At 42.3% G+C, this 72,089-nt stretch overlaps 1 protein-coding gene and 2 long non-coding RNA genes across 6 annotated transcripts; 2 read left to right on the top strand and 1 right to left on the bottom strand.

Annotated features, from left to right (window-relative positions):
- Positions 1–32,412: 32,412 nt before the first annotated feature.
- On the bottom strand, positions 32,413–40,468 carry LOC104684444. 2 transcript variants are annotated; one of them, XR_005602070.1, is made up of 2 exons: positions 35,323–40,468; positions 32,413–32,631 (listed from the first exon to the last, which is right to left on the bottom strand). It is a non-coding gene; the product is annotated as an uncharacterized LOC104684444 (long non-coding RNA). The 2 variants fall into 2 exon arrangements; XR_750959.3 differs by having other exon boundaries at positions 37,448–40,468.
- A 2,038-nt stretch (positions 40,469–42,506) lies between these two features.
- Positions 42,507–45,150, top strand: FOXG1 (forkhead box G1). The gene has a single exon (XM_010397893.2). The coding sequence runs from the start codon at positions 42,780–42,782 to the stop codon at positions 44,157–44,159; it is 1,380 nt and encodes a 459-aa protein (XP_010396195.2). The 5' UTR covers positions 42,507–42,779; the 3' UTR covers positions 44,160–45,150.
- A 5,991-nt stretch (positions 45,151–51,141) lies between these two features.
- On the top strand, positions 51,142–58,813 carry LOC104684460. 3 transcript variants are annotated; one of them, XR_002045196.2, is made up of 3 exons: positions 51,142–51,765; positions 55,127–55,171; positions 58,057–58,813. It is a non-coding gene; the product is annotated as an uncharacterized LOC104684460 (long non-coding RNA). The 3 variants fall into 3 exon arrangements; XR_002045198.2 differs by lacking the exon at positions 51,142–51,765 and adding an exon at positions 51,772–53,965; XR_002045195.2 differs by lacking the exon at positions 51,142–51,765 and adding an exon at positions 53,972–54,962.
- Positions 58,814–72,089: the final 13,276 nt, after the last annotated feature.

Below are 72,089 nucleotides of genomic sequence, written 5' to 3'. Positions count from 1 at the left end.
TTAGGTTTTTCTCATTGTCTCTAAATCTTCATTTTAACTTTTTTCAAATTTATCCCTAGTCTTTCTCTCTTACAGAGCCACTGTGACCACAAAAATCTAACATTCTTCTGCTACTGCTGTACAGCATCATGCAAGCTCAGTGCTTCATAGAAATGATTGCTTGGCCAGTAACCACCTGCCCAAAAGATTTAACCAAAATTTCTTCCAAATACTTCGATTCATTCCCATATGGTAGCTTCACATTTCATAAGATAGCTTTGTGCAAACTTGAGCAGAAAATATAAAGACAGAAGAATTACTTACCTGATCTGTTATGTTCTCTAAAAGAGAAGCTTTACTGTAAAGCACAAAAGGATTGTTATTTTTAATCCCTGTTTTTACAAACTTGGCTTGAGTTAAGAATATGCATTTCAGAAAGGTAAACTTCTGAGAGCTCATTTTGGTATTTTTCTCTGTGTGTCCTTCCCACAGCTTTGATTCTCCTCTATGGCAGAATCACAAGATAAACATTCATAATCAGATTACACAGCCCAGTGATTCTGAATATTACCTGATTACTTCACTTCCCAGACTGAGGGTACACAATGACATCCTTCAAAACTAATTGAGAAGTACAGATAAAAAGATAGTTAGAAATACTTGGAAGGGGGGATACTTCTACTGGAAAAAAAACTGGAAAACAATTTTCTAATATGTATACCAGAATTACATGGTTGCCCCTCAGACATCAAGGAATAAACACATTCACCATAACTTGCTGTTTTAATATAGCAGCAGCAATGTAGCTAATGCACACTGGAGCAACACTACACCAGAGCAGCGTCATGGACCAGAACTAATTCTCAGTTTCTGAACTGATTCATGAGCATTTTCCTTCCCCTGTTTATTAAAAAGTTACACTGGAGAAACTGCCCATTTAAGGTGCTGGTATGAAATCCTTTTAAAACTGTAAGGTTCCATTCTCACTTTTGTCTGAAGTCTGTGGCACTACCTTGGGCAGGTATGTGATGCACAGTGTGTTGTATTGCAGTGAATTTCATGGGACAGGGCAGTTACTTTTATAAGTAAATGACACTTCATTAAGAAAAGCCAATTGAAAAAGAAATATGTGTAACTGACTAGAAGGAGCAATAGCTTTTAAGAAAGACCAAGATAAAATGATACTCGAGAGTTGGAATGCTAATTAAAAGTTCAATTAAAGTCTAGAAAATTATAAATCACAAGTCTTAGGAGTTTTTCCTCATTTGCACCTAGGAAATGCCACAAAACAAACTTTGATAGTCTACTATATAGGAATATAAAGTAGATGTAAGAGCCGCTCTTAAAATTTGTCTTAAAAACATCATACTTTCACATTCCAGGAGAAAATACTGAATAACTTCTACCTGTGTGATTTTGAATTCTACGTTTTTAAGAAATAGACTACTCACTATCAAATCAAACTAGTATCAAAGGAAAATATTAAATTCAGGGCTGAGGCAAATAACTGCGGTTCCACTTCTGCCAATAGACTGTTTTAACACTGGTGTACCATTATTTCTATAGACTATCAAGATGATTTTTAAGCACACTAAATTAAGTGGCAAATAAAGTCCTAACAAAATGTTCTCTTTGAAAAGCTTCATTGAAATACAAGGAGTGGGCAGCTCATACTGCTAGGTGAATGTGATATGAATTACTTTCAGCTACAGTGACTCTGAAATTATCGTCAATTAGAGTTGCCAAATTAAGTAGGAAAAAATAATGGACAAGATATGAAGGTGGGAGTTATGGAGATATAGTTACTACTAAAAATACAGGTAAAGCTGTAAAGCCATCGTGACACAATACCTAATGATTTGCTTATTATTCAGCATCTATTAAAATGTCAGGGGTTTTTTTCCTATATCTAATGGTTGGTAAATCATTCCTCTACTGGTCCCTGTACTGAGTGCCTTCATTTAATGCTATATTTTTTATGTGATAGTGCTAAAAAAAAAAATCTTTGTTAAGAAAGAGAGATGGATTAAATGGATGAACTGTTAGATGGATAAGGAATTGATTGGAAGGTCACATCCAGAGAATAGTAGCCAATGATTCAGAGTACCAATGGACAGCATTGACAAGTGGTGCCCCTCTGGGGTACATATTGGGTTCACTGTTATTTAATATCTTCATCAATGACATAGAGGGATTGAGTGCACCCTCAGCAAGTTTGCAGATGACACCAAGCTGAGTGGTGTGGTTGACACAACTGAAGGATGGGATGGAACGAAGAGGAACCTGGACAACCTTGGAAAGTGGGCACATGGAATTCTCATGAGTTTTAACAAGACCGAGTGCTGGTGCTGCAGCTGGGTCAGGACAACCCCAGGTATCAGCACAGGCTGGGGATGAGCAGATGGAGAGCAGCCCTGCCCAGAAGGACTTGGGGTGCTGCTGGGTGAGAGGCTGGACATGACCCAGCCATGGGCACTGGCAGCCCAGAGAGCCAAGTGTGTCCTGGGCTGCACCCAGAGCAGCGTGGGCAGCAGGGAGAGGGAGGGGATTCTGCCCCTCTGCTCTGCTCTGGTGAGACCCCACCTGCAGTGCTGCATCCAGCTCTGGGGTCCCAGCACAGGAAGGACATGGACCTGCTGGAGCAGGGCCATGAAGATGATCAGAGGGATGGAGCAGGTCTCCTGTGAGGAAAGGCAGAGAGAATTGGGATTGTTCAGCCTGCAGACGAGAAGGCTTTGGGGTGACCTATTTGCAGCCTCACAGTACCTGAAGAGAGCCTCCAAGAAAAATAGAAAGAGGCTTTTTACATGGGCCTGGAGTGACAGGACAAGGGGGAATGGCTTCAAACTGAGAGTAGGTTAGATTAGATATTAGGAACAAATTCTTTACTGTGAGGGGGGTGAGGCACTGGAAGAGGTTGCCCAGAGAAGTTGTGTTTGCCCCATCCCTGGGAGTGTTCAAGGCCAGGTTGGATGGGGCTCTGAGCAACCTGGTCTAGTGGAAGGTGTCCCTGTGCATGTCATAGGGGTCAAAATTAGATGATTTTTAAGGTCTCTTCCAACCTAAGCCATTCTACAGTTCTATGAACTCATTACTTACCAAATGTATCTTGTGTATATATATATATATATATATATACTGATAATTATTTTAGAATCTATCCATTTCTGTATCTCTTGAAGATTTGGAACTAATGAACTGAATGCCAGTACTTTTACTAGTTGTGCAAGTTTCTTAATCAGAGTTAATCATGCAGTTTAATATGACACTGTCTGCTAAGGACAAACACCAATTTGGATCTTTTTTAATGGTTTTACCTTTTTCAGATATCTCCTCTGCTTTTAAAAGAAAAGAATCTTTTAGGGGAAAAAAATTGTCAACAGTTTATTTGCTAAAATACATACCCAGAGACTCGAAATAAAAAATATGCTGAAAATTTTGCAATTTGGAGATTCAAAATAGTAAGCTTCCTGGGGCAGAGACCATCAGAGATTTTATTTGTACACGGTGCTTAGCACAATGAAACCCCAGTTTTTGACTGCAGCCCCTGAGTGCTACTGTAATAGAAATAATAAACGATAATAATAATAAAGTCTGCTTATTAAGTTGACAGGCAATTTTTGAAATAATGAGTCATCAAGGAAACTAATTTTTTTGCAATAAGCAATTCAGCCATTTCCTCTCATCACGGATAATATACATCTGTCTTCTATGCTGTTTGCAGAAATTCTGTGGATATGCTATGTCTTCTCATGAGAAAATTGGTTCATGAAATGGAACAATTTTTCTCAGACTCATGATTTCCTCTTTATTGAGGGCCAAATTGAGCCTGTGTTCAATTGCCCATGTCTGGGACAGCAAGTAGTTACAGCAACTCCAGAGCAAGCTGGGGAAGAAATTGTGACTCAGAGAGTTCCGACCCTTTCTCAGCCTCAACTGCCTCCTTGCTCCAGAAAGAAAGTAACCTGCAAATGCTCTATAGTACAGATTATTTACCACCCCTGCCAGCTCAGCTCAGCTCACTGCCATGTTGAGGAGTGAGAGCCAAGATTACTTTCACACCATCCTCATGTGTGCAGAGGACATAAAAAAGAGGTTTTTCTAAATGAAAAGCCTTTATTCTCCATCCTGTGTCAAACTCAAAATCTGTGGAGATGATGTGGAGACATAGTGCTTCAGTGAGGACAGATAAACCTAGGCATCAATCTGACCCTGAAGTATCAGCTAACAATGTGTGGCTAAGGAAAAAAAAAAGCCTCAAAAGGGGGAAATTCAAATCCTTCTTCTTCTTAATCAAGATAATCCTAAAGTGGGGAATTAGTTTTACTTCTGTCTATTTTTTTAATTTCCCTTTGACTTGAGAAATCACTTGTGAAATCTTACAACACCTATGTAGATCTTAAGCACACAATCTTATGTTGGCATGCAGGCATGTTTCACTGGCAATATTCTATGGCTAAGCAGTAATGTTTCTAGACTCTTCTTTCAGAGATTTTAAAGCTGTCAGTGGAAAATAAAGTGATTTCGATTGCCTTTATTTGCTATGTGGATCCATATTAATGACTAAACATAATAGATGATTTGACCTCTCTCAAAAAGTCACCTTTGATTTTGGATCAAAGACATGTTTAGCAATATCCACAGTCCTCATGTGTCCACACCACACAATTTGATGTACTCATCATCAATCATATGCCGTATGATTAATTTGAGTCGTTATGAGTAATGTCTATCACCGCAGTCCTGGCATGAATAATTATTGTTCTGCACCCTGCTGAGATAACTCATTTCTGACAAAGATCTGCAATTTGATTCTGCATAGAAAGAAAGATGAAGCAGGAATAGTTTATTAGAATGGTATAGTCGGTTCAAATTTTTCATAATAAACTTTTTTACATCCTAGGACTTGGTAACTACTTCAAAGAAAAACAAGTGAAACAAACCTCAATAGATAGAGAGATTGTTTTTGCAATCACCCCTGGATCTTTCCATCAATATGTGAGGGCTGTTTATCAAAAATAGTAATGATAATGTTAGAGCCTGCTGGTTTTCAGGAGGCTTGTACTGCAAATAGCAATCACAGAAACAAAGTCAGGTCATTTTGAGGAAGATATAATAATACAGACAGGATCAAAAGGAGATGGAATTTAACACCAAAAAAAAAAAATAATTCTTGTCTATAGAGATTAGGAGTCAGACTGGAGAAAGAATGAGCAACAGGCAGACATGCAAGGGATGGTAAGCTAGTAAACACAGATGGCAGTTGCAAACCAGAGTCCAAAGTGTGTTCCACATGTGCAAAACAACATTTAACAGCAATTTTCTTTGGCCAGAGATGCAGTTTGAATGCCATCAAGTGGTTTCACCCTTGCGTGTCACCAACAAGTTCCTCCTTTGGGAACATCAGTGATGTAGCCTTGAACAACAGCCCTGGTGAGAGAAGCACCAAGACTCACACACAAAGGAGTGAGAGCAAGTTAACACAGACCCTGTTTGTGTCTATCATTAAGTCAAGCAGTACCAAAACCCTCAGGTTCTCCATCTTCCAGGCAGGTGCTCAAGGAACTAGATAGCTATTTTTGTTCTAACTTGAAGAACATTTAAGTATGACATGTGAAGTGAAAAAGAACTAACAGAAGAGACTGAGAAGTTCTCCATTTCAAAATACCCTGCAGTCTGGCAATTGAGTTTCTTCTTACCATAGAAATGAAAAAGACTTACATTTCTTCCAACAGCAGAAGAGGAATTTGAGCCCAGGTTTCCCACAGGCTGTATAAGAGCCCTTACTAGTGTGCAAGTGAGTAAAGCAGACAGTGCCTTCTGCTGTGTGAATCCAGTCTTTGAAGCCATAACAAGACATTCTGGCAGTTGGGGCAGGATGTCAGTTTAATACCATCCTGCCTTCTTTCCACATGCACACGTAATAAAAGAGTAGCAAAAAATAAGCTTCTTACCTTTACTATCACATAAACGGCTACTCAGAAAGTCAACATATGGCCCTCTTGCCCCAGCCTTGCTATAGTTTTGCTTTTCTTCTTTTTTTTATTCTTTTTTTTCCCTCCCTACTGAAACTACAGTTCATCAGCTCTTCTAAACTTGAATAGACCAAGCTGTTTTAAACACATCCTCTAGTGATTCAGCCTTAGTATCATGGCTCTGGTACAAATTCTGCCTACAACTGTTAAGGAAAGACAGCTTCCTTCTTTCTTGGCGTGCCTCTACAACAGCATCCCTTCCCCCAAAAAACACTGCCTGCTTCATCCTTCTTCTTCTGTAAGATACGAAATTTTGTACTAGACTTAATTCTTCATTTCAGATATTCTGAAAATAAGCCTCTTGTTTTTCTAACAATAACCAGGTATCCTTTTTGCAATTACCATCTTATCCACTCCTATTCTAAAGAATCTTGTGTGTCTTCTAAAGAGGCATATTTTCTGCCACACTTGCAGTTCTGACTGATTTCCATAATAGCTTCAGCTAGTTTAATTATATGCATTTGTATTATTAGTATTAAATCATCATCTGTATTGATTTATTGTACATATATGTATAATATTATGTATATATCTTTCCCTTATTCTTCACTTAAAGGTAAGCAAAACTACAAATGTCTCCCTGAGTTTACTGACTCTGAAACAGCAGCAAGCAGTAACACCTGTGTTTCTTCAATCTTGGCAGAGTACCACTTACGAGGCCTGATTATGAATTGCCATATTTATGGATAGAAATTTTTCATTACTGAAACATTTAGGAAAATAATTAGAATAAGAATAAATTCTGTATTTTAACAGCCTCCCCTGAACTCTGAGATAAGTGACTTGAAAAGAACAGCAGAGATGTTTATTTTATTTTGTAGTATATTGGTAGATTTTACCGTCAAAAAAGACCAATGGGTGTCATGATGTATTTTTTCATACCTCATAGTCCAATAACGGTAAATTTGCATTAAGGCAATTACTTTTGTAATTAGACAACTCCCTGTAACAATTTTCATGAATCATTCTTCCCATTAAATATAGCTTCTCCTTTCTGAATTGAATTTGTTTGACTTCAGCTTCTAATCACTGATTTTGCCATTCCTTTCTCATCTTTCACTTCTCTCTGTGAAGTTATTCACACTAAAAGTCACTGCCCACTTTTCTTATTGACACACATGCTGAATTATTTTATTTCATCCATTAGTGTCCAGAATGTACTCTATTTCTTTAATCCTGCTGGTGTCCCTTTCCTGTAAATACATCGCTTCTTATAATTTGCCCAGTTACTTCTGTGCTGCCACTGATAATATTTTGATAAAACCACATTTGCCTTTTCACCTCAACCCAGGCAGCAGTTATGCTGTGATTAGCTGGGTCTTTCTTACCATCACAATAATCCATCAAACATGATAATCCAATCCTCATTTGACTACCTCCCACCCACTCACAGCTCAAAATAGCCTGAATTTGGTAAGCTTCCAGGTGCCCTGCAAAGATGAGAGAACTTTTAAGCAAGGTTCAAGAAACACTTGTCATAGTGGTTGAAGGGGTAAAAATGAGTAACTCAAGATGTTTAGCTCATTGGATTTCTCCTGGAACAAGTTACTGAAATGGTGATTTTTGTAGAAATGGTGTCATACTGCACAACAGTGAAGTGGTAAGTTACTTTCTTAAATAGCTTTACATCCAAGTACAGTGAAAAGAACAAGATTTCCAGAGTCACACTAGGGAATTAGCCTTAATGTAAGTAGAGTTCTGTTTCTTTTATAGTAGAGAAATGGCTGATGAATTTTCTATTTTTTAAATGGCTTAATTTTTTTTCCATATTTTACTTGTGTGCATACTTCCTTCAGCCTTTGGACCTAAGATTGTCTATGTCATTTTTCTTTGATGTTTGTTCACTGTTCAAACAAGGGAATGGCTATGGCAGATTTAATAAGATATTAAATTCAACTTTTAGGAGACTGAAAGAACAAGCAGCTTTCAAGTCCCAAATCATGAATATCAACATGAGCAGTTTGCTTCAAATTTTCAAGGTTTGATTTCAAAACTCAGGCAAAGATTCCCATCCCATGAACAAATTACTCTTTGGAATGGAAAAAAAAGAGGATTAATCATTGGGTTACCAGTTCAATAATCCCATATCTCACCATCATGCTTGAATTCATAAAGTAGTAGTGATGTCTTTGAAATAGGTATTTTTGTTGTGTAATGGCTGATTATTACAGCAATTCCAAATATGCTTGATAGCTTTAATTAAAAAATAAAAAAAAAAAGATGAGACAAAAAATAGGAACAACTTCACCACACAGGTATTCTTTAACCTATAAATTCAGAGTTTAGTTTGCGTGGTTTTTTGTATTCATGTAGGACTTACACTTCAGTCACCTGACTTGTATTCACTTAGTTTCTCATCATTAGCAAGCACAGGGGAACTTCAGCTCAAAAGTCTGATCGAAGTGAATGTTAGAGAAGTCTGAATCTTCTCACTATAGACCAGATTTCTGCTTTTTCAGATCCTCCCCACATTGCAGGGATGCTACTTTGGCATCAAAATGAAATTTGTTCATTTGTTTCAGTTTTCTTCATTCCAGCATGGAAATGAAGCAAAAAGAGGAATCAGATGTACCAGCAGATTTTGCCACAGGGAAGGATTTTCTAGTTCTGATTCCACATTGATCCAGAAGTTTAAGTTCCAAAACCTCAATAAAATGTTTCTTTAAGTTTCTTGCCAGTCCACAGTTACTGACTGGCTGCTCATTTTCCACCCTTCCCAGCATAGGCAATGACACACTGGGTGATCTGAAGGAGCAATATTGTGAATTTAAACTACATACAGGCAGAGGAGAGTTATTTCTCTCATCTTAGGATGGATATTTTGCATGAGGAAAATCATCTTGACGTGCATACAGGAAAGAACTCAAAGAACCATGTATAAACGCAACATAAGAGCAAATATTATTTTAATTTCTCTATTAAAGGACTGAAGACTGGATTGATTCCATCTAATCTTAAGTCTCTATGTGGGGGTCCTTAGAGAAATTTGGGAAGTGTCTAGACTGTCAGGTATGGTTGCACCATCATTCTGTGTTGCAGGTTTCACCAACATTCCCCTTGTTCCTGGATTTGCCTGGAAAGGAAAAGTGAGCATGCAGACAGCAGGGACACATCCAGCTAGGTCACTAGACTGCGTAAGTGAAAGAACAAGACCTTGGAACATCTCACATTGTCCACCTGTAGTCTGGACATAGCTACACTTAATCTAGTCTTCCTCCATGGTCAAGAAAGACAGAGAGGAGTATCTGGAAGACACATTCTGATCTAATCTACCTCTTATCCAGCTCTGAAAATTTGGAAGAGTAAAGGGAATTTGCCTTTTGCCTTTCAAGAATGCTTGTTAACTCTCATATAAGAATCAGTGCTTCTTTTGTCATAAAATAAATCTGGATAGCAAAAATTTTTGTTTAGTTATTTTAATTATTTTGTTCTAATGTACCCTGAAAACTATTCATGTATATATGTGTAGAAAGATAAACAGGTATATTTGTATGTAGATATAAAAGTATCTATCTGTGCAATATCTTGTTTCTATATATGCAGTGTCTTAAATACAATATAGAAGACTGTTCAGATATAATTATCTTTTAGTTAAAAATATAAGGAAGAAATTTTAGTGGTATCAACAGGAAAACAATGCCTTTGGAAAATTTTACCTATGGTAATATATTCTTTGACATTGAACACCTAGTTCACACTGGCAAAACATTTCTATTTTTAATATAAAATCAAGATTATCTTTTAAAATATTTTTAATCATTCTGTGTCCTGGTTTTGAATGGAACACAGTTCATTTTCATCTCAGTGGCTGGTACAGTGCTGTGGGGTTATTTGGATTTGTGCTGAACACAGGGTTGATAATATAGAGAAGTTTTTGCTACAGCTGAGGGATGCTTACACAGAGCCAAGGCCCTTTCTGCTTCTCGTACCACCCTGCCAGTGAGCAGGCTTGGGGCGCTCAAGATGTTGAGAGGAGACACAGCCAGACAGCTGACTCCAGCTGACCACAGGGATATCCCATGCCATATGGCCTCTGCTGAGCGTATAAAGCTGGGGGGAGAAGAAGAAAGGGGGGGGGACATTCAGAGTGATGGCATTTTTGCTCCCAGGTAACTGTTACACATGAGAAAGCCCTGCTTTCCTGGAGATGGCTGAACACCTGCCCACCCTTGGGAAGCAGTGACTTAATTCCTTGTTTAGTTTTGCCTGCATGCACAGTTTTTACTTTACCTATAAAATTGTCTTTATCTCAACCCACAAGTTTTCTCACTTTTCCTCTTCCCTCCTCCATCCCACTGGTGGTGGAGTGAGCAAGAGCTCCCTGGGACTTGGTTCACACCTGGAGTTAAACCATGATATTTTATTAAGAATTTATATATTCAGCTTACTTTGAACCAGTCTGAATATCCAAGGTTAGGTGCAACATAAACTGTAGTTCTAAGTGTGCAGTGTCTGAAATGTAGCAATGGCAACTGGAGCTTAATTTCAGCAAAGTATTGATTTTTTTTTCTCACTTCTTACTACAAACTGGCAAAGTACCCTATCCTTCTGTGGACAGCAGTAAACACAGAAAAAAATCTGAGATGTTCCTAAACATTGAAATTAAAATGCAGTTAGAATAGAGGGGGAAAAAATTAACCCCAACTAATTTAATCTGAATTTATTCCACACCTGTAATACTCAATCTAGTCCAGTCTCTACTGCTGTGGTAGGACTTTTATTGTAGCCAGCTGTACACCCCTACAAGATCAAACACAGAATAATCTATTGGGAGCACCCTGCATTCTGGCTATTCAAAATGGCATGCGCCAGAACAGAGATCTGCTCTGCAATAAAGTCTCTCAAAGACTGAGGTGAGGAAGAAGAAAAAAGAAATAAAATCAACCCAAAATCAACCCACAATCACTTGTGATCTAATTTCTTTTCCTTTATTATTTTTTCTTCATATATTCTTTAACCTCTCCTTATTTTCCCCTTCTCCCTTATTTCTGAGAAGTGTTTGCTTCTGAAACACTGTATAACACATGAGCATTGGAGAAATCTGGATTTGTTTTTCAAAGGTATCTTCTGAGGATTCAAAAATTGCTGCAAAACAAAACATTATTAATTGATTTGTACAATACTACAAGCTTTGGAGCTTTCCTTTGTAGTTCTCTTGTGCTCTTTATCTGCACCTACGGTTTAGTATTTTAAGGTCTGAACACCTACACCTTTTAATTCTGCTGTGAAATGTTCTGCAACTTCACTTTTCTGTTATCGCTTTGTGTTTTGCAGGCAGAGTATTGATTTTATTCGCAAGCATTCCAGCTTTCTATAGCTATAGTTCTTCATTTTGTAACCTTTTTATATGAATATGTCTAAATCTCTAGAAAATTGAAATGTCACATTAGTAATACTCGCTTCTACTTAATATGTCAAAAATGTAGTTTTACAACCAGGTATAAAAAAGACACTCTGATTATTGATATTTAACTGTAAAGAATATGAGACTGCCATTATTTACAAGTGCTTTATTACTTTCTTTTATGAATAGGTTTAAAGAACTTTGTTAATTATATGCTGTATGAGTGCAAAAAAAGCCTCTACTTATACATTTTAAATGCCCCTTTTTCTGTATAATTACCTTTAAAGTAAGATGAGCATTGCTGTATTGCATTAAATTTATACTCTGATATGTTCTCTGAATGTGCTATAAATGCAGAGGTTCTTTCTTTTTTAATAGAATTTCACTTTTCTCATCTCGAGTTTCAATATTTCAGAGGTCTTTTCATTTGATTATACATGCAAATCACTTGGGAGACCTAATACACTTATCTAAAAATTACTCATTCCTGTATAACAAACTCATCTACAGTGAATAAGACTTTCAAAACTGTTTCCAGTTCTCCACAGATTTACTCTGCTTCCCTTGAATACAGACCCTGCCACCCAGCCAAACTGTAACCAGTGCACTCCAAGGCCACAGGCAGATTAATGTTTATCTGAAACACAAAGTTTAAACTGCCTTTGAATATTTCACTCCTCCTGGTGGGGGGTCATCTGTATGAGGCATGACTGACATAGATTACGCTGCAAAAAGTACCACCAGGATAATACTCCTATTGGGGTGTCATGGGTTGATGCAGGCTGGATGCCAGGTACCCACAAAAGCTGCTCTCTCACTCCTCTCTGCAGCTGGACAGAGGAGAGAAAAATTAACAAAGGGCTCATGAGTTGGGATACGGATTGGGAGAGATTGCTAAGTAAATACCATCAAGGGCAAAACAGGCTTGACTTAGAGATATAAAGGAAATTTATTACTGAAGAAATCAAGGCAGGATTATGATAAATAAAATAAGCCCTTAAAAAAAGCATTCCCCCCACCTCTCCCTCCTTTCCAGCTCCCCTCCTGTCCCAGCGGTACGTGGAGGCAGGGAATGGGGTTTATGGTCATTTCAACACTTGAGGCTTTTCCTGCTGCTCAGGAAGAAGAATCATTCCCCTGCTGCACTGTGGGGTCCCTCCCATGGGAGACAGTTCCCTGTTAACTTCCCTGATGTGAGCCCATCTCATGAGAAACAGATCCCTGCGAACTGCTGCAATGTGAGTCCATCCTATGGGCAATAATCCTCCCAAAACTGCTGCAGCACCGGTCACTCTTTCATGGTGTGCAGTTCTTCAAGGACAGGCTGCTCCAGCTTGGAAGCAGAGCCCTTCTCTCCACGGGTCTCCCATGGGATAACAACCTCCTCCCAAGCATCTACCCGCTCTGACACAGGGCTCCTCTTCCACAGGCTGCAGGTTGATCTCTGTATCACCATGGGCCTCCATGGGCTGCAGGGGAACAGCCTGCTTTGCCATGGTCATCACCATGGCCTGAAGAGGAATGTCAGCTCTGAAGCTTGGAGCACCTCCTGCCCCTCCTCCACTGGCCTTGGTGTCTCCATGTTGTTCTGCTCACATATTCTCACTGTACTCTTCTCTGACTGGAATTAAAACTGCACAACCTTTGTTATGATTTCTTCTTAAATATGTTATCACAGAGGCATTACCACCATCTCTAATTGGCCCAGCCTTGGCCAGCAGCATGTCCATCTTCAGAACCATCAGAAACTGGCTCCACCGGACATGGTGGAAGCTTCTGGCAACTTCTCACGGAAGCCACCTCTGTGGCCCCCCTGCTACCAAAAAACCAGGCCTTGCAAAACCAATACATGGGGTATCTGTGGTGTCATGTAGTCACAGCTGTGCCCCTTCATTCTGCCTGTGCTAACAGGACTTTCTGGTAGGTGAGATACACCAGTCTCGCTCTTGTAGCAAGATGCAAAGATGAGGCAGGCAACCCTACGCAGGCAAGGAGCAGTGTGACACCCAGCAGCTACTGGGAACACACTACCAGTTTAGTAAGGGAGGCAACCTTCCAGCAGGATTCCAAAAAAACTCCAAACAAGTAAGGCAAAAAGCAGTTTTATTAAAGTTTTGGGAAATAGATGCACTTTCAATTAAAAAAAGTATAAAAGTAAAAAAAAAAGTTAAAAAAAGTATAAAAAAGAATAAAAGTCGGAAGTATAATCCTTACACAGCTGTCTTAGGAACAGGTATAATACGTATATCTGTTTAATTGGCCAGGTATATGTAGACTTATTTTTGCCATCCTTCTTTTGAGAAATATTTTCTGTCTCCAGTATCAGTGAACCTATATGCTGAGTAAGATACTCACAGAGTAAGCAGAATTATATCAAAAACCAATGAAAGCCAGACTGCAAAGGAACCATGGGTGGATACTGTTAAGGTCTGCAAATGCTGGAACAGAAAACTAAAAGCCAAGTGCTGAAGAATAAATATGCTGCTGAACAACAAACAAATTAAACCTTGGAATATTTCCCACCCAAAAGTAGGAAGAAGTACAAAAGCTTTTCAAAGGAGTCTAAACCAATAGAAATATCGTTTTAAGCAGGTGATACAGCTATCACAAAATTCTGAAGCTAGTTTCAGACTCAAAAAAGGCGAGGAATTACTAGATCTACAAAGTCTCTGGCAGGAAATTGTTAGGTGTTCAAATTGTGGGAAAACAGAATAAAATAGCTCTCCAATTGATATTACTATGTACAACTTTCCCGTGAGTGTCAGGTAATCTGCCATTATTCCTAAGTTCCATTGCACCTGAAGTACTCACATTACACGAGATATCTTCTTCTTCTTTTGGATCTTTCTTTGGAACAACAGTTTTCAAACTTAATTTGATAATAAAAAGTCTTAAAACAATTTTAAAGTTTACTATAGGAAAAATAAGAGTAAAAGAAAATTAAGAGTAAATTCAAATATTTTATTTATGTAGATAAATATATCACATATCACAAATAGTTGTGCGTCATTATTGTAAGAAATTTTAATTATATGTCATGATTCATAATTTTGGAACAGACTAGTTGATCATGCTGACATTTTAAAGTCAACAGGATAATTTTTTACATCTTAGCCCATTTGTCTCATACACAAACACTACCACAAAGGTATATAAATAAGAAAGTGCCTGCTCCTGACTTCAGGAACTATATGCATTAATAAGAAGATGTAACTTGAGGAACATTTGTACTTCATATTTTCAAAAATAGAAAAAATCACTTAGACCATGACATTGTACAGAAAAGGAAAACCAGCTTTGGACAGGGAGTTGGCTTCCTCACTGAGAAGCATCAGCAAGAGCTGAAGGGAAAATGATCCATCTCAACCACACTTCAGCAAACTTCAACTGTAGCTCTTCTCTCACCTAAAGAACACCGAGACACACTACCCCCTTCCAATTTTTACAGAAGTTGACTTTTATATTTTTTCAAATTAAAAAAAATTTTTTCCCATTATCTTCCAGAGCTTGGAAGAAGTCTGCTTTGTCTAGAGAGTTAACTTTCCTGTTTTGAAAAAATAAAGATCCTGCAAATTAATGAAGAGAGCAAAAATATGCCTCAAAATAAAATACGTCAAAATTATTGGTCTGTATTTGACACTCTTGTGTAAAGCTATAACTGAGAAAGCACATCTTTTCCCAAGGAATTGGCTGTAGTCATTTAATCAACTGACAATTTTTAAATTGCTCCTTTCCTCCCTTTTTTAAAAATTCTGATGTTATCAAAAACTGTAACATTTTACATTAAGAAATATTTAATTGCACTTGTTTATTTCACATTATTCTGGGAGTTTTAGTGGGTTTTTTTGAGTAGAAAAAGTTCTTTCTTGCTGAACTCTGGATAGGAAACAAGGGACTATTAATGGGTGAATGAATATCATTTCGTTGAGGACAAAACAGATGATCCAATCATTTCTAAATGGACTACTTTCTGTTCTGAGAAAGTGCTAACAGAACTAAATAGAGATGATCAGAAAAATGAAAGAAGAGTACATATTGGATACTTTCAACTTTCCCGCTACAGCACATTGTACTTTTGAATTTATGACAATTTGTGATAAGCTAACATCCCTTCACATAAAAAAAAAAAGTTAAAATTATCAGTATATTCTAGAAGATATACTGGAAATTTCAACAAATGAGCTGCAGTCAGAAAGTAGTATAGTATATAAAAGCTGTTGATATTAGAGGAAATGGTTCTATAAAAGGTAGAGAAATAGATACACCAAAGGTGTTCAGAACAGGAAAAAGTGTGATAGTATATGAGCACTTATGAAATGAAAATGACACATTCTAGTAGAAAAGGGCTAAAATAATTGAAAAATAATTTTAAAAAAACTAAAACCCTGCAGCTGAGTTTAGAGGACTTATAATAAAAAATGCAAGTACAAAGATCTCACTTTTATAACCAATTAATTCAATACTTTATAAATACTTTATTTGTGCTTTGTTTATAGCATAAAATTGCTCACCTCTCCCTATTTGTGAGTAAGAGCTCCAAAGCACTGGGTGATAGATTATACTCAGTTTAACATGCTTCCAGGACCTTCTGCAGCCAGCCATGATTCCTTTCACCTCTCAAGCTCCATTCCATTGTATATGATCTACATGGGTAGTAGCCATACTATTTCTGTCCAAGAAAGTGACCATGTCCAGGCCACAGTAACTGGACCATCTTTGTTTTCCAGTCTCAGTGGTCGCACAGCTAACATATGGGAGACTGTTGTTCAAATGCTCACACTGTCCCTACAGACCTTCCAAAGGGAGGCAACAGAAGTGTCTCTGGTGCTACTGTCCTGTTGATGAATATGTACTGTCTATCAAAACAAAGTTTATGCCTATATGATACCAAACAACTTCATGCCCAGTTTTCTACAGTTGCCATGAAATGTACAGAGTTAATAAATGATTACAAAGTATCTGTTTTAATGAGGCAATCTGAGGAACACCAGATTAGTAGCTGCATTCAGTAGTAACACACTGTAAGAACTGAGGTGCTTATGCACCTTTCATCAGGTTTCCTTGTGGTTGTTTTGATACTATCATTAGTTAGAAAATCACATCTATTTTTCATAGGACATTTGTCTGGCCAATACACAGGACAGATGAAACAGTAAGACATCACTGTCTATAAAAAACTTTTTCCTTGGAAACTGTAGCTCAGTGGCTGAAGGAAGAGGAGGAAGAAAAGGAAGGATTTCTGATCTGATGCCACTAAATATTGCCATAGAAAATTGCAATCTCCCTTCCCTCCAGGCTCAGGAAACAGAAGAATCATACCTTCTCATGCAGCTTTATAGATGTATGGATAGTCTTTCACTACACCTTTTAGTGAACTAGTATATGCAAAGTACATCTGCACTATGCAAGCAATGGTGTTTCGTGCACAGGTATACCTCAGTTTTGGAAAGCTCCACACTGACGCAGACCATGGTGACACTCAGCATATGCTTGCTGTTGCTTCCCTAGTAATCCCTTGAATGTCTTCTTGTGCTGAAGAGCTTTGTTGTGCACAAAAGGAGTAGAAGGCTCACTCTCCCCATGGCTACAGCACAAGAACAGGAAGCAGTGGTGTCCGTAAGGCTTCAGGGCTGTTGAATATTTCTGCCAAAGCTTCTGAACCAACAGCAGGCCTCTCTTTAGTAACATTTTGTTGTTCTGGTTTCTATTGTTGTTTATTATTATTATTATTATCATTTAAAAATAGAGTTTGGATCCTATTCAGCACCAAATACTCCAGGGAAAGCATACTTGATGTTAAGAAATTGTAGGATTTGAGCTGTTCTCATTGTAAGTATTGCTGTACTTCAGAGATGTATTTTAATCTAAATCACTTGAAAAACTGTCAACAGTACCATTAATGGATTTAATTACAAATAACACTCTTCTGACCTTTCTCCATCTAGATGTAGACATTTCACCCTCCAAAAATGCATTTTTGAAGTTCACTGATGACATATTGTTATTAATAGTCAAAAGACCATTGATGATTTCCACAGATCTAAAGCTTTTGATTTAATCATCGTGTTCCCTTGATTAAAGAAACTGCTATTCTTTGGTCAATTATTTCTGCTATTATCTTGATTTGATTTTCATGGGCCATTGTAAAAATGTTAGAGATACAAATTCTAATAAAACTGGTATATACATATGTTATTTGAAAACGTTGATTTATCCTTATTTGTGCTGGAAAAACAAAACATTCAATAACGAACAGCTCTCCAAATTGAATACAGAGACCTGGGAATCTCTGTTTTGCCAGTTTGGCAGAATCCTGTGTTTCAGCAGAGGTTGATGGTACCTTGGGGTTACTGTGAATTATGCCAAGTCTCTTCTGGAAGAACTATACATTAGGTGAACATTGTTGAGCACTCTTTATACTAACAGTCTGTGCTATGACTGACTGGCATGGGTCTGTCAGAAAACAGCTGGAGCTTTGTCTCAGTAGAAGGTCTTTCCACTTGGACTAGGCTCTGTGTAGGAAGTCCTGGATGTGTCTGTATCTCCCAAAACTCTCAGTGCAGCAGCCTAGCACACTTGAAAGGAAAAGATTTTGCCCTCCCTTCATAGCAGCCCAGCTGAGTTTTTCAGGACCAAGACAACCTACTTGAGGAAGTTTAATCCTGTGTTGGCCTGTTTGGGTCACCTGCACAACATGGAAGGAGGCCTGTGCTTGATCAAACCTACTAGTTTTCCTTAATGCCTTAAATGCCAGAGGCCAAAACACAATAAAAAAATCTTATCGGTGGATTTCAGGAAATTTCTAAAAACCACCCAGAGACTTTATGCCCTCTAAGACAGTGACAAATCCAAATGACAGCAATGAAACCAGAAGCTTTTCTGTAACTACTTGTATGACACTAGGCCAAGCAACCTTCAGGTTGTAATCCCAGATGAAAGCTACATTTGCATCCTACCTGTTTACATGAGCGTATTTTCCACTGAATTCTCTGACAGTGCAAATATGTTATTTTGCTTTTATGAACTCAGTAAGACCTTACAAGCTTACTCACTTACTGAGTTAAACTACATCTGATTCAAAAGTCTTGTTCTTCCTGTTATGAACTGACACTCTTCTTCATGTATCTTGAAAACATCCCTGAATCAAGAGAGTTTAGTCATGTGGAAGTTTAGTCATGTGGATTTATTCCACATATTGCACATTTAGAAATCTGCAGCTTTATTCTTGCTGATTTTGTTCCTACATCCTGCAACTGACCCCATATCTTTCCAAAGAGAAATTATTTGCTTTCAGTTATGCTAAAACATGAGCTATAATTACAATTCTACACTAAAGGAGATATCTATACATATACAAGGTGGGTGGGTGTGTAGGTGGGAGGGAGCATGTGTATGAACTTTGTCCTTAAGGAAAGATTCCTGAAGTAGTTGTGTTCTTGCAGTATTCCCTTGGAGATAATAACACCATTTCAGAACATAATAGTCACCAGCTGGAGTTCAACCTACTTTAAATAGAGAATTGGAAAGACATTTACAGACTGTTGTCCTAATAGCAAAAATACTCTGCGGCCATGCTATGCAAACGCTAACCTGACTGCTTATTTGCCATGATATACATGCTTATTTTATCTACTAGATAGCTCCAGGAGAGGAAAGGGACCTCAACATGAGATTCAGCCATAGAATCATAGAAATTAAAACTGTGAATGAATAATGAGACAGTTTTAAGCTTTGTCACTCCAAAGCTAGAATACTTCTCATCACATATATTTGACAATGCAGCCAAACTTTTTCATTTCTCCCAGATAATGAAATCTTCACTGACATTTTTCAAGTTACTTTTCTGTCTAATAAATTCAAGCTTTTTGGAGTGTTTAGACACTTGATTTAATTTTTTCTGCAATTTATTTCTTCTTTCTCATGACTATGTACCCTAAAACTGGTGCCTTAAAAGGATTACTCTCCTACATATGTGAAAACTGTTACCATGTTGCTCTTACTCACATTTTATTACTCACAGTTTAATAAACTAGATGTGTTCAGCTTCAAAATTTGTCCTGGATGATTTTTCCCATTGATAAAAGTGAATTATATTTTCTAGGGCTGGCTTAAAAACTTGAAAGTTTTACACACATTTTTCTTTGCTGAATTTGCCACTTGTTTCCCTATGAAAAACACATATCTAGCTCAGTAGTGACTGAAATTCATTATCATATAATGACAGCTGGTTTTATTACATATTTCTTTCCCCTGTGGCATATGTTTTCAATACTGCTATTTATGATACAGCTTGAATGCTCTAACAGATAGTCAAAACCACGCAACAAGTGTGCAAGGTTCTGAGCCAGATGAAAATTTAAAATAAAGAAAGCATTTCAGTGTCAGTGCCATGATTCAAATGTTCTTTTCTCAGCCTAGATGGACTCATAACTAGCATATTTTGTTATCATGCCTTTAAAAGATGTGTTTTTCTCTAACTCAAATGCTATCAGAGACCTTTCTTACTGAAATTTTCAAAGTTCTTATATGAATTAGTAATACAAACCACATTAATGTTAAAGCTATTTTGTTTCTGAGAGACAATTTGGTTTGGAAATTTAACTTTTTATATTTAATTACCCTTATCCATATTGTATTAATTATCTACCTGAGATACATTGTCTATCTGTCCCCATACTCCTCATAACCTCCAAAACTATTGGCCAAATTCAGAAAAAGATAAGAATGAGGTCAAAGCCTTAAAGAGAAATCTCACAAGTTTCATTTAAATGGATGTCTAGATAGAGGACACAGAGCCAGATTGCTGTCCCACTAGGAATAAAACATCAGTGACAGCTCAGCAGTTACCATTTTGATTGACCTCTTGCTATCCAGTCGGCAAGTATTCTGCCAGCATGCCAGTGCAAAAGTAGCTCTGAGCTACTGAGTGCATATAATGTCCTCTGCACAACTGATATCTGCAGACTTGAAAGGCAGCTGAGCAGACTGGAAAGGGAAGTCTAACAGTGTTGGGCATAAACCACAGTATAAATGGTCAAAACTGCTGTAATGGGGCAAAGGTAAGATTATCAAATACAAATCCTCAAAACATGACTTCATTAGCTCTGCTGTTCTCAGAACCATTTGTTTAATTGTTTTTATTAAGACAACAAAAACACCACTGAGGAACCACAACAATGAAATGACTCCTCATTACAATGAATTTTGAACACCAACAGGAACAGAAAATAAGCTCAGTATCTAAAAGAAAATGCATTTTCCTTTTAGATTGTATAGATTGTACACAGCCAACTAAGTGATCACATTATAGAATTCGGCAGAGGAGCTTGAAGGGACACAGAGCTACATGATATTGCAGTTACTGTGATAGCATCTGAGGAGTCCATCTCAGTACAATGCTGCACTCAGCACAATGCAAACATATGGAGGAAACAAATATTTTCATCTTTCTATCTGATTTTGTTTTCACGCATCTTCTTTTATGTCTCCAGCTGTATATAAGGATAATCCCAAGGGCTGAAGAGGAAAACCTCATTCATAACAAACACTTTAAAAAACCCAGTACTGTTAAATCAGTTCCCTATAACAGCTATTCTGGTGGCAAATTTGTTCGTTTTTTAGAGGGCTTTTTCAGTGGCATAGGGATAAAATGACTGTGTGATGGACCCCAGAGTAGTCCCAGTAGTATTCTGTCAACTTGCTGTCAATTTTCACTCCTTATCCTGCCACCACTGTCAAGCTTGTGAAACCGGACACTCTGTTACTGATGCAGTGAGATCAAGTTGCACCTGATATTGCAGAGGGAGGTTTGTGAGTCATTAGACAACATTGGACTGCTGGGCTTCTGACCGGTACTATCATGGGTAGTAAATTTATTTCAGAACAGAGTTTAAAAATTAAAATTTGTTTGGCTAGTTGTTTTGTTGGCTGGTTTGAAAGAAAAAGGAAAAAGGAATGAAGAGGTGAAAAAAGATAAAAAACAAGGAAGGGAGAGGGAGAGGTAGAGGGAGAGGTAGAGAGGGAGAGGGAGAGAGAGAGGGAGAGAGAGAGGGAGAGGGAGAGGGAGAGGGAGAGGGAGAGGGACAGAGACAGGGACAGGGACAGGGAAAGGGAAAGGGAAAGGGGAAAGGGGAAAGGGGAAAGGGGAAAGGGGAAGGGGAAGGGGAAGAAGTTTGTTTCAGTCCAGAAAATGAAAAAAGATTTAGAGACAAGACCCCTCAAAATCCCTCACTAATTTATATTATGCATTGTTGACTTTTTTCAACAGAGTAAGACATAACACAATCACTCAGTAAAGGAAATATTTCAAAAGATGCTTTTAATTTTTTTTAATTATTCAGGATAAGTATGGGGGAAAATTATCCAAACACCAAAAAATAATAAAGCAAATATTATCCCTCTTCCCACTAAATATTATGAGATTGCTTAGAAACAAGTGATTTTCAGAAAACAGTCTAATCTGAATTTTCAGTTATGTTTTCTGAGAGTTTGGGTAGGCTTTTTACTGGCAACCTAGCAAGTTTCTTTTAAAATTAGATTGCCACTTTATAAAAAGTGGGGAGCTGAGTTTTTATGAGACTAGGGACCAGAATTTTGTCCAGCACCAAATATCCCTCAGGCTTGTGGTGAGGTGGTGAGAAATCCATTCTTATGAATCTGTCGCTGCTGTATTGGTTCACAAATATCTCATTAGCTTCTCTTTGTCCTCTCTGTTTCAAGGGTATCAATAATTCACTAGGTGCCTATACCAGCACGACAGTATTCTTGACCCAAAAGGTGACAAAAGCCAACTGTAGGGGACCAGCCTCCATCTAACCTCCTCTAACTGCTTTTGCAAGGTACACTGTGATCACCAAACAGGATCTTTTCCCCAAAACTGGGGATATAGGCAGACCCTCCTACCCTTCAGCCATGGGATAACAGCATGGACAGTACAGGTATGGGTGGTACACAGCCTTGTCCTTACCTGAGAGAGAGGAAAATTTTTATCCATTTTGTGCCACTCCACTGTTATATGGAAAGAGAAGAAATGGCAGACTACTTTCAGACAGCACTGAAAAATCAGCACTGTACAATCTTATTCAAAGTACTTCCCTTAAAAATGTTCCAGGAATAAGAATGTTCCATGCTCAATAGAAAATAGCCACAGCTTGGTCATAACTGAGGAAACACAGCAGAGAACTGTTTGCGATAAAGCTACAGATCTCTTATTTTCACCTTTTGTGACCCCTTCCTTTTGTGCTCTAGAGGTTTTAATGAAAAATGTGCACTCAAAAGATATATATCTGCTTTTCACAATCTAGCATGTGCAAAGAAGAAGCTATTCATGAGGCAAATGCCCAGCATCTTATTTGAAATACCGTTCCTGCTGATAGCACTCAGAACAGGGAGTTTGTATTTGGACAAAACATCTTTTACAGTTACTGTGTGATATGACAAGAAGAGAGTACAAAGAAAAGCAAAGAGAGGAAGGCAAGGACAAAGCTGATGTGGTTTCATTAAAATTACTGTAATTACAAAAGTTTTCAGCAGTACCATGTACGTGGGTGCACAGTTCTTTATTGAATACTTGAAATACATCACCTGCTTCCCCGAGAATGATGACTCCAAGTTCAGTACTGGCAGGAAGGTATGGGGGATCTGATGCCATTTCTAATCACGCTGTTATATTCCCCGATCATCGTGGTTTCTTCCCCTGCTCTTGTGCATCATGTTCCAACTCTCTAAGTGGAGTTAAACCACTCAAAGTCACTTCAGAAATGGGTCCATACCACAGCAATTAGATCCCAGGAACAGTTTTGTTGGCTCCAGAAGACTTTAAGCTGGGTAGGTGTTTTACTGCTTTCTGGATCCAGACACAGTTCTCATATTCAGGCTTTAAAATGCTACAAAACATTTCCAGAGAACATTTCTCTGTTTCTAAGAAATGTGTTTAGCCAAATAAACATAATTAAGACAGCATGTTTGGACTTCACTTATTTTTTTACTGGATTTCAAGGAAAAGCAAGCAAAAGAATTTTTCCATCATCCAAAGCAATAGAGCCAGGGGAGACCATGTTATGGCATTCTCACATCTTGTTACTGTCCATAAACAGTATTTAGAAAGGGGCAACTCCATTTGCTAAAATGTTCTTTCTGACTTAAAGAAGCATTTCTTTAAGGATAATGGAAAGCATTTTACTGGTGTAGCTTTATTTACTGTCTCTTTTTCGTAAATAAGAGACACAGATTTCATGTCACAGCAGCTAACAGAGGAATCATCCCTCTATCATCAACTTACTTGATTCTGTCTTTGGTAAGTCATACAATAAGCTAGTAACATGTCAACTGACTGATGCACTACGGAATATTTTGTTTAATAATTATAATTTGGGGAGTTTTTTCTCTGTCCAAGCCCTAAGGGTCTTGCACTCTGCTTCCACTAATGTAGCTACTTATGCCATAAAATACTGCTGAAATCAATGGGACTATTTATGGAGTCATTTGCTATTCAAAGGGCTTGATTCTCTGATTATTTATTCTGTTTTTTCAGTAGCGTTACTCTGCCTATTTGAACAGAGTTACTTCTATTTTAGCTGATGCAAAAGAAACTACAGTCAAAGGTGACAGAGTCTGGCACTAAATCTCTTTGAAAATAGTTGCTTCAAAGTAAAGAAAATAGTATCTTTGGATAAGGGCAAATGGCAATTTAACAAAAAGCCCAATCTGGAATTTGTATGTTCAGTTGGATATTCCAAACAAAAAAGAATGCTCAAAGGTAGCATTATTTTTGAACCTCAAACACTCCCTATGTGTTTGACAAATAGCATCTGTCTAGAATTAAATCTTGCCTCACTGATGTTGTTAAGAGACCTTAAGCAGAGACCAGATTCCATCCTGGAGGAACAGGCATACAAAGCATTTTGTTAACAAAGCTCTTCATTTCATAATGCTTAGATGTCCAATTTATGGGCCATTCCAGCATATTTCAATTATTTAATTGAGTCCACAACATGCTTCCCACTATCTCTTTTCCCAAGCACCTTGAAGATGTAGATGGAGACCAAGCCCTGGGTGAGATGGATAATCCTGATAGCTGTAGCTTCCTATTTCACAGCCATCCTGAGGGTATGGTCACAGGTGTCCTGAATGCCAGATATGTACAAAGCTCATCTTCTTGCAGGGTGGCATTGGAAAGCTCTCCCTTTTGACATTTCCAAGGCAGGCAGGAAGCAAGAAATTTTCTACAATTGCTTGTGTATGAGCTATTGCAGGAAATAAAAAGGCTTCTAAGAAGCAGCAGACTTATTGTGCCTGCTTTATATGGCTTCTGAGTAAATGTGTGCATACTTTCAGATTTTATGCACATGTGAAGATCAGCTGTCCTGGTTATGCATGGTGGGTGGCATGCTGTGGCGAGAAGAATGGGCTCCACAGTCGTAATTGGTAAGCTTCTGATGAGCTGACTGAGCACAGTACACATCATGTAGCACTTTTCACATTGCCAAGTTAACAGCTATCACCAGAGGTAGAATTTAAACTGCTGGAATAAACAAAGTCAAGGGGAAGTATCTTGCTGAAATGTCACCACCCACAGAGCTTGTGGAAAGCCAGTGCTATTGTAAAGGTGCATATATAGGATTTCAAAATTTATATTAAGTCTCTAAAGACGTACTTCAAGAATGCAAAGCATACATCAAGGGCAAACAATTATCTTTCCCAGAGATTAAATAAGTTTGCAATTTTTTGTAGCTTGAAAACTTCCTGGTAGTTTTCAGATGGTATTTTATTATCCAATGTGGCCTGTCTAAATCAACTAAAATAGTCCACTTGAGGAAAAAATTTAAGTAATTCGTTGTTATAAAGTTTTAACTTACCTGCCTTACTTTGCCTGAAAGACAGAGCTATAATCTCAGACGGCTACCAGGAGAATTAACTGGCTCACAAACTGGAAGAACTTTATCTAAGTGGGAAGTGTACTGTTGTTGGAGGTAGAGCTGCTCAAGCAGTAACACTGTGCCAAAGTAGCACCAGAACTGTGGGTCTAAAGACCAAATGTCTTCCTCCTTTATTCTGTCCTTCCTATCAGGACAGTAAACATAAAGATACCACCAGCTACCATGTTACACCTGAGAGAACAGAGGCACCCTCCAGCTGGAACTGCTGGCAAACCATGGGTTTGAAATGGTGGACTGAAAAGCAGGGTCAGAAACCAAGCAGTCTGTGCAACGTCAGCCCTATAGGTCCTCTTGGGAATGTCTGATGCTGGAGTCCTGAGCAGACAGTGCTGATAAAGGGAGGGCTGTGCTGCATGGAGGGATCTGCAGAGCTAGGACAGTGGTCCAGCTGAGTACTGTGGTCCAGCTGAGTACTGAGTTTCATCTTTGGCCCTATTCCCAGTACTTCAGGACCAGGACACAAGGGAAGGGTCCTGAAGTGCAGTGATAGTGGGTATCTCTCGGTGATGGTGGGACCTTATCTAGGGGCATCCCCAACAACAGAACAGGAAGATGTTGAAGGCTCTGATTCCAGCTAATACGGTCTGATATATTGTTTATGGGCACTGCACAAAGACTAGGTATCTAGGGAAAAGAGCAGCATGTTGCTGTCCCCAAAGGCGCAAACAGACTGGAGACTGCATATGTCACAGAGGCTGATACAAAAAACACATTTCCAAATTGACACCTGTAAGTATTGTTGAGGTGCCTGGCCCTCTCTAGAATTTCTTGCTCTTGCCCTGGCAAATCCCACAGCCAGATGCCACGGTCCATAAGAAGTGTCAGTTTTACCTGTGGAGCAGTTAGAAGGGGTGAGAATGAGTGGAGAGCAGATGGTTTCATAACCGTGGGTTGCTGGTCAGAGACCTCCCAGCCCTGCTCGAGACCCAGAGCAGACCAGCAGGCGCCGTGGCCAGGCGGTGGGGAAGGAGGTAGCGGCTGCTCCGTGTGAGAGGGACAAACTGAGTCGTCGCACAACTCGCTGTCAACGGTTTGCGGGCAACCAGGAGTCATTTTTTGTTTGCCCGTGGCTAGTACGTTTCACTCAATCTGGGTCAGTCGCACACAGTCGCTGGTAATAAAATAAATAGCTGTAATATGAGAATTGAAGCAGTTCAAAGAAGATACAGAGCCCTCAACAGGGAAGTGTTACCTCGGTATAAAGCAATAGTCTACTTGAAATCCTTGACATACACGGTAGAACTGCATCTTTTTTTAATTCCTCTCTCCCAGCCCTTCCCTGTCCCCCTCGCTGAGGTCACCCTGATGTAAGCGATGTTTGCAACATGTGCATGTGAAAGCGCTATTACTAAGACTGTGAAATCCCAGAGTGGTGTCTATTTCCCTGCCTCTGGCATCATTCCTCTCCTTGCTCTGGGGGTAGTCGAAGTGCTGCTAACAAATTAGAGAATTTATCAAGCTTCAAAAGGGACAAAGCCTGATCAGGTGTCAACAGCAGCCTGCAGCCCTGCGCCCAGGGGGGAAGGCGATCCCCAGCAACCCGGGAGGAGAGTGTGAACAAGGGAGTCCCCAGGACCAAGGAGACAGCAGGGGTACCCGGGCCATACCCTCGAGAGACCCAGAAGGGTTCCTGCCCTCCTGGCTGCTTTGGGTTTTGATTGTTCTTCATCCATGATTTGAAGAAAAGGGAAAGAAAGTATTCTTTTATGAAGGGGGCAGAAAAGTAAATTATTATTTTGCTTCTTGCTTGACTTGAGGGCTAGAGATTAATCTATTTAGCCCTTTCGTGGGTTCGAATTAACGTCAGGAGGAAGAAACACACCCGGGAAAATTAGACAGGAGAAGGATCACCTTTCGCTAAAACCGTACTTTTCGTGCATTAGTTTATTTGTGCTTATTTTTCTCACGTCGGTTCTCCGATTGTAAGGAAATATACCAAGGGCGAAATAAACGTTTCGACAAAGTAAATAACTGTTATTACTTCTACAGGTCCATAAATATGGTCTAAAACCAATAATTGATCACAGTACTTTTCATTTCCCTGCTTCCACTCACTGAAGGACACCGTGCGACGAAAACCGCAGAGAGCACGGAGGGAAGGAGCTGGGGAGAGAGGGAGAGAGGGCAGCCCTGCTCGGAGGCGGTGGTCCTGCCGGGAAGAGGTGACAAGAGACTTCCTCCCCACAAGAGAGCTCGGAAGGGCCGTCTGAGGAGTGTGACAACGAAGAAGCTGGTTAAAAAAAAAAAGAGAAGGGCTGGGGAGATGCTGGCCAGGTGGATGGCGAGGACGGAGCTTACACCTGGGGCCGAGAGGTCTGTCCCCCCGGCATGCAGGACCCCATTTTCCCCAAAGCCCGCGGGTCAGCCGCCGCTTGACGAGCTAGCGGCACCCGGGGCGGCGGTGGTCTTGCAGGACAAGCCAAGGGGCGCGGGCGGAGGAGGGGGACTCGAGGGCTGGGCCGGGGCCGCCGCCGAGGAGCCGGGGCTCCGTCCTGGCCTGGGCCGGCTCCGCCTCCGCTCCCTCCACGTCGAGGGGCATTGCCTGAGGCGGCGGCGGGGCCGGGCGGGGGCCGAGGCTGCTCGCCCAGGCCACGGGGCCACTGCCGGGGCACATAGGCTTCCCGGCCGCTCCGCAGCGCTCCCCGCTCGGCCCGGCCTGCTGGGGCGGCGGGGTCTGGGAAAGGGGCCGGCAGGGTTTACTCATTCCCGTCGGAAGCAGGGCATCTAAGGCGAGATATATGGGAATGCTCCCAGATATCCCTTAGAGACACCTCCTGTGGCGGCCCCGGAGTGTTTTAGCCTTCTCGTCTCCAAAGGAGTCCAGAGCAACGACTCGCTCCGTGATAGCCCTGCTAACACCAAGCACACCGACGGGCTCCTAAGAACCCCCGGAAAGGGAAGCTGGCATGACGGCTTGGAGGTGTCCGCCAGCGGACACCTTTCCCTCTTAAGGGACCGGCGCTCTCGTTTTCCTTCCCACCGCGGCTGTAGCGCCGGGCTGCCGAAGTGGGCTGTCACCTGGGAAATAAGATAGTCGAACCTACCCGCTTCTGCGGGAATGGGGAAAACACAAGGAACAACAACAACAACAACAACAACAAAAAAGAGGGAAATTACAGGTCTCAAATTGTCCTTAATTTATCTGCCTAGGCTTCCAAGCAGGGGGGGAAACGAGCCCTTATCGTTTTTGCTAAAGAAATTTCTGTGCATTCCCGATCGGAACCACATCTCTCCACCGCCAAGCAGCTCTCTTTCGAGTATGTTCACATTAGGTATGATGTTCATAATAATAACAAGAACCCCGGGAATTATGAGACAAGAGCACGTTTGACAGTGTTTGAGAAATTCAAATACAGCTGCATCGGCTTTGTCTCTGGTTCAGTCACATTTATTTCCCTAAGCTAGGCAGACAGCCTGAGTGAAGCATGACAATGAGGTTTGTAAATAGCAAATGGAAGGGTTTGCTGGGTTGTTGGGTTTATGTTGGGTTTTTTTTCCTTCCTCCCCTCCCTGTTTGATTTTACTCTCAATCCAAATAACCTTCCTCAGTGAATGTTTCAGACAAGAGAATGTGAGCGGGAGGGGACGAGGGGGGCTTATAATTGCAGGTTCCCTTTGGAGCTGGAATTAAAACGCTGACGGCATGTGTTGCAGAGGAAAGGTGCAGAGGCAGCCTCCGCTCTGACTGCAGGACGGCTGTGTTGTCACTGCTGTAGCGTTTATTTACAGCCAAGCACTTGAGAGCAAACGACGCTTCAAAAGCGGGAAAGTTGGGGGCCCTACTCTCTATGCCGAGGTGCCAGGAGCACCCCCGGCGGGGGAGGGACCCAGGCCCAGAAACCCGCTCCCTCCGCTGGGACTCCGCAGCCGCCCAAGGAGCGCCCCGGGACCGGTGCTGCCTCTGGGCGATTTCACATGTGCACCTTTCCTGCGCGTCCCGAAGTGGGGCTGGGGGTAGGGGAGAGGTCAGCTGGAGATGGCTTTAAAATCTCGTGGTAGAGCGAATAGGTGAACGTAAGAACAGCTAATTTCGATCGGTTACTCGTGTCAGGTTCAAGTGCCCTGTGCTTGGCACTGCGCACGTACCAGTACCCCAACAAAAGCACAGAGGATGGGGTGAAATGAATAATTTCTTTTCCTTGCACCAGAATCCTCTCCCTTATTCAAGTCAGGTCGACACTTCTACAGACCTCTCCTGCTTTCTGTGGGTGAGAAATGTATTCCTGTCTTTTGCCAAGCTCTTACTCTCACCCTCCCAGTACTATTGTGTCAGGGAAAAAGAAAAAAAAGAAACCACCAGCAAAACAAACCAACAACTACCCAATTTACTTCAACTGCTTAGACCAGTTAAAATAAATTTGCGAAAATATCTGCAGCTCTTCAAAACTTTCCCTGCTTCCTTATCAAAGCCATCTTCCCAGTGGAAGAATTGGTAGATCTTGTTTATTTGTTTTGGGTTGTCTCAAAACTCTCTCAGTCTGTCTCTTGTTATTGCCTAGCGTGGCCGTCTCCTCACGCCCGGCCTCCCTGGGAGATGCTGTGGTTGTGGCAGCTGCATCCGAGCTGAGCACTTCACCTGATGCACAAATAACCCCCAAAGTTTCCCGCAGAGACTATTATGATTTGGTAAGTTTTACTGAACATACCAGTAAACTATTTTTCTTGGGCTCTTTTTAGCCACCGCAGCTTCAGCGAAAGCCTTTTCTTGTGGCTGCCATTGCAGTCCCTATTCATGAGGAAGGGCAGGAGACAGACGTTGGAACCCTTATCTTTTCCTGGGAGAGCAGGAGGGAAGAACGAATGGAAAGCTTTGTCGCTTCGGGAAGCCTGTCACGAAGCGGGCGAAGCCTGTCCCTGCTCTCCGTAAGGCAAGGAACGAGACTGCAATAATAGAATACAAACATGTGTTTTGTTTTCCATTAAGTCGATAGACCAGACAAGGTCTGCCCCGGGGAAAAGATGACTTGAGCTGTTAATGAGAGCTGACATTAGGATTTAAATAGTGAGGGCTCCTTTCTCCAGCGGTGTCTCCACAATATTGCTTTTTTCCCCCCCTCTTCTTCTTCACAAGTCTGGGAGGTGCCCCAGCAGTGTACACAGGGACGGTGCCTACCAGCGGGGACATCTCTCTGGGCGAAGGTGGCAGGAAGTGCCACTCCTACGTGTCTGGTTTTTTTTTCATGGAGGTCCTTTGGAGGCGAGAGGGGGAGATGAAAGTGCTTATAATTCTTTTCTCGGTGCCCCGCGTGCGTAAATGCAAAACTGACCCGTTTTGTACTGGTACCAACACTGCATCGAAGACTTTAGGGCGTTTGAGGGGGAGCACGGCGGTGCCTGACGCTTAGCAAAGTGCCGGGGAGTGGCGCGGGGCCGGGCGGAGGGTGCGGGCCGCGCCGCGGCTCCCGGGCAGGCCGGGCAGGGCCGCTCCCGCCGGCGCGGGCTGTCCTCGGGCGCGGGGCGGCGGGCGGGCGCTGGCGGCCCATGGCCACTAGATGGCGCCGGCGCCGTTCGGATCGCGCCACCGAGCGCGGGCCGCCGCTCCGGCCCGGGCACGGCCACCGGGCCCCGCTCGGCTCCGCTCCACACGGGCCTGCCCAGGCGGAATCGCCGACGGCCCTCGCCTTCCCCGCGGGGACCAGGTCCCAGGGGGACAGCTCTGAGTCCCAGGGACGGCAAGGCTTTCTGCGGCCCAGGCCGCGGCTGCCTCAGTTGGCGATGCGGTGGCCTGCTAGGTGAGGGGCATTATGGTGTGAATTTCAACGAGAAAAGGGTCTCTGCGGAAGACATGCAGAAGCTTCGAGCCGGGAAGCTCCGTAGCGTGTTCCCGTGGAGATGTTCGGAGTTTGTGCTTCGGCCGGTTTGCAGGGGGCAAAGCACTGCGTGTGCTTGGCTCCCACGGGAATAGGGTCCCATCGGTAAAGGCTACTGCGCACGCTGGGATCCCCCGCATGGAGCTCCGGTGCCGCCAGAGGCAGATGCGAAGCACGAAGTCGGCGGCTGGCCCTGGGAAAAGCTCCCAAGCTGAGCATTTCTGTTGTGTGAAGTGCCCGCATTAGCAGCCCGAACACGTAGGGAAAGGCTGACATCTGCGATTTGGTACGAGGCACCCGAGAAATGACAGACCTCCCGGTTCAGAGGGGCGCCCCCGCCTCGGCTCCCGGCGGGGGAGGGACCCACCGAGCCCGGCGGCGCCTGCGGGAGCGGCTTGCCCCAGGGAAGGAAACCTCCTCTTCCGAGCTTTCCTCAAGTCTGAAAACAGCTATGCGGCACAGTCTCTAGATTTGGAACGTTCACGGTCAATGCCCAGAAGTGAAAAGATAGAAGAAGACCTTCGGTATAAACTTTAAGCCTGATTCCAGTGAAAGTACAAATAACAATAGTTTCCAGGCTTTTGTCCCCGGTTTACAAAATAGCACGTAAAATCGAGGTTGCACCGTGGGTCATTTTCCTGAGCCTTTGTGCCAACGCACCTCTGCCTTTTGACTCTTCACTGCATAGTTTATACACCACCGCCCCCCCCGCCCCCCGAATTTTTCAAAGCCCATTCACATCACTGGCCCGAGGTAGAAGGAAACCAGAGCTACTTTATTTTACAAGTGCAGGCGAAACCCGCCCGGGCAGGAGAGACCCTTAGGAGCCGGCAGTGAAGGCGCGGTCGGACGAGCTGCGCTCTCCGCACGGCAGGAGGGACCCGATCGGATCGGTGTGGGGTCCACCCCGCTGTGAGCACGCACACACACACACCAGGAGAAGAAATTTGGAGACTTGTCGAGGGGGGGAGTAAATAAGAAATGAAAATAAGAAAATAAAAAAAGAAAAATTCGTTCGGGATTAAACCCGAAAATAATAAGTTTTAAAAGCCCCCTGGCAGAGTAGTTCTGAAAGTTTCTTCTAGCTCTCTTCGTATTTTCTGTAATTTGTAGTTTGTACTGGGCTGTTGGAGTCGCATCAGAGAGGACATATGCCATTCCCGTGGATCTGTGTTTGTATGGGCAAAATAGTAAAGGGCACTCTTCCTACTTCGAGAGGTTTCCGAGCCCTTGCTGGGCAACGGCTAAATGGCACCTTTAAGTACCAAGACACGGGGCAAAGGATGTCTTGTAAGAACGGATGAGAGTATGCTTGGCATAGCTGATATTTATTGAACTATCCAAAATGGAATAAGTTAGTTACAGATAAAGAAACGTTAGGTATTCCATGACACAATTGTTGCACGAACTGCCTTCAATTAAGTTGTTTTATTTTCAGGGCTGTTTTGCAAGCATCTTCCACACGGTTGGTGGAAAGGAGAGATCTCATGGGCTGTTCTGCATTTTCAGGGACGATCAAGTCAATCCTGAGAGGGGAAAAAAAAAAAAAAAAAGCCGCTTTAGAAGGAGAAAAACTGCTGCTTCTGAAGGTTTCATGAATTATTTTAAATGCTGTATCTCAGAGAAAAGGCCTCCTATAACAGATTCCTAGATCGTGTCAAATTATAACGAATTGAATCACAAGAAGCAATTACAAAGCAAATATTGTGATCGGTGTTGTGGGTAAAATCGGAGCCGGATTTATAGAGGAATATTAACTCAGATTTTTTTTTTTTTTTATCAACATTGATTAGAATGGTGTTAAGCCTAAAGACCTCTTCCTGTAGATGGCGTCCTTTGGGTACTGAGTAATCAATAATAGTACAGTCATACTCAGGAGACTTTATTAAGCTTTGGATAATAAAATAATTAATATATTTTTAGTTATATTTTTATTGAAAGTGAAAACCCCTGGATTTATCGTAAGCAAAAATGTGTTTCTCCTTCACGTGGATGCAAATAAAAACTGTTTGAATAAATAAGTTGTTTCTGAACATTTTGTTGTCAAAGTGTTAAATGTCCCCGTCATTTTTATTCAAACACTAACATGATTACAGCCAATTATATATTCACCACTGTTCTTTATTTTAGAGTAATTGTACTTGTCACTAATAAAACAGAGACATAATGGATCGCTACTGTTCTGAATTTTAAAGCAATTTTCTGTAATTTGATTGAATTATACATCATCTCCACTAGTTTTTTATTTCTATATTTTGAAATCCTATTTTCTTGAAAATTGCAGTTCTATTCCTGTTTTGTTGATCCTGAAGTAACGAAACCTTCTGTAACATTTATAAATAGAGCCTCGTCCCTTTTGAAATGTGGAAAATCATGAATTCAGTCCCAACATACTGCAAGCTTTAGACTGAAAATCTGAAAGTCCGGAGAAGTGCCTAAACCAGACCGTTGGCTCAACACGCTGTCCTTCTTGGAAATGAGCAGCAGAACAAGCAGAGAGGAAAAAAAATCTCCAGTGTGCATAGGAAGGATTGATGACTTTATTGCAATGATTTGATGAGCTTCTTGGGGCTCAAACATAGAAACACATCAAGACAAGCAGTTCAGTTGCTAGTATTTACCACGGAAGAATAAAGACGGGGAAAATACATGCCAATTACATTCCTCCAATAATTTAGAGCCATTATATACTGTCCGTATGTTCTTTTAGGTGGGCGATTATAGGTGAGAAGCCCAGGAGTGACTTGGCTACCTTTAGGAACAGACAACAGAGACGCAGAATGATACAGAAGTATACGGAGACACCGTAAACACATAGGAAATACTGCGGTGAGTTATTCTACTGCTCCTCGGGTTGTTTCTCTGAGAATGAGCTCTCAGAGGGCTGAAGATCTGTTGCTCTTTTCCAAAGCCGAAAGCATGCCTTTAATTTAGCAATTGTATCAACCATCAACGCGGAAAGGTACGATCTGCGTTGTCGACAAACACAAATCAAAAAATGATACCAAGGCTTTCATAAGTTAATTTCATATGACAAAACGCGTTCCCATCACAACAGATAAAGTTAAACTACCGTCTGCAAACCGTGCGATTGAGTAAAAAAGTACGTCTTAGGTACAGTCAAAGACGAATGGTTTCTCCGTTATTGTGAAAGGTAAAACTAAGGGAAGGCGCGGGAATGCGCGGGTGGCTCACTGTGAGATGCTTTCAGTGAAGCTTTAGCGGGACACGATCCCGACCTTCAGTGAGAAGCGCCCTTGTTGCTTTTGCGGATTCCCTCGAGTACAGCCACAGAAATTAGCTTGAAGTCCCATTGGAAGGCAGAAAAAACAATAATAATAAAGAACTACTGGTATCGTTTAATTAATTCCAACGTGCACAACGACTTGAGAGCCTTTTCTTGGCCCTTTCTTTGGTGTTTTGAAATTAATGCGAAAATAAAATCTAATGTCATCCTCTGCAATATTCTGCTAGAAGACAAATGGAAATTGGTTATTTGTTGGAGTTTCCGGAGCTACGGTATGATTTCGTTACTTGGTGGCATTTATAGTTTATAACAAACATTCTTTTTCTAAAAACTCCTAGGAAACACAACCTCTGCGTGTGTGAGCGTCTATGCGAGTGCCCTGTCTAAAAGATGGAGAGAAGAAAACACACCGAGGGGATGCATCCCGGCAGAAATCTTTCTGCGTTTTCCCTCTCCGTATTGTCAGTGCCGGGAGAGTCTGTCTGCAGCCTACTTCATTTTCTTGGTCAAATTATTATCGAGGCAAAACTACAAGCCCCAGGCTTTAGCGAGGCATGGTCCGTGCTCGGTGGGAGGGACACAAATGGGATTTAACTTGTTGCCAGTCATTTTTGTGTGTTTGTTTGTTTGTGCTGCTGCTTTAAAAGCGAAACAAATTCCAGAAACAAAGCGGGGGGGAGGGGGAGGCCGGGGAGAGAGGGAGGAGGAAAACAAGCATAAAAGGCATATCATATTAAAATAATACATGGACACACCCACTGATATCAAGGGTACGATATCAGCCCTTCCCCAAGAAACTTATTTCTAAGTGGTAGCGGTTATAATCATCCAACAAGCCCCTTGCCATCACTCCCCCCTCCCTCCTCTAAAGAAAGGAAGAATGAAAGAAAGAGAACATGGAGACCACCCTGCCCGATACAAAAAGTGTTCAGAACAAGCTACATAAAGAGGCAGATCCTGCGAGCCCTACTTGTGCCAGGACACCAAGGAGCGAGCAGGGTCCGCTTCCCGAGCAGCCTCCTTGGCGCTAGCGCCAGCCCCATCATCCCGACACCCGCCAAGCGCGGGTCCGGCCGCGAGCGAGGAACGGCACCTCTCTCCGGCACCTCCTCACGCCTGAGCCCTGACACGGGGAAAGCCAACATCATCTTTACTTCGAGGCTGCCGAACGCCTGCCCTTAGAGGGGTGTACAGTCGATTGTGGCTTTCTTTCTACACCGGGCATTTTGCTGTGGTTACAAGGGGATCCCGGGGCGGGGGAAGATAGGAGGATAGGGGAGGATGATGCGTTTTTGTAGGCCCTAAAATACGGATCCGCAGCTGAGCCGGCCGAGTCCGAGACCCCGCCGAGCCGAGGGGTGCGGTGGAGGCGCGGTGCGGGGACAGGGCCGCGGCGGGACGGAGCAGCGCCGAGCGGGCAGCGGCGGGCGCGGCACGGCCAGGTAGGACGGGCGGATGGGCAGCCCCGGGCACCGGCGCCCCCCCGCGCCCGGGTGCCTTTGGCGGAGCGACGGAGTGGAAACAGCGCTGGGTGAAAGAGAGGGACCGTCTCTGTCCTTCTGCTGCGGAAGGGGTGGAAGGGGGGGCGACTGGGGAGGGGGGGAGAGGGCGTCTTTTCTCTCGAGTCACCGAAAAAACTGCAAAACCAGATCCATGTGTCATTTGCCAAAGATTACGTTTATAAGAGTCTAAAGAGCTTTAGAACAACACCATGAAAATATTCCAGCTACAGTTTCTTAGGAGTCAAAGAGCAGCTAGAGGTCTTCTTCAAGCACTACTTGGGGTTTTTTTTGTTGGGGTTTTTTTTGTTCTCGCCAGCTCTTTCTTTTTCCCCCCGTATTTTATTTCACATTCTTTGCTTCAATATCACAACGCGGACAAAAGCACCGGTCTAGAATGTTTTAATAGTAAACACAACAGAAAATAAAATTATGTATTTAAACCTCGAGAACAGAACAAGATTTTTAACTTGTTCACTTCTCCCTTGCATTTTATTATCAGTGCCTGCATAACTCTGTGGATAATTCTTAAAGGATATTTTAATTTTTTGTTTGATTTCTGTATTAAGGAGAGCTTTCATTACACGGGTACACCTATTGCCTAGGCAGGTGTAACGGCTCATTTCTGCACACTGGCATATAAAATAATAGCGACATTTAGGATCTAAAACACCGCACGTCTTCAAATTGGCAATGAGTATAAAAATATTCTGTTTTGAAAAATTCTGGCAGTGGCAGCTGAACACAATAAATCTAGTGGATGCTCTACACTCCCTAGATAGGCTTTCTGTGGATAGCATTCTACAGCTACAGGAATGAATAAATAAATAAAATCTTCAGCTTTTAATTAAGGCGATTTAATTCAGACCTCTCCACTCAGCGTAGTCGCCGTGGGAAATGTATACTCCAATGTTTACTCGGATCTCTTTCTATCACTATTCTGTCTTGTTTTACGCTTACGACATCAGCAAAGCTTTCTGGCCCCTACAGCCATTGTTTCCCATTTCGACGTTCTCCGTTCAACATCTGCCAGCCCAAGAAACTTCGTAAAGTTCAACAGGAGGGGAACTCAGCGCACTCAGTTTGTTAATGTCATTGTTTTAACGCTACCTCTCCCCTAGTTGCGCAGGCTCCTCTAAGGTATACAGTACCCTGCTGGCGGTTTCTTATGGTACAGTGCAGCTTCTCAAAAGATCATCGGATGGAGAAATTTAGCTCTTTTTGAAACATTAAAGTAACTGAGCAATTAGTTCTGAATGGGGTGGGGGGAGGGAAGACTAGAGATCTTAAATAGGGGGGCAGGGGGGAGAGACACAACACAGCTAGCCCGAAAACAACAGGGATGTGTATGCATGGGAGGGAAACTTAAAAGATTTTTATTTAAAGTGTGCTTGCAAGGTCTTCGGCACAATATGTGCTGCTCTCCTTCAAGGGGCACCGAGTGCCAATAACCATTAGTCATCCAGTAGGGACCTTTCGTTACAGATTTATCTTTAGTGGGAGTTCCCCGAAGGGAACAGAGCTGCGGATTTCAAACCCGGTCCAGTTCCAGTTACACAGCGCGTACCTGCTGCAATAGAAGGGAGAGATACTTACCAGAGTTTCGGGAGTGCGCGGATAGCCTCAAAGTCTCTGCAGTGCTCCTTTCCTCTGCGGAATACTGTCTTGCATCCGAGGCAGTTCCCAGTCTATATTTGATATTAACAGCCTCAAACACGAGGCTCTCCCATAGACATTTTTTTCCAGGGTTTTCAAGCAAATTTCTCGGTGCCACAATGTTATGATGGAAGGATGCTGAAATGACAGGCCTCGTAGACGCTTGTCTTAATCATCGGCTTCTTAATTTAGTTTTAGTGCTGTGGTTTTGTGTGTGTGTGCGTGTGTGTCTGCGCTTGTGTGCGCGCAAGAGAAGCCTCTGACAACCTGCAGCTTCCTAATGACTGACGAGGCACGGCTGCTGCAGCAAAGTAACACTTCCCTGGTGTGAAGACCTCTTACTGGGAAGTTTAGTTCACTACTGTTCTCGCAATCCTAATCGTATAACTTGTAACTAAAACCCATGGAAGAAGGATACAGCATGCTAAACAGACTAACTTCTAATCTCTGGAAGCTGTTGAGGATTAACTGGAAGTTGGCTAGAGGCGGACATCTAAACTTAAATCTACAAATGCGGAAAGAAGTCTGGACCATTGAATGCCTCTTCCTCTCCCTCTTTGCCTCCATTCATCCATCCACCTTCAATCCCATTCACCCCTCTTCAAAATGTTTGACTACCTCTTTCTCTTTGTTAGCGCGCTGCTCCGTCCCCATTCGCCATGCCTTAGCAGCAGGGTATCAGTGTCTGCTGAGCAGTCCTTACCTTAATTGCCCAGGTAACCTGGAATAAAGAAGGCAAGCTTACAGTCAAGGGGGAATAGAAGTATATAAGCGTACATCGAAGCATTTACTGTACCAAATGTGATATTACTGGTTGTTAAAACCAAAGTGTCCAGACTCGTTCCATGGAAGCGTGATGCCATCGAAGCGTGGTTATTAAATACCCTTTCTTCATGGCTGAAAAAAACCTCATTCATTTCTTAAGCTGTCAGTACATTTTAGCAGCTTAACTGTCTTGAAAGAGCCCGAGAGTACACAGCCACTATACCCGTGTGAAGGGGGATTGAAGGCTGAAGCTGGGGCAGGGGGTGGTGCAAGGGAAGTACACTATATGCATTAAGTGTACATTGGAGAGTGTATTTTCTTCCTTTGGCCTTTAATTTAAAAACAAAATAAAAATTAAAAAAAAAAAAAAAGGGGGGGGGGGGGAAGTGTGTGGTTGAAACACTATCCCTACGAGTTACACCCAAGAGCTGCACGGAGACTGCCGTTGAGTGGCACTTCAGCCAGGACGTTTCAGCTCAGCTATTCACCCCCATCCTGACCCCGAAGCTGGATACTCTCAGTCCATCCCCGCCGCTCGGTTCGGTGGATCCACAGCATCGACGAGCATGCAGGTGAGGCATCATCCACCCTCTGCAGAGAGCCGGCTCCCCTCTGCACACCCACCCCTCTTTCCCAGGGCTGGGGCTGTGCGCCTCCGTTCCGTGCACAAGCTCCTGTTCCAGACTCCCCACAAAACCTTTCCTGTTAGAAAATGCTGCCATAAGAGACTTTCTTAAGAGAATTCGGGTTTAGCCAGAGTTGAGCGGTCAAACCTGCCGCTCATGCAGTGCCCCGATGGACAAAGGTACCACTGAAGTGGAGTCGTGTTCGGGGCAGAGCTCAGGAAAGAACTGGCGTTAGAGCAAGACTCCCGCGTTTCCAAAGTAAATAGCTCTAGTTTTATAAACGGAGCATTTTCTGCCAAAGGGAGGAGAGAAAAAAAAAAAAAAAAAAAAAGACTCGAAAGTTAAAGTCCAGCAGAAATTATAATTGACGTGGCTTCTCTTACATATCCTTTTCTCTCCTGTAAACAATGAATTAATCTTCATGGACTTAGAAAGATATGTACTACATATTGGACAAAACATTTCCTTTTTTGGTAGAACTGTATATCCATGGCATTAAAAAAAAAATATATAAATCCTAAATTTGTGCACAGAGTTTTATTCTGCACCCGTGACAAATGACCGAATGTTAAATCTAGATTATAAAATGTTTTTAAAGTGTGCTTCTTTCGGTGTTAGCCTTTTGCTCAGAAATGCAAAAAAGCTAAAACTTCTATTTTCTTCCCTGCTACATTTTCATCCCTGATCACAACACAAAGTAAACTCAGCTTTGACCTAAGAAACACCTCAAGGCATTAAAATTTCAACAGGCAATGTCAGTGTTACATTAAACAAGAACTCCTCCAGTTCGCTACAGAGCTGGGATTTGAATAAAACGTTCAATGTTAACAAACAATACACACGTTTGGCACTTCGTGTATTAAATGGATCAAAGAGATTTGATAAGGCACAATACACCATTTGTACAGACCTGATTGAGTTAATATAATATCAGCAAATTTTACAACGAAATGAATCTGTTTCTTTTCTTTGTGTTTAAAACCAGCACAGATTACAAATTTTAATGATCTGAAAATGTTTGGTATACAAAATCATGCTTATTTCAGTATTAGCAAAAACACAAGAAATTTTTCAACACAAACACCCAGCTGTGTCTATTTTAAAAGCAGTTCAATGACAGCTTGCACTTATGAGCATGCAATCAGCTAATTTCGCTTTTTTTTTTTTTCTGTGTTAATCAACACTTTCCTTCCTGCATATCAGAGTACAAATAGTATAGTTACTCCACATCAGTAAATGTTTACGTAACCTGTCCTTTCTCAAGAATCTGGTTACACCGAATCATTACATGCTAGACCGAGTAGGCAAATGCACTGGGCCCAGCCACCCTAATGGGATCCTAGTGAACCATAATGACACATATTAGTTAATGATCATCATAATCATAATAATATGCAGGAAGCTTACCTTTCCTCTTACCTCTTGCCATGGTAGATTCGTGTAATATCCTCCACATCGCACTCTTCTTCAAGAAATCCCATACATTTACTTCAGTGTCGAGAAATGAAATAATTATAAATCATCACGACTAAAAAAATAAAACCCAACACAACCTAAACTTCTAAAAAAAAAAAAATTCAAAACCAAACAACAAACAAAGAAAAAAAGAGCGGTTGCTGATCATTAACGTGTGTGTGTGTGTGTGTATCAGTAGCAACCTGTTATGAAATTGGTTAAATAAATACAGTTGTGGTAAGGTCATTCGAGGTTAATCCAATGCACAGAGTTCGTGCCATTCCCAATTGCAATTGTTTATTACCGGTCCATTTTACTTGTTCTCGTTATTTACTCTTTCTCACACTCGCTTTTCCTCCCTCCCTCATACACACACATACACAAACACATATATAAAACGCACCTCTGCACAGAAACACCTTCACTGCATTGTGCTCTAACCTGAATTTCCTTGGGATAAATTGTTTTAGCTAGGGTTGAGATGCACGTATTGTTTCTACGGAGCATCTTTTCCTCCAGCACAAACGTGAAGCAGCTTAACGCGATGCTAGACGTTTGTCACAGCTTTGGTCTGAATGCGATCAGCACGCTCTCTGTCCATTACATTTCCCCTTCTCCTTTCCGAGTAAGAAAGCTGCGAGATGTATTTCACTTTGTTTTCCGCTTGATTTTTTTGTTCCCGAGCTGACAGTAAAAAACGATATGCTGTGGACGATTAATACACAACCCTTTGGTCCCGGCAAAGCACGGCCGTAAGCCCGAGCCTTTACCACCGCGTGCACTTGTGGAAAGCGACGGTGCCAGATCCTTTCCCCTGCCCCGGGAGCACCCGGCCCGCTGCCGCCCACCCTACCCCTTCCCCCAGCAAAACTAAACCCGCGGAACCCAGACCTCGTGGCCAGGCCCACGGGCCGGGCCGGCAGGAAACAGCAGTGTCGATTTCATGGGCTACCAATACCAACATTTATTTTGTACGCCTGGCGCGCGGCCTGCGCTCGGCTGGCTCAATCGGCACGGCAGCGCGAAGGAGGAGGCGGCCGGAGCCCGACGCCTCCCGCGTGGGCTCTGGCGGCCGCGCAAGGGAAGCGGCGTCCAGCGGGAGCGGCGCGGGGCTGAGCGGGCGGCGGCGGGCAGGGAAGCGCGAAGCTCGGCTCCGGCCGCCGGTGACAAGGGGCGAGAGCAGGGGAGGAGATGGGCCGCTCGCCCCCAGCCTCCCAACTCACAGTCCGGAGAGCGGCGGGCACGGCCCGAGCGAGCAAGAGCAGACCCCCGTCTTCCCCCGGCAGGCCGCGGGTAGCGGTGTTCGGCCCCCGGCCGCTGCCGCAGCCCGGGCCCATCCCGCCGCCTGCGTCCCCTCCGGACGATTGTTTTGTTTTCTCCCTCGGTAAAATAACAAACAGAAATAACCGGGCCTGGGAAAATAAACTCGCCAAACGACTTCGGCGGGATCCGCAAAGTAGTACGTCCGCCGCCACCGGTGTGCCGCGGCCGCTTCACCCACCCGGCCGCCCACCCCGCCTCCGTCGCCGCCAGAGGAAGGGGCAAAGCGGCTCGCGGCAACTTTAGTCCGCCGGAGGCCCTAGGGGAGCGGGCGGCCGGGCCGGGCCCGCCGCCGCGGGACGGGCGCGAGGTGTTCGGCGCGGGGGGATTTGTGCTCGCCGACGGAGGCAGGGGGGGCGGGGGGGGGCGGGGGGGGCGCGCGCACCGCGCGGTGATGCGCCCCTGCGCCGGTATCCCTGCGCCGCGGGAGCCGCGGCGGCGGCGGGGGCGGGGCGGCGCGGGGCGGGGGCGGGGCGGGGCGGCGCGCCGCCATTGGCCGGCGGGCGGGCGGACGCGCGGGCACGCCGCCGGCCCTGATTGGGCGGCCGGTGGGAAAGGTTAAACCAAAAAATGTTTTACAGCCCCGGTGCGTGCCGGCAGCTCTGAAATTAATTGCGGCCGGGGCGGGCTGTATCGCCCGTCTGCCTCGCTCCGCGCCGGCCCGCGGCGGCTGCTGCTCCCTCCTGCCTCCCCCTGCGCTGCCGTGCCGGGGGAACCGGGCAACATGAAGTAGCTTTTTTTTTTTTTTTTTGTGTGTCTGTGTTTGTGTGTTGTTGCCTTTTTTTTTTTTTTTTCAGGTTTCAGAGGGTTTTTTCCCGTTTTTATCTTTTTTTTTTTTTTCCTCCGCTCCGAGTCGGTTTGATTTTTCTCTGATCGGTGATTATTATTACTATTATTTTTTTCCCTCCCCGGCGGTTCCTGTCCGTGCTACATGACTTGCCAGCGCTTGAGACTGCGGTCCAACTGCGCTGCCGCTGCCGCCGCCACCGCCGCCGGTGGTGCCGCCGCCGCCTCGGCCACCGCCACCGCTTCGGCCGCCGCCTCCGCCGCCGCCCCGCGCGCAGCTCCCTCAGCCGCCGCAACTTTCCCCCTCAGACTAGTGTGTGATGTTGGACATGGGAGATAGGAAGGAAGTGAAAATGCTGCCGAAATCCTCCTTTAGCATAAACAGCCTGGTGCCCGAAGCCGTCCAGAGCGACAACAACCACAGCAGCCACAGCCACCACAACAGCCACCACCCCCATCACCACCACCATCACCACCACCACCACCACCACCCGCCGCCGCAGCAGCCCCAGCGAGCGGCCGCAGCCGAGGAGGAGGACGAGGAGAAGGGGCAGCACCTCTTGCCGCCCCCCACCGCCACTGCCTCCGGCGCCCTGGAGGTGGCCAAAGCGGACATGCTGGCGGCCAAAGGCGAGGCGGGTGCGGCGGCGGCGGCGGCAGCGGAGCTGGAGGAGAAGGAGAAAGCGGCCGAGGAGAAGAAGGGGGCGGCGGAGGGAGCCAAGGACGGGGAGAGCGGGAAGGAGGGGGAGAAGAAGAACGGCAAGTACGAGAAGCCGCCGTTCAGCTACAACGCTCTCATCATGATGGCCATCCGGCAGAGCCCCGAGAAGCGCCTCACGCTTAATGGCATCTACGAGTTCATCATGAAGAACTTCCCCTACTACCGGGAGAACAAGCAGGGCTGGCAGAACTCCATTCGGCACAACCTCTCGCTCAATAAGTGCTTCGTCAAGGTGCCCCGCCACTACGACGACCCGGGCAAAGGGAACTACTGGATGCTGGACCCCTCCAGCGACGACGTCTTCATCGGGGGCACCACCGGCAAGCTCCGCCGGCGCTCCACCACCTCTCGGGCCAAGCTGGCCTTTAAGCGGGGCGCCCGGCTCACCTCCACCGGACTGACATTCATGGATAGGGCAGGATCCTTGTACTGGCCTATGTCCCCCTTCCTCTCCCTGCACCACCCCCGGGCCAGCAGCACTTTGAGTTACAATGGGACCACGTCCGCCTACCCCAGCCACCCCATGCCCTACAGCTCAGTGTTGACTCAAAACTCCTTGGGAAACAACCACTCCTTTTCCACGTCTAATGGGTTAAGTGTTGATAGACTAGTCAATGGAGAGATACCTTATGCCACTCATCACCTCACAGCAGCAGCTCTGGCCGCCTCAGTGCCGTGTGGCTTGTCAGTTCCCTGCTCCGGCACCTATTCCCTAAACCCCTGCTCTGTAAATCTCCTAGCAGGACAGACGAGTTACTTTTTCCCCCATGTTCCTCACCCTTCAATGACTTCTCAAAGCAGCACTTCAATGACGGCCAGGGCAGCCTCCTCCTCCACGTCGCCACAGGCGCCCTCCACTCTCCCCTGTGAGTCCTTAAGACCTTCTTTGCCAAGTTTTACAACGGGACTTTCCGGAGGACTTTCTGATTATTTCACACATCAAAATCAGGGGTCTTCTTCAAACCCTTTAATACATTAACATCCATGGGATCAGACTGTAAGTGAACATTTTACACACATTTGCATTGTAAATGATAATTAAAAGGAAAAAAAAGCAAAACAAAAAAGTCCAGGTATTTTTTATTAAGTCCCCCATTTTCTGTACGTTTGTTCAGTCTTTAGGGTTGTTTATTATTCCACCAAGGTGAGGAGTGTCAGCAAGGTGCAATGTGGGGAGATTGCATTGTAGACTATGAAGTTTGGAAGACAAAATTATAGTAGAATGTGTATCTAAATAGTGACTGCTTTCGCAATTTTTTATTCAAATATGATAAGTCTATCACTAAAAACCGCCCGATTCTCCATGTTTGCAGTATTATAAGTTATCATGGATATGTCGGTGGGTGCAGACCTTGAAAGAAAGAAAAAAAAAAAACAAAACCAAACCACTAAATTTATGAAAACTATAAGAAAAACCTCAAAACGTAATTTGTATTTAAGCAGAATTAATACTGAAAGATGCCCAAGATCTACTTTTGGCCATTTATTATTTTACTCTTTTCTTTACCGAACTGCTTTTTTTTTTTTTTTTTTTTTTTTTAATTCCTTTGTTTGTTTACTTTTAGACCAAAGATTGGGTTTTAGAAAATGCACTCAGTGTACGAAGTAATTTTAAAAAACAGCAACATTATTTCAGTTTGCAGCACTGCCCGTTCAAATGAATCAGAAGGGGACAAAATTAATGATTGCCTTCAGTTTGTGTTGTGTATATTTTGATGTATGTGGTCACTAACAGGTCACCTTTATTTTTTTTCTAAATGTAGTGAAATGTTAATACCTATTGTACTTATAGGTAAACCTTGCAAATATGTAACCTGTGTTGCGCAAAAGCCGCATAAATTTGAGTGATTGTTAATGTTGTCTTAAAATTTCTTGATTGTGATACTGTGGTCATATGCCCGTGTTTGTCACTTACAAAAATGTTTACTATGAACACACAGAAATAAAAAAATAGGCTAAATTCATATATACTTGATAGTTTTTTTGTCTCTTTTATTAACCCTAATGTGGCAGAGGCTTTAAAGTTACAGTGAGATCAGAGCGCTGCTTATTGCACAGTCCACCATTTTTCACATGCTCCTTTCTTTCTCCCCCCGCCCCCTCCCTTGCTGTCTTTAACTGCAGTATTTTCAAATGTAAAGGATCAGGGTATTTAATTAAACACCACGGCCACTATTTTGATGTCCATTTTGGGGCAGAACGCTTATAAAGTCTGCTTAAAAATTGTTAGTAGGAGGTAGGGCGTCTTACTAAAAACTGCCTTAAGCTGAAGATGCTTAACATTGTATATGTATGCATATATACATACATACATATACAATTTAAGTATATAAGCACACATTGGGGAAAAAGCCAAGGTGCATTATTATATAGGTACGTGTTCTTCCTGCAATCTCTGAAATGCATTCAAAGATTTATTCTCCTGAAAGAAATTAATTTCGTCTCTCTGATGACTCGAGATATATTAGCAGAGGATGTGTATGTGTGTGTATATACGTACACATATTAGCTATCATATGACCGTTTGACCAAATTTAGCAAGCTATGATATGTACGTGTATAAAATATAACCTTTATCTTAAAGGAGCACTCTTCCGGAAGTATCTAGGCTATATGTATTTATATAGTTTTCGTGCTGCAGACACTTTGGCTTTAGGTATCGTGAAAGTAGCGGTATTTTTTGGCAGCCAGTGCTCTGCTCTGCCCCTTCGGCCAGGCGGAGGGGGCAGGAGCCGAGCACGGTGAGGTGAAGGCGCAGTCCATGGGAGGGAGGCAGGGCGCCGGGGGGGTCACGTGACACCCTGCTTCGCATACCGATGTTTAAACGCTATGGGGGTAAAAAAAACCAAAAAAAAAAACCCCAAAAACAAAAACAACCCCTCCCTCCCCCCAGATCAAACCTGTATGGATGCACTTAAATGTAAAGTTTTGAAACCGAGATCTTTTTTTCGCAGTGCCTGCTGAAGCCCAGTAACTCACGCAGGCGTCCCTAAGAAAGCTCCGTTGCCCGGAGAATCGATCCATTAGTTTTAAGGGGCAACGTTGCTAGTAATTTTAAGAAGCATTTAATCCTAAAAAGAATTGGTGTCTTGATGAGTTTAGGGAAGCCTATAAAGGCCACAACTCTTGAAAATAATTAGAAAACTTGTGCAAAAGGTTTAGGAACTAATTGGATCCCGCGGTGAGTCCACAGAGGACAAGTTGTTCATTTGTTACGTTTGTAGCCTAAACTGAGCTCTGCAGCAGTGCAATAAATCGGCGACTGCTCACAATAGGCCCAATGAAAAATAATCTCTAGGTCGGAGATGTTATCGCAAACGCTTTAAAGAGCTTATCTTAGAAAGACAGAAAAGAGGAAGAAAAAGGAAAAAAAAAAAATGCCGGGGGGTGAATAAAGAAGCAATAGAAAATCTGAATTCTTGCAAACGGTGTATTTGTCGTGCTGAAAGAAAAAGGGGAGGAAGAGGGAATCTCCCCGAAAATAAGTAATATATAAACAGATGCAAACAGATCTACAAGAAAGAGAGAGAAGTGAAAGGTTATGGATGAGAGATGGGACACCCAGCTCTGCACTGTGCGGGGGAGAAGGAGAGAACTCTCTGATATTCTTGACTTTCACTCTCACTCCTGCAATTCAAAATTAATCATCACTATGAGAAAACGATTGCTTTGTTTGGGGAAGAAGAGATGATACCACCACTTGGAAGCTCCTACGCTGCCCCATATTCTTTACTCTATTGTCATTAAAACAAGTGATGCAAAAATACTAAAAAACAAAACTCTTTCCCAACAACTCTGTGGGAAATAATAAAATGCAATAGGTGTGATTTAAATTCTTGAAGCCTAGAGACCCCATTCTGTGTACTTGTGCCTAAACAACTTAAAAGAGAAGCATCTGCTGCAGCTGACAAAGAAAATGATTTATTATTTACCACTTGCAACTGGTTGTATGCTGTAGGAAATCCAATAGCATATATGTAACGTGTTATTTTTTCACAATGTAAAAAAAATCTGCTGTCAGTGTACTGAAAGGAGGAAAGGGACAGATCAGATTGGAAGAAAGCACAATCTCGCCGTGTCAGAGTTTGAGGTTGGCTAATAAGCATTAATTAGATAAGCGTGATGCATAATAATTCCTGAAAAGGGTAGCCTTGATATATGTCTCTCCAGACTTAGTTTAGCCAGCGCTCACTCCCAGAGCTCTCCTTTAGGCTCGGTGTTGCAAAGTATTGCCTAAGGAGTTCAGGTGCCACAGACTTTTCCCTCTTTCTCTTAAACCGGGCGCAGGGGTGGTTGCTGAGCTGGTAATTTATTCACGTTTCCATACACGTTACCAGCAAACAGACTATTTTTGTGAAGGAAAAAATAAATCCAACCCAAAACAAAACCAAAATAATACCAATAAATCTCTAAAGTTGTCATGGATTGTATCAGGACCGCTAAGGCCCCAAATATGTCTTTACCTTTGCCTGCTCCCCAGCCAGAGAAACCCTTTTGTTCGCTGAGGATATCTGCTAGGCTAATCTTTGCACAGGCTTGTTCGGCACTGAATGCGAGGTGGTGGTTTGTTTGGTTTTGTTTTTCTTTCTGTTGTTGTTTTGTTGTGGGGGGGGGTTGGTGGTTTTTTGGTGGTGGTGGGCTTTTGTGGTTTTGGTTTTTTGTTTGGTTTTTTTTTGGGGGGGGGGGGTGGGGTGGGGGGTGGGGTGGGGTGGTTTAGCGTACAGTATTTCTGTTATCTGATTCTTGTTTCCGCGGTGGTTTATATGTCAAATCCTCAAGCTAAGCTTTTAGGATTTTTAAAATATGCACATTTCTAGAGTGATGCGGTGTCTTAGCGTCGTTTCTTTAGCGTTTCCTAATTTAGGGTGTTTATGGGGGACGGGCGGCCTTTACGGAATTAAGGAGCTATTGTTATATTCTTAGTTGATGTTTGAGGTGATTAACTTTGCTCGCGTAGATCGTAGGAGAAGAAATCTGCTCATCAAGAAACATCCAATTACGACTTTAAGACTGCCTTCGCAAACATGTTTGAAGCATAATAAACAGTAACTCGAATTCTCAACGCGGTATTTGGCCAATCAAATTTTTGTCATATTTTAGATATCTGTCTATTGTTGCACTAAAATATCATCCGTTGTGTGGAATGTATTCTTACGAAAGGGTTTAAAAGAAAGTGAACAAAAGTGTAATTTTACTTAGATGGCACAAAACTACTGTTTGGGGGAGTGATAATATTTTAATCTGATACTTGAAAAAAACAGTTTAACCAGGACGTCATTTTGCTCTTTATAACTTCTTCTGATGATTATTAAGATTTATGTCAGAAATTATGATTCAGGTACACACCCCCTCACCACTTGTGTTAATATGAGGTCTCAATCACCATGTATTCACTATTCACTCAAGCAAAACTCCCACTGAACGCCGGTTACGTTTTCACTGAACCACATCAGAGTTTTGCTTAAGAAGGAACATTGAGCAAGACTCCTTCTTTTATTAGCGACTTTATTCTTTAATTGTTGTATTTTCCCTTAGGAGGGAAACAAACAAACAAACAAAAAAGTCTGCCTCTAGATAATCACGGCTATTGCACTTAATCGTGTGATCGAGAATAATACAGGCGCCCGAGAAAGTATATGCGCATACATCTTACGCGACTACAAATTCAGCATTGGTAATAAATATGTATACATACATATAGACACACACAGACTGCAGAGGTGTCTATCCATTGCACTAGTGTCTGTAGTAGCTCCTCTGCTTTTCTGTGCACTGAAATGTTCTTAATACCCCCCCTTTCCGCCCCGTGGTGAAGGTGCCTGGGTAAATGGATCAAAACCTGGTGGGCAACTGGGTTAGGAAGAGGTGAAGGTGAAGATCAATAGAGGTTTTAGGGCTGGCTGTGTCTGTTGTGCTGGGTTTGTGTGACTGTGCCCAGAGGGCGGAGTTCCTGCACATTCCTACCTCACCGGAGAACCTGCCCTCAACTCCACTTCAGCTACTCCAGAGAGATGGGACCCTCCAGAAGAAACCTGCCCAGCAATCCTTCCCGCCAGAAGGGTAGGTGCACTTCAAGAAAATCTTCCCTACCTCTTATCCCCACAGGCAGATCCATGTGATACGAATGAATAGAGATGACAGACTTCTGTCTAAACGTACTGTTTCCCCGTGCCCCCCGATAAGCAGATCGCCCGTGCAACCGAAGCACAGTTTCAAAGCACCAGTTACACCAAAACTGCGTGTGCCTAATGTCAGGATTTTCGCTCTGTCTCTTCTTTTTTTTTTTTTTTTTTTTTTTTTTTTTTTTTTTTGGTCTCTTCCTCAAAGTGTTTCCTCCCCCGGCCTTCCCCCTCCCCCTCGGGTTCTTTCGTTTCAATCGGTAAGTTGGAAGTTTCTTCGCCGATTTAGCAGCTCTTGTGGTTAATCTGTAGGTATTTTAGCTTGTTTTGTTAACGTGCTCTTTATTTGCTTGTTTGCCACCAATGTCAGAGAAAGTCACACGGGTGCAATGTTGTGTTTGCCTTTTTTAAGATGCCAGGAGAAACTGCCTCTACCTGCAAGAAAGGCGCACGATGGCACTTGGGGATAGGAGTCCTCCGACGGCACCGGGTGAGTGCGGATTTTACTCCTCTTTTACACTCGAGAATCAAGTAAATACACGCGCGATTTTTGTCCGCTGGTACCAGAATGGGAGAGAGCTGCATTCCCGCAGATCCCTGAGCATGCTCTGCCTTTTTGGTCACAGCACAGAAATATTACGGGGGCTAGGCAAAATTCCCCTCCACCACTCATTTGGGGAGGAAATTTGGTCCTTTATCCATCTCTGCTATATGAAAGACGATTTTAGCATGGCGAGTATAGGCGGATTCCGTAATGAATTATTTCTAAAAATTCTGAGCCTGTCATTTGAGAAAAAGTTACAGGCTTATCGCACCTTTCGGGGTTGTGTAAAGAGTGCTAATATCCCTAAATTTCCAGGAAAGCAACTAAATGCCAAAAATTTTGGGAGATCGAGCAGAGAGACCTTGCAAAGAGCCGTACTGAGCTGGGTTTTGCTTTGAGTGCTCCAGCGGAGAAAATGTGCCCTTGCAAGCGATCACGGGCAACGTTCACGTCTGTGAGAGAGCTCCAGGCACTCTCCCTTTGTCTTCCCACTCCCCAAATTCTATGACTGTGTTCTGTATACGAGGAGATTTACGTGCCGAAATCTCGGAATAGGGGCGGAAGTTTAAACGACTGATTAAACTGATGTGCTCAGCGTTCTCATCCTTTCGGGTGGGGGCAGGCGCGCTGGTGCGTGGGCAGGACCCGGGATGGGGCCCTCCGTGGACCGACTTGTTCTTCTTTTGCTGTCCTGATGTGGCAGAGGGGAAGAGCCACGGCTGATGTCCCACCCGGCGATGACTTTGACCCCTTTGCTCCTGCCATTTTTGACCTCATGAAAATAATTAATTTTTTTGATATACAGCAAGTTGAGTTTTCCGTGACGCTGTGCTTGGGACACCTCAGCGCAGGGGGCAGCGGTACCGAGCGCCTGTCTCTTTCGCATGGCAAAGCCCGACACCGGTGCACGGAGACGAGCGCTCGCACACGCACAGCACACGCCGGCGGTGACTTGTGACAGATGCGCCGGCGTGTTTGTGTTGCCCCGCGCAGACCTGTCCGGGGATGGCCCCGTGGGTGTCGCGGGGCACCGGTGGAGCTCCCCACGCCCTGCGCTGCGGAGACCGGCATCCGCACTCGCGTATCTCGGGGACGGCAGGGCCTGGCGCCGCCAGAGCCTGGCGCTTTCCCGGCGCTCGCGGGCAGCCGTGCCCGCACACGCGTGTCCGCGGGGCGCGGCGGGGCCCGGCGCGGCGGCGGCGGCGGCGCTGCGCCTCCCGCGGGCTGGGGGCGCTCTTGGCCCGCGGGAGAGCCGCCCCTCCGGGCCGCGGGCAGCGGCCGCACCGCGCCCGGCGAACCGCGGCGGCCGCTCGGGGCCTCTCCCACGGCCCGGCAACCCCCTCCCGGCGGTAAAGCGGCGGCTTGCAGGCGGCGTTTGTACTCGCAGGGCCTGAGTCCGTGCCGCCTCCCTCCCCTCAGAAAGGAGGAAAGATCTGAAGTGTCCTTCTCCATACAGACTTAGCGTTGCGTTCTTCTAGCTGCCAACAGACAGATGTTGCCCTAGGGAAAGGAGTTTAAAGACCTCTTCCCAAGAACTAGTCCAGGATGCTCCGATCCGGGAAAGGGATTGCTAAACTCACCTCTCGCTCCGCTGGAGCAAAACAAACCAGCGAAAACTTGAAAAACAACAATAAAAAAAAAATTAAACTGCCAAAATAAACAAATAACCAAAGCAACAACTAGCAACCTCCCCTCCTCCCTCCTCTTCAATACCTTGTAACAGAATACAGTATCAGGCTAGCGAATTAGACTCAAAGCGAGCGGATTTGCTGCTCTCAATCGGGGAAATGAATGCAAAGTCCATTTCAAAGAATTATCTCTAGGGAGTCCTCCAAGTGTATTTGGGGTTATCCGTGATTTGAGAAGAAAGACTAAACGGGAGGGAGTCTGAGAAAAGCCTGCCATTGTCACCCTACCCTAAGGTGAGTAAAGCATCCCTGTAAAGCTAGCTGCAAAGAACTGCTTAACCTAAGCCCGAGAGGTGAAACCTCTCCTCGCCCGGAGCTGCCTGACCAGGGAGCCTGAATTTCGAACTACAAAGGCGACACGAAGCCTGGGCTCTCTTGGGTTGATTTTTATTTCCTCAGTGGGGAATTCAGAGCTCTTTACAAATGATTTCGCAGGGGCATCTTTTACAGGAAAGTAGAAACACGTGAAAGGAGCTCTTCCCCTTCAGGGCGCTCCCGGCAGCTCTCCCGTGACGGTGGCGGAGGAACAGGGTTTGCAGCGGCCCGCCGGCGGGGGAGACCTCGCCGAGCTCCCCATAAACTTGGAGGCCCTCCAAGCTAAGCGTTTGCCCTGCACTGTTGGTTAGTGGAAGAAAGAGAACCCCTCTCTGTCGCCTCTCGACCCCACGCCCCCACCTTGCTTGCTTTTACTCAGAAATTATCTCATCTCAACTATTTAATATTAACTAGCCTGCTAAATTAATCATATCCAAGAGGAGACAAATACCTGCCAAAAAATCTGATCGAAGCCTGGCTATAGAGGAAAAAGAGGAACCCTTTCTCAGTCTTAGAACATAACCAGGAAAAAAAAAAGCCAAACAAAAAGAACAACAACAAAAAAGTTGTATTCTCATAAAAAATGATGCACAAGCTCATTGTGAAGAGTGGCATGCCCCAAAAGGATACAATAATTTCATAAATTAAATGCAGGTAATATTCACTGGTTACCAAACTGTTCTTTTGAATCAAAAATCTTGGTGATGTTGTAAGTTGCGTTTCACATCTTTTTATTCCCCTTGCAGGCCCAAACGCTCCTTCACCCCCACACCAGTATATTTTCTAATGGGGATGATGGCTGCGATTAGACTTTTCACTAGACCCTGAACAAAACGAAGCTGGGACAGATTATTACAGAGGTCTATGGTGGGGTATGGTTAAGCACATCACATATACATTTATATATTTAATGCTATGGCTCATAGGCAACTTCACAATATGCTGGTGATAAGTAAATCTCTTTTTAGACTTCTGAGCCGCACTTCTGATGGCGAGCGCATCTAGAGGACTCTAAATGCAGTCTAGGTTTTGTACCACATTCACAGTGGTACAAAATGGCAAGGGTATTTTGATTAGCATATAGTATACACATACTCATATGGGTTTATGAGAAAACAGACGAGAATTCTGCAAATAAAAATGGCATTGTTGCTTTATCAATGAACTTTTCCCTCTATATTTATCTTTCTATTGCTATACATATACGCGTGTACACACGTGTGTGTATATGCATGTATATATTTGTCCGATCTTTTCTGACTGTGAAGGTGTCATCTAGCACTCATAAGAAAAGGCAGCTCTTTTCTTGCTTGCTTGTTTATTCTGCTTGAGCAAAGTTGTTTGTTTTGCTGGGAAGCGTAAGTTGCCTTTAGTTATGTCATCACTGTCATTTGCATTTAGGTGGAAGGGTAGGACATATTACCTCTATTTTTATTACTAAATCAGCGAAGGTAAAAGTACTAATAATTAAATACAGATCTCTGATTGCAGGTTGGAACAGCAAAATCGATTGTCTCTTCATCAATAAGACAAGTGTTGAGTAGCTTGCTATTGATTAGTATGTGTATTTATGCAGATTTTTAGGTATTTGCTTACATATTTCGGGTTCTTTGTCTGCTAATTATTATACCAGATTGGTTTGAAAGAAAGAGCTTAGACTAGGAAACACACTTGACAGATCCATTCTTAGCTAACCTGATAGTGGATTATTGCAATCCAATAAGTTTAACGAATTACTTATACGTGCTTGCCTTTCGAGCAATTAGGAAACCGTTTCAGATTAAAATCCCTTGTTGCATTCGGGGTCGGTTCATTTAAATAAAGGGGCATTATGTTTAGATATTTTCCAAATGAAAAATGGGTTTCTGGATCCGCAGAGGCTGAACAGGAGTTGATGTGTGCTTCGCCTTCCGGGCCCTTGGCTTCCTTTGTAAGTGTAAAACACCTTCCCAGCAACAGAGTGGCCCCTGGGGTTTCCTCATAGATGGAATGTAAGGATTGGAAGTAATCTGAATATCGAAATCAGGAATCGATATATTGAAGGAAAAAAAGCCTACCAAACCAAACCAAACAAAACGGAAGGATCAGCATCCAAATATCAGAGTGCTCAAAGCAGGAGGTATTTTGTCTTGCTTTTTTTGCTTAATGATTTAATAGGTCCAAAAGGAATCGCCCCAGCATCTCTGCTAAAAGGCCTATTTTCCAGCCATCTCCTCTCAGGACCCCAGAAGGCTGACATTTTGATCTGGTTTTTTTAACACGCTTTTCCAGCCAACACCCGCATTTTCTTTCGCAGCCGTTCCAGGGAGGGCTCTGCTTTATCCGTATCTTCCCCGCTCCGCTTCGACTGTGCCGACCCAGGCACCTCGGCGGCGGGGAGCGAGCTCGGGATCAGGGCTAGCTGGCGGGGGCCGGTGTGAGAGCCAGGTGCAGGGAGGGAAGGCCGCCTCCGCAGGGCCCACGCCGGCCGCGCTGCCCCGCGGGGCGCAGCCCCCGCCGCCGTGCCCGCCGCTTGCCCGCGGAGCGGCGCGGCGGGAGCCCGAGCCACGGGCTGGGAAGCGGAACAGGACCCGCGCCGTGCTGAGCAAATGTTGAGACCTTCTTCACTTATCTTCCTCGGCTTTTGCTTTCGGCAAGTTTTGTTGGGGAGGGGGGAGGATTTTTTTCCCTCCTTTTACGTCCAGGAACTGCTGCTTTACAACCTGTAGAGATAAGACAGCCTCGCATCAGATGATCACAGAGATAAGTAATCTCTCCCCTCGGCCAGTGGTATAGCTGACCGTATGCTCTTGAATCTTAGAGCTCTAAGTCTTTCCTGTGAATGAACGAGAAAACACTCGACAGGTCGTGAATAATCGTTTTAATGAGTGTGTAAAAGCGTGCGACGGGGTGCACGGAGCTGTCGGGTTAAACAAACAACTTGTACCCTGACGAAATCCGATTGTTAAAGTGCAAAGTGGTGTCAGTCCAATTTCCATCCCAGTTCTAAAAACCACAGATCTAAGTCGCGGGAGTCCAATTTTCCCCATTAAGAAAAATAACAATATTTTCTGAACGTAAGTGCGATCGTCCCTAATGTTAGCCTTTGGCGAAAAAAGACCAGTTGCATATCAGAGGTACCAAAGCTATTTTTACTATTTTTTGCAATTTTAGAAGACGATAGTTAAAAAGTGTGTATTTGACATTTTCTTAGATATTATCAGATCAATGCGGTAAATATTTTCCTTTTTTGTGTGTCCGTCGCCTCCCTCTCCGTATGTTTTTTTTTTTTTTTTCACAGATCACTGGAGGCAAACATCGAATTAATTGGATCTCAATGACTGAGGTTGGTAACTTTGTATTGAACTAAGGTTATCTCTGTCATAGTGTTCAGGTGTTTACAAGACATTTTAGGAGTTTCTAGAAAAGGTAAATCCTGACAGTACATATAATAAAATTTAAAATTACAATATTATATACTCCAAATCTAAGTTATACTAACCCTGTGTAGGGAGGTAACATCCTATGGGTCTGTAATAATCTATCTAGAGATTATAAATTCGAAAAAAAAAATGGAGGGTTTTTTGGGTTTTTTTTAAAGCCTGACATCGGAATAGCCAGGTCTGTTTCCTGTACAACTAGAGGGCCTTCCTTGCACTGTTTTATAAACGCAAATACCACTCTTCTAAGTCCATTGATTATTTTTTCAAGGTTAGTAATGACGCATATTCCTAATGTTTATTGTTGCTAAAGACTTTCAGACCGACTGCAGGTCTGGCACTTTCTATGAAGAGTCATTTTCAGATGTGTCCTCCCTTTCTTTGAAAATACCGGCTTGAGCAAGGTGAGGTGAGGCAAGGCAACCCTAGCTGGAAACCAAGGCTTTTAAAAGTTTCTCCGCTCTTCTGATTAATACTCGATTTTTCAAAAATAATATGACATTGGAAAATGAACTGTATGGCAAGATGTATTATTAGGCTAGAGACATAATGGGAACCCAATGCAGTGGCATGAATGTGAAATATACTTTTGATAATTGTGGAAGTCGAATCTGGCCATTCATGGACTAGATAGGAGTGTCCATATGGCTTTGGTCTCAAACTGATTTCCAGTGTTCATAGCATTTTGAGTTAAAAGATAGTTTCTGGGTTTGGTTTGGGGTTGGGTGTATGGGTTTGGTTTTTTGTTTTGTTTTGTTCTGGTTTTGATTTTTTTGATGGGTTTTTGGGTTTTGGTTTGGAGGTTTTTTTTGGGGTTTTGTTTTTTGTTTTGTTTTGGGGGTTTTTTTGTTTGTTTTGGGGTTTTTTTTGTTGATTGGTTGGTTGGTTGGTTGGTTTTGGGTTTTTTTTCCTCACAAAGACGGTTTTGTGTTGCGCTTTAGAAATTATAAAGGCATTGAGAAGAGATATCAGTGAATTTTGTGTTCCCAAGCGTGGCAGAATTGTCTTTGTATACCTTCCTCTGAGACCGGTGATAGCAAGCAAAGAGAGAAACAAGTAAAGAGAGGGAGAGAGGGGAAGAAGGGGAAAAAAGACAACTCACCCCCGCTGGATTAGGTAGCAGATCTATAGCTAATGAACCATATGATCATATAAGAGTATTTTAAAAGCATCTGACGAATGTTCTGGGCATTTTCAAAAATGGTTTTGTTTAGACTATATGACTTGAAACACATCGTTGCCCGGACCAGTGTGAATGCTGGAGACTCAAAACCAAAATACGCCCACTGTTTTCTTTAACTCTCTACGTGAGAAGAAAAGGGACATAGGTTCAATCCCGCGGAGGAAAGAGAGAGGAGAATGAAAGACAAAGCACAAGGACATATGCCTTCTGAGCACAACAGGACAGAAGTCTGCACCCTGAGAGCTAGCGAACATTTCTCATCCCCCTGAAAGACTAATGCCCTCCTCCTGCAACTGCAATTTCCTTTGCAACAAAACCGTGCATAAAATGGGCACGGTGGATAGCAAAGACCTATCAGCTTCCTGCTCTAGTTCTAATAAATAGAATTCTAAATGTTTAAAACACTCTATCTGTCACATTCACAAGATAGGTACTGTAAATTCCTGTTGAAGATATACAAACAGAGATCCAAGAGGTTGCCTCTGTTTTTGTATCTCTCTCTCACAAGAAATGCACTATCAAAACATTAATTATATTTGAAAGGGAACAGATTATTTGTTTGAGAAAGAATTACATTCTTGAATTTATATTCCACGCAAACCTCTCCTCCTGTCTGCTGAGAGGGTTGAACTGTAAATCTCTCTCAAATTATTTACCCCTAAAATGTAAGTAGGTGTGTCACATTAGAGTAGTAGAGAGATAGGAGATAATCTGTAGGTGCTTTTAGACACCTCTGTGGGATGGGTCGTTAGGGAATGTCGAAATGAACACGAAATTGCAAATCTAACATGTGAAGAACATACACGCTTATTCTTTGACAGTGAAAATACAAACACACGTAGACACGCAGAGTTGAACCTAGTTAGTTATTAAACACGGTGACTCATGGGAGTTTGGGCCTGCAGCTCCTTTTTGTTTAGTTGGTTTTGCTTTGGTGGTGGTTTTTTTTTGTTTGTTTGTTTGTTCGTGTGTTTGTTTTGTTTTGTTTTAATGCTTTAATGGACATCTCGTGGTAGCCGATAGTTGAAAAGCTACTAACCGTGTGATGAGTCATCACTTAAGTCATGAGCAATCTCTTAAAGATTGTACCTTCTTTCATGCTTTAAAAAAAATACTAATAAAAGGGTTGAATGGATGCCCTCATACCTTTACCTTTCTTCTGAGAAAAATAGAGATTTAGTGGGACTTTATTAGGAGCTCTTGAACAACTCTCCCCAATGCCTGCTTTTTCCTCTCTCTGCTAACCAGGCCTTCAGCATTTCCTAAGCTTCAGATGCCGTTAGCTATCTCAGCAGCATCGTTCTCCAGAATTGAAAGTTTTTTGGCAGGAACTGATGTGAACAGCCCGGTCAGAAAGTTTTTTGGTGCTGTCGTGTCATGCTTGGGGAAATTCGTCACTGAATCAGTGCCCTTAACTTGGAATCCGGGGAAGCTGCTTTAGCACCAGGTTCTGCAGAGCTGAGCCCTTTTCTCTATTCCTGTATTTCTTGAGCCCTGGGAAACCCAAGCCATGAGGCCTGAAGGGCGGTCGCAGGGAGCACGGGAAGGTGGGGGTGGGCGGACTTTTCTGCCTTGGATGTGCCTGGGATGTGCTCTCTCCCTGATTAGGTATCTGTGGAGGAAGAAGGTGACGTGACGAGAAAAGCCTGACAGCCAAAGTGGGAACTGTCCGGGAGAAGGATCCGTGATGAATGAGGTCTGCGAAGTCATGATGCACAAGCAGCTCAGGACAGTGTGCTGGCATCAAATGCCTGGTTTTGTTCGCTAGAACCAAAAAGAAAAATGGGGGGGGGTGGGGGGGTGAAGGCGGGGTGAGAGATGAGGGATACTGGGGAGCGGGTCAGTGAGGATTGGGAGTGAGAGATCGGAGAAGTTAGTGGCTGTAGTGTTAGCGTGAGTTCATCGTCTCCTCGGGAGAAGGAGAAGCTGCGTTTGTCAAACGGGCTAGAGCCCTGACGAGAGGCAGAGGCGCCATCGGAGCGCTCCGAGATGCGGCTGTGAAATCTGGATTCTGGCCGACTCGAGGGACAGTACTTTACAAAATAATCGGTCCCAAAATCTTCCAGGCAGGTGTTTGAGGTTAAGTCAGGCTCTTCGATAATCGCCGACTCATCGTAGGGAACAATTCTGCCCCGGGGCAGGGGATAGGATGGGAAAGGCGGTTGCGAAGTCGGAGAGACATTACTACATAAACTAAAATCCTACTAAAATTGCAAGCATTATTTCATTCCTGGAGTAATTTCGTGCAGAACTGGAGGTTCTTCCTCGGGTTTGGCGGGAAAGGCTGTGGTGTGTAACTTCTTGAATTGTTTTTGACCGTGCACTGTATTGCCATAATGCCAATAAACGCTTTAAACGCGTCTTACTAGCGACCATCAGATGCTCCAGCCCCTCAGGCCCGGTCTGAATGAGATCTGGCCCGGTCCGGGACTGCTGAGTCGCTCGCTACCTTCGGGTGCTCTCGGTGCTCTGGGAAAATGTGGCTGGGTGGGCCGGGGTCTGTTACACTGGCCTCTGGGTTTTCTTTCCTCGGAGGGGCCAGCCTTGGCTTGCAAGGGGTCGCAGAGGCAAGGGCTCGCTTCATGTCAGCGGGTTCAGGATTTCAGGACTTTGAGTTTAGCGGCCGGAGACCAGCCTGCCTGATTTTTGCCGGACTTAGTGCCTGCCTACGAGGAGACAGCTCTCTCAGGCACGGATTCCCTGGTGGGTAGCATGGCCCATATCGCTCGCCCTTTCAGTAAATGCCAGCAGATGCATGCAATTAAGCCTCGGCGGTGCTCCGTGGCCGAACACCGATCCAGAGTGTGAGAGGGCTGGCCATTATGCAGTGCCTATGGGCTGGTTTTCACCGCCGACAGCTACAACAGGGAGGAGGAACGAAACATGGGTGCTACCAACTATCCCGTCCCACGGCAACAACGCGAGCACGGCAGGAGCCCAAAGGCTCATGAGAGAAAGAGCCAGAAAGAAAAAACAACAGCAAAAAAAGCAGTACACACTTATTGGGAGAATTCAAATACCTATGTAATGTTATTAAAAATAATAAAATCCCAGCAAAACAACGTCTCTCTTATAAAGGAAATCTGAGGAGCGCAGCGAGCTAAGTGAAAGCTCTGTTTTCAAGGCAAGGCAGGATTAGTTCCCTGCACATAATAGCCAGTGTGTAGGAATTGCAAATGAACAGCACCAGCAGTGCTGGAGTTACCCTTCTTAAATTAATATCGAGCTGGCTTCCCTGCGCAGCCTGTAAATAACAGACATTTCTCAGCTTTCGAGGGGAATAAAGATTGAAACAAACTTATATTTATATTTCCCCCTAGTTTAATCCAAGAAACTCCTTTCCCGGGGTAGGCAGTCAGCAGTGGAGGAATTTGGGGTAACGCCCCCCCCGACCTGTTTTGCGGGTTAAAAACCCATCAACAAAGCAGCACCAAAGCCCCGAACGGTGCCCGACGCCCGCACAGACAGGGGTAAGCGCCAGCTCCGGCTCAGCGGCGGCGGGCTCCGCTGCCTGAGCCGGCCCCGCCGCGGGGAAGCTCCGCGCCGACAGCGGGGCCGGGCGCCGCTGCCCTGCCCGGGGCTCGCCCGCGGAGCGAGGCTCCCTCGGCTGCGCTCCGTGTGCCAACCACGGGCGCGGGCCCCAACAGCCCGGCTGAACCCACTCCTCCATCCCGTCATCAGGCGTGCAGAAGCGGAAGGTAATACATCTGATCTCCCGTCGTAAAGAGGGGAGAGAGAGAACGCTGTGAGCTGCAGGGCTCTTTCAGACACTTCAGAGATTAATGGGGGAGGGGAAGGGCCTAGGAAGGATAGATGCATTGGAAACGGTAAAATAAAAATATGATGTGAAGATATATTTACTGTCAGCTCAGAGCCAAAACATTTATGCTCCCACGCCTTTTTTTTTTCTTTTTTTTTTTTTTTTTTAGCAAATCGGAACTTAAGTGATGCATTTTAATTATTTTAGGAAAATAAGCAAGAAGGCTCTTTTTCAGAATCTAAATAAATAGCAGAGTGTTCTGTGCTGATGATGTCTCTGGCTCATGATGGCCTCATCTACCCAGCCACTACTGTGAGCTCTGAAAACCTGGAAAGAATGGGGTGTTACTGGTAATTTCTGAAAGGAACTATCCATTATTTTTAGGGTTTTTTGAAACAGAAAACGCAAAGGATTTTCTGATTGTCTGAGAGGCAAAAAAGGGACCAATATTTTCCTAAAGCTTCAGCTCAGTATTGTTTAGGCCTTATGTGAAGAGCAATTTTCCTTATTTTTCAAATAGTTATTTCAACTCCTTGAAAGTAGCAGGAAAAAGGTACATGTAGCCCTAAGAGGGAAGGTGCTGGATGCCTTGCAGTCTCTGAGATCAGCTTGGTGATTCCTTTTTCTCCCCAGTCCCCTGTCCCTCACCAATCCCCGACTTTGATCTAAACCCTGACAACTATCTTCCTTCATACATGTCCCTAATCTTCCAGAGATTGAACAGACCTTCCTAAAGGAGATTGATACTCAGAAGAGCCACTTTTTATTTTGGGGAGAGGGGAGGAGGATCACACTACTTCACCTAGAAGTAGTCCCTATTTTTTTGTAATCAGAAAAAACCCAAACCTCAAAACCCACCCCCCAAATCCCAAACAAAAAACCAAGCAAACCAAAACAAACCCTAAAGCAAGTGAGAACACACCAAAAGAGAGCATCTTTAGGTTCATAATTAAAGAAAATAATGAATCAGTGTAGTACAGTTTTAGGGAACACCAAGCCACACACACAAGCAGCAGAAAATATTAGTCATAATCTCCCTGGTTAAAAAAAATTGAATCAGTGATGGGTTTCAGTTCTCTGCAGGAACACCTAAAATATTTATGACCATCAGGGCTTATTCCACAGTTTTCTTTTCAAACATGATATATTTTCTCATCTTTAGTAAAGATTTTTATAATGTTTCTCATGCTCCTCTCCTCTATGCTAACTTCCTTTTCGGGTAAATTCTGTCACTCAAACATAGCATCCAGTTCCTGTCAGTTCAAATGAATTCAGTGAAAAGTTCAGAGTACCTACAGGCAAACTCCTTTCTTTCTCTTCGTGTTGTGCTTGTATTGCATCTTCAAGATTCATCTATGGAAAGCCCAGAGTTGTAACTTTGGAGTCTGTGCCATCAGTCTGAGTGGTGCAGAAACTGTAAAAAAAGTGGAGAGCTAGAAAAGTCACGTGTTTTTTGGCTCCTGATTCAAGCAGAACAGCAGCATCAGCAACATTAAGACTTTATCAAGGAAAAAAAGATAGAATGAGGAAGAAAGAAAGCCTAACAGCAGTGAAGGAAAGCAAGTAAAGAAGGAAAGAAGTGTTTTGCAGAACAGACTGGTACTACTGAGTTCCAGCCTACATGATTCCTACCCAAAGATGGATCAGACCACAGCTTACAGTACCCAGAAAGGTGACAAGAGAAAGTAGTGTAGGTCTACAGGTGTCTGATCAGTCTGTTTTGCAGCATGTGAATCCACCTTTGTTAATGTCTCTAAGAGTTTTTTGACACATGCCCTTACAAGAAAAGCAGAAGAGTGCTCGTGGCCTTGTTTTCATGTAGATCCTAAGGATATCCAGACTTTCACTGTCCACCATGATTCCACCATGATCCCTATGGAAACTATGAAATAGTGTTTACAAGAAGAAACTTGGGCGTCAGAACTTGTGTGAGCAGGTGTGTACAAGTAAGCATGTGTGAGACCTAGCTGCCTTATTGCCTCCAAAGAACTACCTCACTGTCTCTTCCTACAACACAATAGAATTCCTGCCACTTCCATTTTCGCTCCTGTTCTGCCAGAGTCCATCAAATCTTTGTCTCCTTACCTGATGACCCTGAAATATCACTGGAAGAAACAGACTAACAATAAAAAGCTGTAAAAAATTAGGTTTAAATGTCCTTGAAATGATCCTGATTGATGGAAACTGGTGGAAAAGATTTTTAAGATTCTTTACATAAATGTTGGACACCCCATGGATCTAATCATTCAATGCCAAGTTTGCAAAAACCCCCAGAGAATAATGTAATCTGAGAAATGTCCTTTCATTGAAAGGAAACAGATGAACTAACGTCCTTCCTCTGTAAATTTTTAGAATTGATACTTTCACAAACACATAAGTTATATACTACCTTGGTATGCTCATTTAAAAAAATCAAATATTTCAGATTCTTTGGTGGAGCTGAAGCTGAAAAAGAAGCATCAAAACCAATGTTGACAATGCTGAACAATGTTCATTTACAGTGTTAGCATTACATTTCAGAAATAACATAGTGCTGCCAAGAAAAGGAGTTTTTCAACCTTCTTTTAGGTCTACTGATTGGGAGTGACTTTGAAACTTCCTTCTGGCACCTAGAATTCATTCACTGCTATTGAAAATCTCCTTGAAGTTTGGAGGAGCTAAAAATCTCACAATTAATTAATTAATTAGTAATGAACTGGTAGGAACTGCATAAATTACTGAAGTCACGAGACAAAAGATCTATTCTGTTTCTTTTTAAGATGTTCATCTAGTATTGAAATATCACAAAAAGCACTGCTCCCTTTGCTCATACCTATCTTCATAAAAATAATCCTCAAGTCTGGATGCATGTATTTGGGTTTTATTTATTAGGGATGGGAACTTTTCGCCAATTCTATTATTTGTTTTGGTTATTTGCTCATTGATAACAATAAGTCTTCTGGGGCAGTTTTTGCAAGATACTTGAACTCAGCACCTTGTAGGCATTTCAGATATTCTCTGGGTAGATTAGGTGCCCAGTGGGAACTGGTTTTTTGTACTGATTAAGAAGTACACTTAAATAACTTGGCCAATGATTTAGAGAATGTTCTGTATAACTGTGCATTTTTCCATAAGTGGGACCACCCTCCATGCAATGCAGGGACTTGAGTTCCACACATGCAGTGTGGAACAAGAAGCCTGGCATAAGAATCTATGACACTCCTGTACACAGACAGAGGAAGAAAAGCTGCTCCTGATGTGTGACAGTCCTAAAAGAGATATACTTTTTGAGGATGGGGAAGATGATCCTGGTTTACTCCTCTGAATAAATAAAGCTAGTGCTGTCAGCATGTGGGTTCCATGCCAAGCCTGATCTCAGGCTTGTAGTTTTGCTTTTCTGCTCTGCTACTGCAAAGTTCCTCTGCTCAGAGACTGAATGTGATGGACCAGCCATGTTGAGACCGATTCTCCTGGATCATGGGCCTGAATTAGCTTTCAGAGAGATTTCAGAAGCCATGTGTCAGGCTAGAGTTTCCAATGCTGAACTTTACCAATGCTTTTCTACATGAAGGCATGATTAGGAAAGGACAACTGGAATACTTAAAGTCCAGAGTATTGCAGAATGTTGCAGCCTAGAAAGCCAACCATTTCAAGGCTTCTAAAGCGGAATGAGAAGGTTGAGGGAAGTGATTCTGCCCCTCTACTCTGCTTTGGTGAGACCTCACCTTGAGTACTGCATCATCTCTGGGGTCCGCAGTCCAGGAAAGAGATTGACCTCCAGGAGTGAGTTCAGAGGAGGGCCAGGAAGATGATTAGAGGGATGGAGCAGCTCTCCTATGAGGAAAGGCTGAGAGAATTTGGTTTTTTCAGCCTAGAAAAGAGAAGGGTTCAGGGTGACCTAATTTCAGCCTTCTGGTACCTGAAGAGAGCCTAAAAGAAAATTGGAGAGGGCATTTTTACAAGAGCATGTAGTGACAGAGCAAGGGGGAATGGTTTCAAACTGAAAGAGATTAGGGCCCCTTTGAACCCAAACCATTCTATGATTCTGTGAAGTCCTAAATAAACAACAAATTGCAACGTATTACTGTAGAAAAGATAGTGTGTCTTAAGAACAAGGCAACAAAGAGGAATTCACCATTGTTGATCTTGTAAATAGGGACCAGAGACCATGACGTGGTAGCACTCCTTCACTGAGGAATCCCAGACGTGCAGGAGACAACATTTGCTTTTATTTCAGGTTTTCATGTTTCACATGGTCAGTTCACATGGTGAACTTCTCTTCTGGATCTGTAAGTATCAAATGTATTCATCGGCAATGCATCTATGAGTGCTCTAATTGCACTGAGATTTGTCACTCCAAATCCAAACTCCAGTTGCAGGTTGAAGGTTCACACTTAAAAGTGGAAAACTAAAGACCTGATATCTCATTCTAAGAGTTTTTTTCAAGTGTGCAAGATACTATTGGCTAAATGGACAAAGAAGCATCTCTGCCCGGGACTTGTATAACGGTGGCTAGGACGGTTTGCTTTAGGCTGCTGCATATTTTAAACACTAAACTAGGAGAAGATGCTTCCAATTTAATAAAAAGTGATTTGAAAGTTGCTAAGCAACTTCTAGAAATCTTGCTTTTTAAGAAGTCCATTTGTTTGTTTAATTTCAGGAAAAGGTTGCGTGTTATTATCTAAGTTGCATAAATCAAAAGAGAAATGCAAAAAGGAAATGTAATAGGATATTTTCTTTGCTTTCTGTCTTTTGCAATTAAAACCTTTTCAATTGTCTTGTGAGGTTTCATCAAGTATTAACAAATGTTATTTATGTATAAAACTTCAACAGTTTATTGACTATGCAAGAACCAAAAGAAAAAAATTAAACAGGTTTGTCATATGGTATGTGTTTATTTTAACCTTTCTTCTTCAAAAATCTTATCTACTAAGTTATTTTATCAGACACTAATTATACTCCCTCTGAAAAGAATTTCTCCAACACCCTTCAGTGCCTACACCCTTTAATCATATCTCATTACATCTACCTAATCCATCTCTTTTTTGCAATGCCAGGGCTCATTAATAGTTTTAAAGGCCAGTCCTGGATATTATCTTTCCATTCTATAGAAATACAAATAATACCAATACTGTTTTATTCCTAGATTTCATAGTCATTTGTAATTAGATCATAAAATTATTTGACAATATTGAGATTTCCTCTGAAAATAACTCTAAAATATGTGATAGAACAGCAGTAGAATCTTATAAGTCTTTTCCTGAACAGTGGTTTTTATGAGCTATTTTAACAGTGGATCAGTGACCACTTTGAAAGGAAGCAGTCCTTGACTAAAATTTAGCAGATATTGTGCTTCACACATATTTTATAGGTGAGGAATGTATCACCTTGTAAACAATGTGGGTAATCCAAAGGATTTCTTCATGATTGTGAAAGAAAAAAAAGAAATTATGAGGCTGACAAATGACCTTCCATTACTCCTTTGCTCTGTGCATGCCTTACATCAGTGCAGTTTGAAAAGCTTACATGAAATGTCTCCAGTATAGTATCAGCTAAAGTGAATTGATTGACACAGAATGAATAATTGGTGTCAAATTTTGTTGGTTTTTTTTAATGTTCTCCAATTGTCTGCAAACAGGCTACAAAATTCTCTACTACTGTTACACTTTAAAATTATTTGTAAATCACTTCAGTGGGTAATCCTCAATCTATAGACCCTCCTGTTTGTTGTGAATTTTGACAATTCGTAATCTACATTTTATTAATTAATTAAGTAACCTATGTGAATTTGTGCTCCTATTTTCAGGATAGATAGGTATGCTAGCCTGCCTCAGCTGAAAATCTGAGTACAGTACCGGTTAATTACCAAAAGTTAACATATGATCATGGCTTCGAGGTAAAACCAGTTGCCAAATTTCAGCTAGGAAGATTGTTTTCCCCCTGATCTGATTAGAGGAACCACTAAGAGGTTATTTTCATCTCCATTTGTAATGAATAATATCACTGTTTTCTATGGATTATCTGGCAGTTTTATTCAACATATTGCAATTATAATTTCAAGAACCTGTGACATTTGTTCTCTGTGACATTTGACCTCTGACACACCTTAATTCTAGCTTTTGACTTAATCCTAAATTAAGTTATTACCATGATTTGGGAAGTGATTATTTGTTTTTCATTTGTTTTTTTAAGAATCATGGACACAGAGCATACATCCATTCACACTGGATTCCTTAGAGGTAGGAAAAGCAAGCACGCTTCCCGAATTTCAGGAAACTGGAGCTGACCGAGGCAATCATATAACTGTTGCATTTATTTAATGCCTAACTGTGGCTATAGGGCAGCCTTATGGATCCTTTCAGTTCCATCTTCTCATCCAGCAATGGAAAATTCAGAATTTATATTTTACTGTGAAATTAAAACATGTTTGCAGGCAATACAACTGATACCTCACACAAATACATTCAGAACAATTCACATTATTCAAAAAGCAATTGAGTATAATCCACAGTGTCATCTGTATATATGGTGCTGGTTTGCTATGTTTGTAATTACTGCTTCTTTTTACTGAAGAGCTGATTTTAGTAGGTCAACACAATATATGAAAAAAATTGTAGATATAACAGTTACAGTCAACTGAAACTTACTTTTGGAGCTACTAATGAATTCAAGCTGAAAAATATTTTTGTAAGTATTACTTATTACACAACTACTGTATTGTTTTCAGGAAGCAAACAGAAAATGTGATACCTTGAGTAAACCTAAGGGCAATGTATCATTTCCCAATATGTGAAAATATGTATGGTTTGAGATGTCTTTTTGTTCCACATGAAAATAAAACAAAACTCTTTGGAACACTTTTATGTAATAAAATTGCATACATCTGTTTTGGGAACAAATAATTTTTTTGTTTTGTTTGTGTGTATTTCTCTTTCCAATCCTTTGTTTCACTCTCTCATTAAGAAATTGCTAAATTGACAAACCAGGATATTTAGAACATTCCCATTGTAAACATCATTAAATCTGACACATTTTTATGGAACATCTTGGCTTCAATGGAATGATATATTTAGATGAGAAAAAAGTCAAATAAAGTATAACTGGTTATAAATCCAGTCAAACTGATATTCATATTCAAATTTGAACTAATATTTACATGAGATTTTTTCCAAAGATTCTTCAGACCAAATAATTTGAGTAGACCTGAGTAATGCCAAGAGCTCTCTACCCAAGTATCTCGCTGCAAGATAGATTTGGGCTTCACAGAGAACAGGAAGCTGGGGACGTTTTCAGTGTACTCTCTTGTCCATTCAGTCTCTGCCACTGGATTCACTGTATTACAGTCACTTCGGTGTCTATATCTAAATGCTGTTATTGAAGTTTACAAGAGATAGAATTCTTTCATAGTCCCCATTGATGCTTTCCTTTCATTAGCTATCTGTTATGTTTTTTGGTTTTGATATAGCTAAGCCTAATGTTAGCACTCTGTTTCAAAAAAATGGAAAACAGTGCATTTTTTTCTTCTAGTCCTGCTTTGGTAATTGTTTGACAGGGCTCAGAATCCAGCATTGACTAGATTTTATTATGGCCAGTAGGATTGTTTAATGGCCACAGGATTGCTAAAGACACCATTATCTTCAGAAATCAGGGTAGAGTGTTTGCAGTTAGTTTTCCATTTGCTTAACTGTAAGTGTGGGACACAGAAAATGGCTAATGTAGGAATAATAAATTATTTGGAAATCCTTTCTTTCTAAAATAAGCCATTTTTTGGCAATGAAGGTCTGTGTTAAGTAAACGAAAATACTGACCTGTAACAAGGAACCCTTAAATATTCCAGTAGAGAGCATCTTACCCTCTTCACATTTAGAAATCAAAGACAATTCCTGCCTTTAGGAGAGCATGTTCTACTAATATGAATGGAATCTTGAATTAATGAAACATTCCTTATAAGCAATTTTTGTAATTTCAGAATGATCAGATTTTGGTTTAGACATTAGTATTTCTAAAGGATATCATAAAACATTAGAACACAAGCAGTAATCTGATTGTTAAGTCCAAGATAAAAGCAGAAGTTATAATGTCATGCCAAAGATCTGATGGCACAGTCATTCAGTATTTAGGAGGGTTAAGAAGGCATCTACTTTTACACAACCATTTGCCTGCTTGCTCATCAGACACAGGATGAATCAGCGCAGGGACTTGAAAAATGGAGTTGTCAGATTTGTGAGTGCTTCAGATTACCAAGTATTATGTCCATCTTCATTATCTCCATCTATTTTAATATAACAAAGTTATTGGGTTTTAGGGCACAGGTTGCAACAGATATAGAATTGTCATGTTTCTTGGAAAGGACATTTGCTCAGATGCAAACTAACATTTGGAATGACATGTTTTGGTTTATTTGGTTTGAAGTAAAGAGGAGGGATGAAGTAAAGGGATGGAAATTATGGTGGTAGAAGTAGAGTCATTAGTTAAAAATATTGCTTGAATCAGCAAAGCATTTTACAGATTTAATGGAAAAAATTTCTAACTAGAAAGATACATTGCAGTGAAATATCAGAAGTCTTCCATGAAGAGTTTGGCTGTAAGTTTTGTTGTCTTTTCGATCCCCTGCAAGACAATTGTTTTCATTTATCTGTTTAATCCTGAGTGTCTGCTCAGATCTGTACAGAAACAGAGTAATAAAGTCTGCTTGCCTTTCTCTTCAACAAACTTCACAGCAGATATCAGCAAATGTGAATAGGTGCTTTTGATTTCTTTATATCCTTTGTAGAATGATGAATCTTGATGAGATATGTCATAGAAGACTCTAAGGAAATCATCTATTATCAGGAAAATGAAAAATTCATCTTTGTTAACCCATATATATTTTTCCTCCCAAGTACCTTAACAATTCAAAATCTTGCACTAAACTTCATTAATTTTCTTCATGAATTATTCCACTTACATTTTAGCAATTTCTGTGTGAGAGGGTGAGAAGACTTGTCCTTTTATATTGCACTTGCTTGTATAAATGTAAATAAATCAGAAGGAACTAGTCTACTGTCCACATTTGACAAAGGAACATAGTACTCTTGATGCTTACTGAAGTTTTTTGGTTACTTGAACAATGTTCTTGTTCAGTTTAATTGCGACTGGGAATATTCTTAATGAGCATCCTACAAACTGTTATATATATTGGATAATGATACACAGAACTGGTATAATATCCTCAACTTAAATCCCTGAGGAGTCTCATTAACTACAGTAGGAACAAAATATGAAGATTTTGTAAAATAAAATAAATACTCCAGTCTCAGACAGTGACATTTTTGCACTTCAGCATAATCTTAATTGTAAGTCAGTAGTTAAGAAAAAAAAATAAATCACATCTTTAATGATCACAACTTGTCAGTGGACATTACTTAACCTTTGGCTTAATTTCTAGTTATCATTAACTATCCCAAATACCAATACAAGTTTAGATATAGTTATTTGTCAAAACTGTATCTGTTAATTTTTGGTCTTTGGTCATACACCAGCTAAATAAGCAAGTGTTTTCTTTAGCAAATGAAGTCATGTCACGGTGTAACTTTAAAGCTAATTAACATTCATTGGCAAGCCACTTAAGATTGTATGTAGGTTGACATAAAGACACTTTTCCCAAAAAGTTGTTATATTTTTTCCATGTTGCTGCATTGTGGATTTTGTGCTTAGCATCTGACATGTTTTCTCAACTACTGCTTTTTAATGAAAACACGAAAGTACTCCGGGGAATGTGATAAAAGGAAAAATTCTATGATCCCTGCAAGGTAAATGACAGCATGAAATTTGTCACATCTGGATCAAAAGTATTTCATCTATTTACCTAAATAAGCATATCTAAACATGGGTAATTAGGATTGTAACTCAGTATATGTTTCCTTTAACAGCTTCTCCATTTTCACTGATAATTTCATTTGGTCATAAGCATTTAAATGATGTATGCCTTGCTTTTCTCTATTTCAAACAAATAAAAGATGATTTGAAAAAAACTTATTTTTTGCATCTCATCCCTTTTCCTATTAACACGTTGTAACTTATTTTCTCTTCATAGGAAATCATGATAATTTAAATTTTTTATTTATATACATGTAGAAAATAACAGAAACTATTTTCGAGACAACAGAATAAAACCAGCAGCAATGCTGATATTACTGAAACTTTAAAACCTTAAAATAGAAACTTTTAAAACCTTAAAACTTTTAAAACTTTAAAATATTTTTTATTCAACATAGATGAAATTTTGCTCCTCACTCACGCTGGTAAAGTCTCTTATATTAAATGAACTTCTTACATGAACAAGCCATATGAGCTTAAGCATTGCTTCTGTGTCTAGCTACAAGAATTACCTTATAAAATATACAGCAGATTTGCTATCATGCTTTTGTAGAAACATAGTGGTTTAATTCAAAAGTACCAGTAAACATGTTAAAACTGTGGTTCATTTAAAACACACTTCATCACAGAAATAAATTGTTCTAGGACTTTAATTTAACTAATTAAAAATTTTTAGCCAGCTTGTGATTTGAAGCAAGGTTTTTATGGAGAGATACTTTTAAAATTGCATTTTTTTTCTTTGTTTTTCAGTGAAAATATTTTTTAATAGTTATAAAGACAGAGACAAACATTTTGTTTCAATTCTAGTCACATGTCTTGCTTTGAAATTAAGATAATCATACCTCCTTGTTGTGCTGAAAATGTTTTCTTTAAATTTGGTCATAGGTCCTACTATTCAATTAATATAATCATACCTTCTGCTGCTGCTGAAAATAAAGCAGTTGTTTAATTAAACATGCCAGTTGTTTGCAATATAATGTTACAGAAATACTTGTGTGAAAGAAAGGCTAAAGATTTATATCAAACATTTCAATCTGACAAGTAAATTACATTTCCTCTACCATAAAGAAAGGTAAGGCAGGAAAACAGTTGCAATATAAGAGTAACTAAGGTTGTTGCACTGAGGAAAAGCACACTTGTTCTCATTACTTGGAGATATGATAGTCATCAGTCTACAAAGGTGACCTTTTCCACTCTCAAGATTAAAGCTGAACATTTTACCTCCTTACAATAGGGAAATAGACATTATTTTGAAATTGTAACTATATTTTAATAGCTTATCAGTTCAGACGAGAGAAAAAGTGTGAGATTTTCAACTTAAAAAGTGAACAGAATGTACGTGAAGAATATCTGTACCAACATCTCTAATAAAAACAAGCATTACATTTTCTTAAAGAGTTTAAAAAGGTCTTCTTATCCCCACTTGCTTTCCCAATCTCCAATTATGATACTGTGTGTCTAAGACCTAAAAGGTGCAGGCTGCAGGAGTGGTCTCTCCAGTACTGAAGCTGGCATGAGTTGCAGCTTATCCACTCCTGCAGGCAGGTTTTCCCATTGGAAGCTCTGGTGCTAGAAATGAAGAACTTCATGGTCTTCAGGATTTTATTGAAGGTGTCCAGTGGTTCTTTAAACTGACCATATGTTAATTTGATTTTTTTGAAATGTAAATGCATTTTTGAAGGGGAAAGGATTTTAACTGATCTTTGTTATCAGTATGAGCAGTCAGAGCTTCTTGATGTCTGCCTGTCTGAAATCAAAAAACATCTCTGATAATAAATGGATCATTTGAAGAGAAGGAGGCAACAGTATCAACCTGTCACATGAATCGTTTTCAAATCCTGAAAGACTACCGCAGTGTGCTTTCATAAGCCAGCCCAGGCAAAATGTGCGGACTTGCTGTTGGTAACTGAAGGAAAAGAAAGCTTAGCTGCTTCCATCACGTAATCACTGCAATAGAATAATAAAAAAAGTTAGCTGAAATGATGCTTTATGCCTACTCTTCTGCATTCCATGGGCATGGGGGCTTTTATTTATCCCTCGTGGG

The sequence above is a fragment of the Corvus cornix genome, chromosome 5 (genome assembly GCF_000738735.6).
Source record: "Corvus cornix cornix isolate S_Up_H32 chromosome 5, ASM73873v5, whole genome shotgun sequence".
NCBI classification, from domain to species: Eukaryota; Metazoa; Chordata; class Aves; order Passeriformes; family Corvidae; genus Corvus; species Corvus cornix.
The sequence above is the reverse complement of the archived record's forward strand: the minus strand, read 5'-3'. Positions and strand labels throughout refer to the sequence as shown.

Bases quoted from the DNA above. Each gene is read 5' to 3' on its own strand.
- FOXG1 (XM_010397893.2), top strand. From the start codon at position 42,780: ATGTTGGACATGGGAGATAGGAAGGAAGTGAAAATGCTGCCGAAATCC.